The sequence below is a fragment of the Vitis riparia genome, chromosome 7, assembly GCF_004353265.1.
Source record: "Vitis riparia cultivar Riparia Gloire de Montpellier isolate 1030 chromosome 7, EGFV_Vit.rip_1.0, whole genome shotgun sequence".
In the NCBI taxonomy this organism is placed as follows: Eukaryota; Viridiplantae; Streptophyta; class Magnoliopsida; order Vitales; family Vitaceae; genus Vitis; species Vitis riparia.
Window position 1 is genome coordinate 3515340 of NC_048437.1, and position 68711 is coordinate 3584050.

The window sequence follows — 68711 nt, forward strand, 5'->3', positions numbered from 1 at the left end:
AATTCAACTTAATATATTCATTTATTATTACCAAATGATAAGTTATTTTATTAAAGAAATTCCAAATTTCCTAATAATAAATTTTTTTAAAATATTTACTTAAAATAAGTGTTAATACTTAATACTATATTTTTAATAATTTATTATATTTGTATAATGATTTATACAAAATAAATAAAAATAATTAAAATATATTCTTAATTGATCCTTAAATAAAAAGGGAAACATGTTTTCATATTTTCTTTTATTTTTAAAAATAAAAATTTATTTTTGAAAAATAATATTGTCTATTTAAATAAATAAATAAAATTTGATGATAATTTTAGAAAATATTTTTAATCTTTTTAACACTAAAAAATATTTTATATTTGAAATACTTTTATGATAAGCATTCCACGAAATTAAATAGGTAACAATAAATAATTTAAGTTAATATAATATAATAGCAAATAATATTTATTTTTAAAATTAAATTATTACTTTACCGGTTTGCCCTGAGTCAGATACCAATAAAAGCCAATAAGTAAACTATTTTATTCAAATTAATTATTTTTTTTTTAAATCTCTCGAATGGGAATCTTGATGTGGGGACGGTGCCAGCCTGCCAGGTGGGGCTAAGATTAAGAAAGTTAAAGAATGCCACGTCAACAGGCGGCAAACTCCACTATCAATTGAATCCCGAGGAAAAAGAACTGCACACTCTCTTCATGGCTTTTCGCAGAGCTCTCATCAGCACAGCCTTGAAAAGATCCAAATCGGATCTTCATCTTCGTCGTCGATGGCTCAGCGGCGGCGCCGTCAGCGCTCCCCCGGTGCTGCCAGCCTTCGATTACCAGCCGAAGCCTTACACTGGTCCATTGGCCGATGAAGTTCTTCAGAAGCGCAAGAAATTTCTTGGCTCCTCCCTCTTCTACTACTATCAGAAGCCTGTGAGTACTTTCCTTTTTAGATATCTGTGCTTTGATTTTCTGTTTGTATTTGGATTGTTAGGTTTATGGCTATATTCTATTTTGAAGGGATGATTTTTGGCCATAAAAGCGTTGATTTTTGGTGTTATAGTGATTTGGGATGTGAAGTTTTCATTTCTGATTTGTTGGTAAATGTGAGCGAGATATCAATTATCTGGTTGGAAAAAGCTTAGCTGTGAGTTGGATACATTGAACCGATTTTTCCCTTTCTTTGTTGTTGTTGTTTTGGTTTTTGTTTTTGTTTTTGTTTTTTTCTTTTGTTTTAATTTAAAAGCTAAGAAAAATGTAGAACCAGAAACTGTGAGCATGACCATTGCCTCTTCGAGAAAGTCCCGGAAGAATAAATTGGCTGCTTTATTTATGTCTTATACTAATTAATAAAATTTCAAGGAATCAAAATTATTAGCCAATTTTCTAGTTTTTGCCGCAAACTCCCTCATTTTCAATGGAGCATTATTAGGCAAACCGAGGAGATCTCTAGAATTGTCCATATCAGTAGCTATAATATTTTTCCTCAGATTTTCTCTAGCAATTTCTATCATAAACTAATATATGAACAGACTTGATGTACGCAGTACACCTAATAAATATCATCCCAACATTGCATACATGTTCTAACTTTTCATTATGTACACAGGTCAATGTTGTTGAAGGGAAGATGCAGTATTTGTTTGATGAGAATGGCAAGCGCTATCTTGACGCCTTTGCTGGAATAGTTACTGTGTCATGTGGGCATTGCCATCCCGAGATTTTGAATGCTATTATAGAGCAAAGTAAGCTACTCCAACATGCTACAACCATATACCTGCACCATGCAATAGCAGATTTTGCAGAGGCATTAGCATCAAAAATGCCTGGAAACCTAAAGGTCCATTCTCTAAATTCTTTTTTGATAGGAAAGAAAGGTCCATTCTCTGGATTCTAGTTCCTCATATAATAGGTGCTCCCAAGTTGTGATACTTATGGGAGGCAGTGTGCAAATAATTTGAGCCCTTAACTTTGAGATGTTGGAAAAGAGGTAGTGTGCAAATAATTTGAGCCCCTAACTTTGAGATGTTTGAAAGTGATGCTGATGATATAAAGCACTACTATAATTAGATTAGAAAATATGGTTGTGAAGTGAAGACACTCTTTCTTTACCACTAGCCCTTAGGTGAACCTTATTTTAGATTTATTATTCAAATTAATTACTCTCCAATGCTTTGCTGTTCTTGACTCATTTCTTGAATCTATCTGGAGACTACTGCATTATGGGATGACATCGAAAAATTCCTGGTTTGTTGAATATAAATCTCTGGCAAAACTTTCCATGAGGATATCTGGTGACTTTAACTCATTGTCAAAATGCAGGTTGTGTATTTTGTGAACTCTGGATCAGAAGCGAATGAATTAGCAATGCTGATGGCACGACTCTATAGTGGTAATCTTGGTATGATTTCCTTAAGAAATGCATATCATGGTGGAAGTTCTGGTACAATTGGACTCACTGCTCTGAACACGTGGAAGTACTCAATACCAGAGGTTTGTTTGACCACTAGTGGTGCAAATGATTCATGCTTGTTCACTTCTTTTGGCTGACATTTCCACTATATTATGTGTTTCAAGTAGACACAAAATTTGCTGCCAATTTAATTGTTGATGAAGAGGCACAACATTTACTCAAGGAATCTAAACTCTAGAAATGCAAAAAACAAGTGACAAAAATCTACTCAAAAAGTCAAGAAGAGGATTTCTTTACCACAGTTCTAAAATGAGAACATTGAGATACAAACAAACACAGTGACGGAGCCAAGAAATGAGTTGAGGGTTGGGGGGTGGTGCGCGCAAAAAAGAAGTTATTATATAGAAATGGTCATAAAGGAGCTCATATATAATCCATTTGAGAAAGGGTTCAAATCCCCTTGTGTGTGAGCCACCCACCCCACTGCACATAACCACCACTGAACAAACATGTTGCTGATTTTCATTCTGTACTATTTATATTATCATCATAAACTTCTCTTTTATTATACAAATAAAACATGTCAACCATGCTGACTTGTCTTCCCTATATTATAATGGAACTTTGCAGGGCGAAATTCATCATGTTGTTAATCCAGATCCATATCGTGGGATCTTTGGTTCTGATGCCAGTTCTTATGCCAGAGATCTAAAGGATCACATTGACTATGGTACCTCAGGAAAAGTTGCTGGTTTTATTTCTGAAACCATTCAGGTTCGTGTTAATTACTCTTTATTGAGGTGTAAATACATTGTTTCTTACTACATGATTGGAACATTATGGATTCCATTTCAAAATTCTCATTTTGGAAAACTTTAGGGAGTGGGAGGAGCAGTGGAATTAGCCCCTGGATACTTGAAACTGGTTTATGACATTGTCCGCAAGGCTGGGGGTGTTTGTATTGCTGACGAAGTGCAAACTGGCTTTGGTCGCACAGGAAGCCATTACTGGGGTTTTGAGACACAGGGCGTCATACCTGATATAGTTACTATGGCAAAGGTTTCTCTAGTCATCCTTATAGTCTTTTATGGTTTTTACCCATCCTGGGTGGCATTGATAGTAAAATTCTGTATTTGATTTCTTTCTTGGTAACTTGTTTTCTAGGTGCATTACAACTTTCATTTCAGTTTATTATTTCATGTCTTGTAAAATATTGCTCAACCATTCCACTGAATTTCAGAAATAACATTTATCAGGGCATTGGCAATGGTTTACCATTAGGAGCAGTGGTGACAACACCAGAAATAGCAGATGTAATGGCTCAGAAAATTCAATTTAACACTTTTGGTGGGAACCCTGTATGTTCTGCTGGTGGACTTGCAGTGCTCAGAGTTCTGGACAAGGAGAAGCGTCAAGAGCATTGTGCTGATGTTGGTTCGCACTTGATTGACCGTTTGAGAGCTCTTCAGCAGAAACATGACAGTAAGTTTTTCTTGAACTAGTGATCCCCGAAGAAATTTCCATTTTCCCTTTCTGGATTCTTGTCCATAGTTTTAAGTTTTAAGTATCGACTGGTTACAGGCAGACAGCACCTCACTGATTGAAAATCTCCTAGGACTAATGGATGCCAAATCTTACTGCTGATAATGGTTCATAAATTTTCTTAAACCACTAACTGATTAATCAGTGACCTTTCCCTACCAGAAAAAAAGGTTTAACTAAAATTCAGACTTTTAACTATGATTCTTCCTTCAAGTTCAAACCTTTGATTCTGCTTCTTCCTTTCTCTGAATTGAGCATTATGGCCAGTCATTTTCATGGTGTTCTTATATCTATTAAACCTTGTTTCTCAGTTATCGGAGACGTAAGAGGAAGGGGTCTAATGGTGGGGGTGGAACTTGTGACTGACAGAAAAGAGAAGACCCCTGCCAAAGCAGAAACTGCAGTTTTGTTTGAGAATCTTCGAGGTATGCAACTCCACCATGATTAAGAAAAAATTAATTGTAATTTACCAACACACTACTTATTTATTAATTTTTAACTGTAGAGATCGGTATTCTTATCGGAAAGGGAGGACTACATGGAAATGTCTTCAGAATAAAGCCACCTATGTGTTTCACCAAAGATGATGCTGGTACTCTTTTCATCTTTCACTGCATTTGAAGAATCAAATCAAACCCCTCTTGATTTCAATCAACAACCATAAAATAACTATGAAAGATTCCAAAATCAAAGAAAAAACCCTGTGTTTTTCCCTCTGTGGAATCTACAGTCATACCTTCATTTTCCATTACAAAAATTTACTAGTTTCTGTATGTGCAGATTTCCTTGTTGATGCTTTGGATTACAGCATATCAAAATTGTGAGGATCAAATCTTCCAAGAGCTGGAGGTGAAGTCTTCAAGCCCTTTGGCACCTAACCCTACCAAGTGTCAAATTTCAAGAACACCATGTATCCAGACCCTTAAGCACAATGCCAAATAGAAACGGTAGCTCCTTTTGTGTCCAATTTAGATGGATAGAAATAAGTTGAAGTTATGAATTCTGAATAAATTTATTGATCTCCTGGAGGTTTATATGTTATCTAGATCTGGCCCATTTTCATTTCGTCTAAATTTTTGTTGCTCACAAATATGGCCTATGGGGTGCCTACAATGATTACTAAGAGTGCATGGTTCAGTCCTTTCGGTTTTGCATATTTGTGATTGGTAACCTTCCAACCAATTTGATCTACGAGCATTCTGATTTACAATCAACCTGATTTACGAACACTCTTCTCATTCCAACCAACTTGATCGTAGACCACCCTCTACCTATCGATGTAGACCCTGCCTGAAAATATGCTTCAAACACCTCTTTGATGTTTCAAAAAGAAAGAAATAGTAATCTTATAGGGTCTCACTGTTCGGATAACTTTCCTTTGAATCCTACTGCATAGGCAAGATCTCATCCTTCGATGAATCTTGGGGCTCAGAAGAGTGCTCCCTATGACGGGAAATCAGGGAATTAATCCACAAGAAGAACCTTCTAACACTCTTTGCAATTGAAAATGTAGTTTCCTCCTTGTTCAATGTTGGTTTCTTTTACATGTGAAAAGGAGCTATTTATTTATTTTATTTTTTTGAACTTTTCCTCAAACTTCTCCGGTTCCTAACGTTTAGAACATATTACCATCGTTGGCCACGGCATCTCCGAAATTGTTGTTAAAAGTTGTTTTATTTTTATCTGTTTTCAAAAACATTACCAAACAAGCTCAAAGGAATTTTCCGAAGTTGCTTTAATGTTCACTTTAGAAGATTAGGGAAACCTGGCACCATAGCTTTACACTCTGAAGTATTAGAAAAACAGAGAGAAACCTGAACTTGGAAGAAGGAAAACACCCATGGACATCTCCATCCAACCATGATCCAATGAAGATTTTATTGGCACTGGGTTGTTCCCGTATAGATATCCCTTCATTTCCAAGGCATTTCATAGCAAAATACACAACCATCATACTATAAACACTGAAATACACAGAAACACCTGAAAGTTCATATGACAGGCTCCATCCATCCCCCCAAACATGAAGCCTATTCAACTAAATTACCTTGTGAAACAATACAATATACAAGCAGCCACCGAAAATTACTTATTGCCTCATGATAAAATGGCTGTTCATATTTACAAATTCTCAATTTTTGGGGGCTGCTTGAAAAATGTCAGCAGCTTGGATGATGTCTATATATATGCTTGTGACAAACATTAACCACAGGCAGCCTGCTGAATGACTTATGCTGATGACCAACTCATTGAGGTTTTGACTGTGTGGAAATTCCCACTAAAGACTAGGCAGGCTCACGAGGACGGGTAGCCCAGAGTGAACTCAAGGCTCGAAGACGCTGGAAGTACTCCCCCAGGGCAAGCAGGCCCCGAGCTGCTTGACGGATTGTTAGGATGCGTACCATCTGCTGCAGAGTTTCCTGACGAAGATGGTCCGCCTGTTCAGAGACAAAGCATGTATACTTAGAAACTCAAGGTATAACTTCCTACAATAATCTGAGTGCTGAAGGAACATATTTACAGAAACAGAAAGCAAAGAATCCACCTCTTGATAGCCTGAACTGCACCATGTTAAAATATTACTGGTGCGTACAGATGTTGAAGTGATTAGTTTGTGGAACACAGGAGTTCTCACTAATCGACACTAATACATTGGCAATTTACTACAGAACCTTCTTATTTGAAAAAGAGGTTTTAAACAGAGAAAAGTTTGCACCAACAGGTCTAGCATCTGAACTTGATTTTCCTAGATAGAAGTAAGTAATTTCGAATGATAATATATTTGTAATCCTCTAGGGTTTCATAGAGCTAATTCCAATTCTCTTTGGGCTACCAACTATCGTTGACCACAAAGACAGGGTTAATGAACCTAGCTTATGGATTAAGTTCTTATCCTGCACTTACAGACTTTTACCCTATTTTTTACTCCTCAATCCCCATCTTTTTAGGTGCATCTCAAGGAATCTAAGGTGCTCAATCTTTGAAAAGTTAACAAATGAATGATTCACCAGTTTAAACAGGGAGGAGAATCAGGGTGTGAAGGAAAAAGAGAAATTTGCTCCACTTGGTTCCTTGATGGAAACTTGTCATGAAAATTGGCTTTTCCATTCTTATGAGGATCTTAAGAAACGAGCTAAATATATGATCTTGCAACTATAGTGATCAACTCCACATAAATTCTATTACCTGATTCACGAAGCTCACCACAGCTTCCAATTTCTCCAGAGCAGTAGCCAGTTGGGGGATGTAGCTTCCTTCACCCAGTTGACCAGCTGCAACAGCCTCAGCCAGAATTTGTTGGAGTTTCTCCATTCCTTGTGTAAGAGCATCTTCGGCTTGTTGACAAGATTGTCGAAGGTTACAAACATCCAAAATTTGTTGGTCTGTTAACGGGTCCAGCTGTGGAACAAGAACCTGTAATCAACATAATTATGAAAATAGCATCATCTCATGATAGGTTTAAAGGAACTTAGACCAAAAATTCATTTGGAAATATGACCAAGAAAGTTATTTCAAATAAACCCAAACACAATTGGTATTCCCATTGTGTTTTTTTTTAAATAAAATGCTATTGAGGAAAAATTCTCAATGGTGTCAATACCAAGGGTGGTCATTAAGGAAAAAGATAATAATAGGATGCACCAAGTATTTAGTCCTTCAAGTCAAAAGATAGTTTTTTATTGCCCTCATGGTGCCAAAAAAAAAAAAACCATTTATTGACGCAAATGTCTAATCATGAGGCGTTCAATCATTCCAAACCATATTTCAAATGAAGAAGAAATAGTAACAATGCTATGTGTAGCAGTTAGTCGTCATCCTGGTTCCTGATCTTTTGAATCACAACTTACCACACCCAACCTCCCTTCACCCTCAGCCAAGAACACAAAATCTAGAAAAACCAGCTGTATCTAAGAAAAGTATTAAAGCACAAATATACAAACTTGCTTCTAGTTAACCCCCAAATGTAAGTTTAAACCAGCTTTATGGTTCTGATCTAATGCATACCGGAGGGGCAAAAATGCCCCAAAATTAGACTCTAAGAGACAAGTAATGCAGATGAGTTTATCAATATATATGCACTATATGTTCATGAAAGAATGATGGTGAATTATCTTTTAATAGGATAGAAAGAAATGATTTTACAGCAATTCCACTAGAAGCCTATTTTGCAGCATCACATAAGAAAATACAGTGGAGGTGTTTGTCAGTAATTAATTGATATTGGCACAGGCAATGGAGCAAGTAGGTAACATGTTGACATGTTCTGTATATCATAGACAATTAGTTGCTAGCTAGATTATGTTTATCATCAGGTATAAAGTGCTTGTAGAGAATACAGAAATTTATATAAGAACAAATGGAAATGAAGGGTAATGAATGAAAACAGCTTGGAATTTTTAAGTTGGTTCTGTATGTCAGGATAATTTTGTAATTCTATGTGTAGGAGAGACTCAGGTCAAATTGTTTAGGATCCTATCAGTGTTGGTAAGGACTGGGAGTCAAGGAATATGTAATTGAAATTAGACTTGGATCCAATTGAATCTTCACCAAGTTGAACTGTTGACAGCCTATGCACAAAAAACACACACACACAACTTTAAATTGTTTGAAATGAAGCATACAACACCTTTAGAAGCTCAGAAGGGCGAAACCCTCCAATCCATAAGAAAAATCGTTCAGCTGATGTTTTCCACATGCCAGACATCATGTAGAACACGTCAGCCTTTGCAGCAGTAGCTTTCATGCGGAAAAGATTGAAATAGTGGTTCATGGCAGTCTCCACCAGTATCCGGAGCTCTACATCACTTATATGAGCATGCAAAGCAGTTCTCAGCTCACAGATCTGACTACTTTGTTCTTCTACCCAATGACCATACTCCATCTCAAATGCAGCAATTCCTGCAGAATTCTTAGTGTGGGCTAATTGCAGGACACGAGAATGCAAAAGAATAAAGAATGGACAGAATACAAGAAGCAAAAAGGTAACACAAAAAATAAAAACACTAATATCATATTTTGCAGTTGCACATCTAAGAATTATACTGCAGAAACTCAAAATGAATTATATGATGCTTATCAAAGGAAAGCTTTCCGATTCTATAGTTAATATATGCACGATGACAAGCGTATTGGTAGGATAGGAAAGAAGTTCATGTATTGTTTCAAGAAATCAAACTTTGAACAGAAAATAGGAAGTGTATCCAATAAGTAATGATTGAGACTAGTAGGTTTAGCTTTAAGAATACTACTATTAGAATCTGCATATGTTTCTAAGACATCAACAGCAATATGCGATTTTTGTGCCACAGGATTAAAGTGCAGAATCAGCAACCATCACCTTGTGGATGTTGTATTTAGAAAAAAATTTCATGTTTGAGTGAGTTATAAGATGATACTCAGAGATTATTTATATTAGAAACTTAAGGAACTTATGAACAACCACTACCATGATTACAAACTTCTGACAACTACCACAATTGTTTTTGCCGTTTCCTGTTCTATTGTTCTCTAATAAGAATCAAAAAAGCCTACCAAATGGGAGAAAAGGTAAATCCTATTTTCAGAAACAAATTGTCAACAGATTGATGTTCAAGCATGTTCTTCAAGATGGTGCAAACTTTCCTTGTGTTTTTGGTTAGTTCTTTTACCCCTCTAGTTTTAAGAATTTGTCTTTGTACTAGCATTTATTTCTTTCTTAATAAAAATGACTTCTTAAAATAGAAATTGATATTAAACAAAAATCTCTAATTAACCTAATTATGGTTATGGGATTTAGTAAATATTTATCACTATAGGCTAGCAATGGAAAAATAGTCAGCTCAAATGAAACTCAAAACACTGAAATCAACTATGCTGTATTTATCTTATATCCTTAGGATAGAATAAGAAATTATCAAGTTAAAGTCCTCTTCTTGGACCCCATAGCATGCTTTCCCATATTTGTCAACTACCAAACCCACCAGTGTCACAGAAGCAATATTAACTAGTCTCAGCAACATCTGGGAGTACAGAGATCAAAATTAATGATGATGACTGCCAGAATATTAACTAACAAACCTGAGTTTACAGCTCCAGAGAACCCTAGATGACCAGCATCTAACCCAGCACCTAGATACAATCCCTGCAGTTTGCATTCATTGCTCGATTAGACTTTTTTGTCCTTTTTGGAAAAAGAAAATAGAAATATAAAACACTGGAAAACCCATAGTTCCCAGACCTGTTGTCTAGCACGCTCGAGTTCTTGCTCTAATTGCATCAGTTTCACCCTACTAGATTCTAACTCCTGAACATAGGCCTACAACACAAAACTCTAATCAGAGTTCCGTAATAATAACAAACTATGTTTCATGTCATCTGTTGCAATTTTTACTCCCCTACCTTTTTCCTCAGACGGCTTTTACGAGCAGCCTCACGGTTTTGTGCAAGACGTCTTTGTACCTGTAGATTAATATGTAAAGGAGTAAACCAAGGTCCTATACATTGACATTGAAGGAAACATCAAAAGTCGAAGAGAACTAGAAAGCATGGGGGGCATATTTTTGGTAAAAATACTCAAAATGGAAAAAGGAAGTGTGACAAACTTTTTGGTCAAACTTCTGAATTTTAAGCATCAGTGCATAACTTAAATTGACCTACAAATATAAAATTGTATGCTGTTTGTAAAGATTCAAGCGCAATACCACTAGCATAAACATTACCAATGTGAAGCTCTAATACAAACTTGTTCTCCCCCACACTTTTAAACAGCTAGAGTTTCTTTTCTATGCTAATCTTACTACAAGCGATGGCATTGTTACAGGCATGCTTAATGCATGCACTATCCCACAACATTTGTCCATGGGCATGACCAAATAATGAAATTAAGACCAGGTTTTTGATGGCTTGCAACTAACTTCTTTATATATATATATATATATATATATATATATGAAGATAATCATTTTGATAGGTGGAGTCAAACCTGGAATGTCCCCTATCCCCAAACCAAACCATGGCCACCTTAAGCAGGGCCTCAAGGACGGCTTGCTACTAACTTCACCTTATCTCTGAGAACATACTCTTTTTTCCAAATCCCAAATATGTGTAAGAATGTCTTGATCATTCTTATACATGCTAATAAAATACTATGCCTTCTTCAAATTTCAAGAAGAAATATTGGCTACCCAAATCTAAATAAAAGGATGACAGAACAAAAATTAGTATCATTTAAAGAGAAGAGAAATCAATACCCAGTGACCCAGTTTCTTTACCTTATCAACAGGCTTAGTAGCTTCTTGGTCATACTTTTCAGAAGGTCCAGGTGTTCCATGTGAAGTGTCCTCTGACTAAAAAATTTCATCATAAAGCTGAGTTTTGCATGGTAATTGGAAGAAAATGGAGTCAACTACAAGAAAAAAAGCAGACAAAACCTAAATAATTTTCACCTGATTGTCTAGTTTGGCTTCCAACTCTGCGATTGTGGATGCTGATGTATTTGGACAACCATTAGTTTTGAAGCTTTCTCCCCACGTGCTAATCTGGTGGAGTGGCTCGTATATGCCAATCCTTCTCGAGGTGACAAAGTGGGTGGATGAAGAGTTCATGCTCTCTGGACTCACAATGGAAGCAACTCAATGAGTAAGCAGCAAGATCACTTCATCATGGTTATCAAAAAATGAAGATGGGAAGCTGGAGTTAAATCAACATAAGAGGCACATCAGAACTTGCAGCACAGAGATGATCACCTAATAGTAAGAATGAAAACGAATCGAGACACATGGAATAAGAAGAAGAACAAGTAGTGAAATTTAAACTAATACAACTAAAGCACAACACCATGTCATTTCTTGAAATTTTGACATATCCAGTGAGGCCAACATTTTAAACCAATTAGAGAAGCAACTACTGACATGGTTTGATTCAGAACTTAGAATGACTTTAAATCAAAATTAAACAATAGAAAATTTCTATCAAGAATCAAATCACCATAAAGCAAATAGCTTTTATTGGGATGCAAAAGACCAAAAGTGAACCAAGGATGGAAATGGCCCAAGTAACAATCCAGTAACAAGGATTGTCGTTGCCCGGATTTGAAGGAATAAAAAACACACCTGGACCTGTGCCTTAATCAGATTCATAGTAATAAAAAGTAATTTTTAAACCCCGGGTTGGAATCCATATAGATTATACCCGGAAAAAAATAAGGAAGGAGATGGAGGAGCATATTGCTACTTTTTAGACTTTGATGCAAAATTATTTTATTCATCACATCCTTGTTTTGATGTTTATAGAAGAAACCATTTTCTCATTCTTTGATTGAAAGCTCGATCATACCTCAAACCTTATATTGCTGTCGAGTTATATGGAGTATTAGTAAGTACAACTTCCTCAAATACTTTAAAAAACTTTCGAAACTCCCGTAGCCCAAAAAAAAAAGAAAAAAAAAAAGCACCATTTCAGGATTGAGGAGAGTTCAATAAACAAGAAAACCTTCTTCAACCTAGACTACTATGCAAATTGAAGTCCCCGCTTGGCAACAAGATTCTTCCAAAGGCACCACCTTGAGAAGATCAAACAATACTTAAAAGAGCAAAATACCATCACCTCAAAGAAGAAGAAGTAGAAGAAGAAGGATCTATGAACCATATAGGATCCTTTCGAAATCATAGAATTCAACTACTTATAAGCTTTTCGGTTCACCCACGGCAAGCATCAACAGAACAATAAGCCTTAGCTCTGCGGCAGACCACAAATTCAAAATTTCGAAAAGCCAAGAAACAGAGGAAACAAACTCATTTCCCCTGAAGCAAAAGACTTTCGTGGAATGGCTTTCTCCATAAATCAAAGTAAGCGACTTTGAGGTTGGAAGAGAAAAACAATTCGCAAAATGAATAAAAAACAATCAAAAACCGAAGCTCATCACTGCCTAAGTTAACTTGCTCCAGTTACTCTCATCATCAAATCATTCTTCCAGATGCCGATAAACAAAACATAAATTCAATCACTTCCAAACAAGCAACAACCAGAAAAAGCCCGTTTGGCTGCCAAGAAACCAGAGGAAAATCAAAGAAAAACAAACACATAAATAAATAAATAAAAACTCTTAGTTTTCAATGTTAATCAGCTCAATTAAGCCTTACACCATTACGCTAAGTTAACCGACGTTTTTGTTTTGTAAGGAACTAAACAGTAGGGAGCAAAAATAAAAATAAAAAGAAGAAACAAAACCGTGAAACTTCGAAATCTATTCCTTTCCATCAGCCTTCTCGGCAATCAAACAGACCTCCAAGTCAAGAAAAACACTAAGAGAAAAAACAAATCGAACCTCCAAACTCAGTTGAAGAACTTTCCCGCGAAGTTTCCTGCAGTCCAAACACACCAAAACCTCAGGGAAACTCCTCGAGACAGTTCCGAAACCCTAAGAGCCATTCAAGAATCGAATGAGAGAAGACGACAGTTTAAAACAATCTCAAGTTTTTGTTGCGATTAATTAAAATATATTATTGCAATATTTTACTATTATTATTGTATTGTGTGTTATCGTTTGCTACAGTCAAGGATTATACGAGGGTCGTCGTCATGTTTCCACTACCGCTAATGTGCGCACCAGGTCATTTCTACAGTACGCCACCCATTCTCTTAACCTGCGCATCCTCTACTAGGATTTCGGCGCTTCAGCATGACGCCGACTAACGAAGGGGACTCTGGGCAGGAGAATTTGAGTTCTCTGGCGTCGGACGGCGGAGAGGGCTGAGAGGGGAGGTGAGGGGAGCGGCGGCGTCGGTCCTGGTAAGAATGTGATGCGAACGCGCGTGAGAAGAGCGTGAATCGTTTGGCACGTGGATACGGGGCTTTGAATTTTTGTTTGGTTCTGAGAGTGGCGGTTCATAATAACGGCTATTGGATTCAACTGGGAGCCATTTGGAATTTTGAGATTTTTAAGGGCATGATGGCAAATCATGTGCCCTAATTTTTCCTTCATTTGAATGATTACCCAATAAAATTGTGGTGAATTTTTAAATTTGCAACAAACTTTAAAAATATACGTAGAGGGAAAAAAAAAATATTAGGTATAAAATTATTCAAAAAAATCTACCATTTCTACAAAGAAAAGTGTTGGAGCAATTTAATTTTGTAGTATTTCCAAATAAATAATTTTTTATTTTAATAAATAAAAAAATTATTCTAGAATATATTACAAATGAAAAAATAATTATTGCTTATAAATTTTTTTACTATGGTAGTCAATTTTTTGTCATCAAATTAATAAATTGGCCTAATAATTTGGATAGAGATGATGTCACACTTGTATGTTAATTTTGTCATTAATTTTTCCAAATAATAAACAGCCTCCCTACACATTGGCCTTTCAAATCATAGAGACAAGAGTGACCCTATCCCGACCATTTTTTTCAATAATTATATCATAGCATACTTAGCTACCTAACCACCCCATCTTATATTATAATTTGAATAATTAATGTAAGTGTCGGTGTGTTTGCTACCAAATAACCCTAAATAAAAAAAATGTAAATATACGAATAAATATAAATAATATTACAATTATATACAAATTTAAACAATCTCGTAATACATTGATAAATAGAACAGAAAAATTTATCAATCACAAAAACATGTGATTAGTATAAAATAATAGAAATACGATCATGCGTAAAAAGAAAATGTATTTGAAGGTATTGGGAATTTAAATAGAGCATTAAATTTCAATAATGACTTAAATTATATATTAAAATTGAACGGTTGATATTAAGTGGGGTGACTTGGGATAAATATTAAGTTTTAGTCCTTTGTTTTAAATTGGTAAGTCAAAGGAGATGATACAACTTTTGATTTTTACAATAATAAGTTTATTGAATGATTCTCATTAGACAACATGCCCCAATCATTTTGATTTATGTGTGACATTGTAGGATGTGATAGGTGATCCAATGCTATGGAGTGGAAGGCACTGTAAAAGAGCTGTTCAAATTCTAACCGTAGTCTAACTTGTTTTTGCCAATATGCCTCATAATGAAATTGAAGAATTTAAAATTAAATTATATATTTTTTTTTATAGTGGCATAAATTGGGTTTTTGATTATTTTAATTTTATATTTGAAAAATTTCAATAAGATGTCATGATAACTTAAAATTGTATTCATTATCCACCCGTTTTAGATTTATGAGTTAATTTTATTCATTTTTTTGAGGTTTTTAATTTAAAATTTTAATAAATATTTTTATTATTCTAATAAGAAAATAGAAGCGATGGAAGAAATATTTGATGGAATTGAAAATTAATAGAGATTTAAGTGATATTTGTTTTTTAATTGAATAGAAAAAACCAAATATTTTGTTTTTTCTATTCAATTAAAAGTAACTTGTTTACACCATTCAATATGTTACTTCTAATTGATTAGAAAAAGTCAAATATTTTAATTTTTTATATTCAGTCAAAAAACAAACAACATCTTAATGTATTTAATTGAAAATTCAAGAAATACAAATGAAATTAACCATTGATTTAAAATAGTTTTTAAATAATAAATTTAAATTATGTATTGAAATCATTTTCTCAAAGTATTATTTTGTTGTATTGATGAGTGTATGTTTGAGAGTGATTTTATAAAAAGTGTTTATTTAAGAAGTGTTTTTAAGATAATTATTTATCAAGTGTTTCTCTTAAAAAAAACATTATAAATGATTTTTTAATATAAGTGATTTTTCAAGACTTTAAAATTTTTACCAAACACTTAATATTTTTTAAAAACACTATCAAACAAATTATTAGAATAATTTTAAAATTCTACCATCTATCCTATTTTTAAAAAACTACACGCTATTTAATAAAATCAAGATGATTCATATTTGATGCAAAAAAAATCTAGGATCGATGATATTTTGAGAATTGCTAATCAACTATTTATATGATTAGCAAATCCCATCACTAATTATCTACACCCTTCAAATGGGTCATTGCTAAAATGATTTAAAAAATGCAATTCAAAAGGGTCATTACTAAAATTGCCTAAAAATTTAATGAATATATAAAAAGAAAATAGTTGGGTAGAAGGTTAAAAAATGGCCACACACTTAGGTGGGGCCTATGATTTAATCTCAATTTGATAAGATGATAAAGACCATATAGAAAAACCTACCCTTGCTTTTGAGAGTTGGTTAGTGTGCATGGGTGTGATGTTGACGTGAGAATAAACTTATTACATGTTGGATTTTCTTATACAAAAATTAAATATTAAATATTGCAACTTGTCCTTTGTGTATGACTTTTAGGATAAACTCATCTCTCTCTCTCTCTCTCTCTCATCCATGGGCATGTTAGATACCAAAGAATCCCCTCTTCATCATCCATGGGCATGTTAGATACCAATGACTACTCTCTCTCTCTCTCTCTCTCTCTCCTCCTCATCATCCATGGGCATGATACCAAAGAATAGAAGCTTCACAACGGACACACTTTTGCCTTTACATCCATGTGGGTGGGCACTAGGGAGTAGGGACACCATTAAATACTCTAAATTCTTATATATATATATATATAATATTTATATTCATTATTATTTAAATAAATGAAAAATAGAAATAAAATCCAAATATGAAAATGTAAGTACAACATTAATAACATGACAAAGGATATGAAATTGAAATGAAATCCCATTTTTATCATCAAGAGTTGGGATTATATATTGTTATTAAATTTTGATTTTCAAGTTTGACCCCATATTTATTGCAAGGAGCATTAAAAGATTCCTAGCTTTAGTTAGAGTAGATATGGGGAGGTGTGGGGGAATATAGTTGAGAATATTTAGTGACATGACTTGGACTTAATGACTTGTTGTACCACTAATGATTTGTTGTATCTTCTTGTTCTTCATTGTGTGTCACAGCTGCCATTTGTTTTCTCCCCCTTTCGGGTGTTTGGAGGGCAGGACTTTACTACAAAATTATAAAGAGTTGTTTAACTCTCAATGAGGTCAAACCTTATGAATTATAGACTTAAATCCATTGTCAAATCCTATTTAGTGAAAAAAAAAAAATCAATTTGGTCTTTTGAAATAAAGTGATTATTTCCTCATTTTTTATTTTTTTTCACTATAATAATATAATAAATTAGAACTATGAAATGTAAATTATACTAATTTCATAAAATATATGATTGATTTAAAGTACATTTGTTTTTATTTTAAATGTTTTTTGTTAGAGTGTTTTCAGAAACATTTTTTAAGTTAAAATCACTTTCGAGAATTAATGTAAAAGGGACTCTTAATTAGATAAAAATTAAAAGATTGCATGGATCCGTTGAAGACGATTTCATAAGGAAAACTTTACAATCGTCCAAAAATTGAAGATCTTTTTGTACTTTTTTTTAATTAATTTATATTATAGAAGTATTGTTTATATAGCAGGACAAAAAATTAAAATAAAATAAAAAAGATGGGATAAGTTTAAAGAATTATTAAAATTAGGTCATGGTGTGAATGCTATGTGGAAAGTGGCAATGATTCAATGGGGAGTAGTGCCCAATGCCCATATAATATAATGGTTGGCCTATTTCCATAGTGTTTCTCCTTTTCATATTCCTTGTGTATCTCTTCCTTTCCTCTTTTCCTTATTTTCATATTCTCTGTGCATATGTTTGAATAAACAAAAGAAAACGTCACGCAAAAGACATATGCTTTTTCCTATTTGTGGTGTTATTCTCAAGTGCCCTCTAAAGTGGATTGCCACTAAGAATGGCTTGTGTTGGCGTCACAAATATAGTGAGTTTGATGAAAAATCATGAGATTTTAGATTCTTTTTCGATAAAAGTGTTTTCTAAAAAAAAAAAAATATATATATATATAATGAAAAATTCGGTGATACCAAAAAAGGTATCTCCCAAATTTAAGTTATTAAATAAAAATATAAACACTAAAATAAAAATACATAATAATAAAATCAAGACACAAGATCTAAATATATATATATATATATATATGATACAGGTAATATAATCAATTATCAATTATTATATTAATGATAATATTTTTTATATTTATAGTAATTAAAGTTTTATACGCTATCAATTTTATTAATTTTAAATATAAGATAGTACTCATTCAAGTCAATGATAAAATCGAGATATAACATTTGACTTAAAATATCTATAAAATCCTAGTCATTTTGACTTAATTGCAATGAATTTGAAATCTATATATTTGAATATTTTTTTTCCTCGTTTCTCTTCCAAAAGTGTATTGAGACACACTTTTCAATTTGCATTCCCTTGTGATGCGGGTATTTGATTGCTTGTTTGCTCAAAAAGTAAAAAAATATTTGATTTGGTAATCTTTTTTGGCACATTTTTTAATGCGTGATTTGGAATAAATTACTATTTAGTGCATGTTTGAGGTGTGTAAGATACGTCTTGTATTAATTTTTGTAAATAGATTGCTTTGTCCATTGATGAAACTTTAGAATGATTTTATGCCTTTTGACGAGATTTTACCTCACTTTAATCCAAATATGATGCCGCACATTTCCTTGAATTATTATTTTTTAAAATATTAAGATTAATTTTTGGTAAATACTAGAAAAGAGAGCACATCCCTTTGAAGGAAATAATATCAAATGGTGTTTTGATTGAATATATTGGATTAATCCTCCTAAACCTTATCTCTTCGTTCTTTTGTTTCTTTCAAAAGTATCAATCAAAGGTAAGACCGAAAGAGTATGTTTGACCGTGTTTTTAAAAAGCAATTTTAGTAGATTTTAAAAAAATCACGTGTTTTATAAAATTTAAAAGACATTTTCAAAAATTTGAAAAATCACTTATAATGTTTTATGAGAAAATACTTTATAATTGATTATTTTAAAAACATTTTTACTAAAAATATTACGAGTGACGCATTCTAAAAGTCCATTTAACAATAATTTTATGAAATGGTTTTAATTTCTATAATATTTAAAGATTTTTATCATTAAAATGTTAAAACGGTTAGAACTTAAAAACGTTTTTTAAAATCAATTTCAAGTGCACTGCAAATTTGTTTTAGCTTTATTTGGATTTGAAATTGTAATTAATACCATATTTTTTTAAACGATAATATTAATATTATAAAAAGTTCACTTTCAACTTCTTACAAATTTTCAATGACAATCAGTATTGATTATTTAATGGTTTAAAAAAAAATGAAATGTAATACTTAAAACAACAATTAATTAATAGGCTTTAAATCAATAAATATAATAAGATTTAAATTAAAATCATTTTAAATTTAACATTGTACCAAACAATCACATATCTACGAGTGTGATCCTGAGCCCGTGGTGGTAAATAACTGGGCCAGGCCTGGAAACCCAAGCCCAACCAGGAATTTTGGGCTACCAATAGCAGTTTCACACCTATCCTCATATAAACTGGGGCCCATGTATGACGTTTTTCCATGCCAATGGCCCAATACTACTAAAGGTATTATTATTTCAAAATAAGTGAACTAAGGTTAAATAATGCAACATCATTTTAAGATAATAAAATTGGATGGCACAATTCTTTGGAAATATAGAGCTATTCTTCCAAAGCATTGTCAATTGGGCCACGTGAGACCAGCCTCGGCCTGAAGATGGGCTACGGATTTTACTATAAACACCGTGGATTATTTTCTGGGCCAACTCTAAAAGCCCATCTTATTTTGCCAAATTTTACTATATTTGGTTCGAGAAAAATGTTTAGAAAAAAAAATATTATATTAAAAAAATGATTTTTATTATATTATAAAAAATTATTTTAAAATTTTCATCACTTATTATTTTATTTTATTTTTTATTTTCTTTATTTTAATTCCTTCCTATTTCCCCTCAAATCATCTGGAGCCAAACGGAGCTAAGTGATTGGTTGACTTAAATTTTAAAATTTTAAAATTGGAAGTTATATTTTCTACGCTCAAAGTGGCTGGGCCAAAGCCTTTACACTGCTTTAGCCCAGCCCAAATGCACGAACAGCATTTTAACAAGTGTAAAAAAATATAATTAATTATATGAAATATGAAGTATAAAAATATTATTGCTGTTAAATATGTATATTTATCTGTAATTAATCAGAAAAGGACACGTGGCACGCATCCAAAGTCTGAACCAAATAGAAAGAAATATTATTAGACTTGAGGTTGTTAACCCCACAACTCACTATGGTTAACTGCATTAATTAAAACATTAAAATAAAAAGTAGGATTAATTAAAAAAATAAGAATTAGTCTAGAAAGGTTAAGTAAACGCACTTGTCTACTCTATACTAATTCTACGGGCAGCTCAACCCTGGTTATTTTACACTGGGAGGACGCTGCCCAAACTGCCCGCTCCTTCCTGCAAAGCCTTCCTGGAAAATTTACGGGCAGTCTCTCAGAAATAGCCACTCTCTTTCTCACTCTCTCTCTTCCCTCTGATATTCTATATCTTAGTTTCTCTGTCTCTACGATCTTCATCGGACGGTCCAGAATGAGCGGAGCCTCTAACGCTGGTTTTCTAGGGTTTTAGAGCTTGGAGCCTTCAGATCTGCTCTCTCCGTGCTTAGATCTTGGTTTCTGGTATGATTTTGTGCTCTGATTCTTTATTTTTTATGTTGATTTCGTTGTTTTATTACTTCTCTGGGTGATTTTCAGCTTGAACACGACTATTTTCTTGTTGTTTACTTTGTATGGTGTAGTTTGTTGGATTTTAGGTGTGATTTGAGTGAATTTACGGGAGTTTTGTTTGAATTTTTTGAAGTCCGGAGAGATTTGTCACGTTTTGGTGACATTTTGTTGTTTTTGGCGATTTCCCGGCGAATTCACGGCTGAAACTGTAGCCGGCGCGTTTAGTGTTCACGAAAGGAGTCTCTTGTCTTCTACGCATGCATGCACACCTTTTTTCTCCCCTCGGATCCTTTTTTTTCTTCCTCCATATTTTGAAATCTTTCACTGTTCAACTTTTCACACAGGAGAAAAAAAAAATCTTTGTTGTTTTTGTCTCGTGTTTTGATCTGAGATCCAACGGCTGGGACAGTGGCAGACGGGATCTAACGGTCATCGCGTCATCTTCCTGTTTGCAGGTTAAATTTTGCCGTACCAATGGAGGTTAACCATGGTTCACCCCGATTAACAGTTAACCAGAGCACGCTAAAGTGCGCTGGTGAAGCTTTGGTCACGGTGTTGGTGTCAGCTCTGGTCAACAGCCAACTCTCAGGTTCAGCTCAAGTAAGTGACTTCCATTAATTAAATCTACGATATCATCTTAGCCTTTTTGCAATTGTGCGCTGTAAGCAATTTTTATGGTTGGGCTACCTTACATACGGTTATTGCTAACATGCGCCATGTAGCTCAGTTAATGTTCTACGATAATTCACACAAGTTTGGTAACACATTTATTCATTTGACAGTATTTTTCTGTAACACGGTTGTCTTGCTAGCGTGCGCAGTTTTCATTTCTGGGTGGGGTTGGTAGTTGTTAACGTGCGCACATGATAGCCTCTTAGCGTAACCATTCCGGAATTGGAAGAAGGATATTAAATTTGGTGTAGCGTCTACTTGAGTTCCGGTTGGTTGCATGTGGGGCCACTTACAATATAAAATCTCTTTGTCGTTTCTGATCAAGTCAAAAGACAAAAAAATATAGTAATTCTGGAGTATAATTTAATTATGAGCTCTGTTGGAATATTCCCTATTTGATGCCATCACAACCTTGATAAACGCGTGTCTTCCAGGGATTTCCTCGAAAGCAAATAATTTCCTTTTCCTCTGTCGTCTGATTTTATCAAGTCCGGGTTTAAACTTGGTCACAACTCAAAGTCAAGGTTAGAACATATCTTCAACAAAGTTGTAGTTTCCGTGGCTTTCTTTCGAGTCTGTGGAGTAAAATCACCAACTTCTCCTACAACCTTTTTTTTTCCCCTGAAAATTTGAGACAACTTTTTAATTTTGGAACAGGTGAATTTTTATTTTGAATTATTGATGCTATAGTGTCTAAAACTGGGTTGTTTATAAAAGTGTTTGGTTAGATCACTCAGTGGGCGTTCTAGTGTGTCCAGTGTTGAGGCCACCTCAGCTATGTACGGATTCTGACATGGGTGTTTACCAATGTCCAGTGCCATTTTCCATGTGGAAGTATGAGAAGGAAAGCAGATCAGTTGGACCCGCTTTTTCAGTGGGAGCTAGTTAGTTGTTAGGGATCTGAATTCCATTCCGGGGGATGATATGAAGTGAGCAAAGTACATAGTATACAACTGTGGGAGGATGTGATGATTATACGGTTTATATCTTGTTGCGATATTTTGGTTTCTTTAAAAAATGTTCAAAATGGCAGTTTGCTTTAGTATTTTGAAACAGACACTGACGTCGCTGTCCTGTAGCCTGGGAATATCATATCCCCCAATGTCAATTATGGTATATGCCAACAATAGTACTAGAACCACTAATGACTAACATTTGTTGATGGAGAAAAGATCTGCCACTGAGACGGGGGGTTAGAAGAATCTGATTCCTTCCCATGACAAGAGACTTGATCCCCAACCAGAATATGGTTCTCCCCACAAAAGGTTCATGGGCCATGTTGTCATAACGTAATGATAATATACCCGTGGAGGAACAATGTGTGGAGATCAATTATTTCCATCTGTCTTGGGCAGGGATGCATCCTTCTTCCTCCCTGTGTAGAAGCATTTGTTTTTTCACTTCACTATGGTGAGTGGCTCACTTCCAACACCGGGGTCATGTCATAATTGTCTTCTAGAGAGCGGAGTATTAAGAAACCAATATAATATTCAAACAAGTGGGTTGGACTGTAACTCTTTCACCTTATACAGGAGTTGATGGTCCTAATTCTAACTTACGCCTACTGAAAAAACTTGAGTTGTTATAGGTCACTGTTAAGTGTTTTAACATTTCAAAATTTGCATAGTTATCATCTTTTAAGCTTGTGCGAGTATTAAAGCTTTTGACTTCAGCTTGATGGATTTGCCCTCTGGGTTAGAAATGTGTTTTTGCACCTTATGCCCCCCCCTTTTTTTTTTGGGTGCCCATTTTGTAACTCCAATTCGCACTAATGAGATTCTCTTATTTATTTCATGCTCACTCTGCATGACCCATGTGATGCACCTTTACAAAATGGTTTCAGGATGCCTTTGGATCCAACAAACCTAGAATCAAGGGAGATCATCACGATCAAAGGGAATCCAAGCCATTTGATGCTGAGGGTGATGATGGTGATGATGATGATGATGGGGAGGAGGGGTTCGAAGGTGATGAAGAGGGTGAAGAAGAGTTGTCATCTGAAGATGGAGGTGATTATGCAAACAATTCCAACAATAAGAGTAACTCAAAGAAGGGTCCAGAGGGAGGTGCAGGCGGAGCTGAAGAGAATGGAGAAGAGGAAGAAGATGATGAGGAGGAAGATGGTGAAGATCAAGATGACGATGACGATGATGATGATGATGACGAGGATGGTGGTGAAGAGGATGAGGAAGAAGAGAATGAAGAAGAAGAGGAGGAAGACGAGGAAGACGAGGAAGAGGCTCTTCAACCTCCCAAAAAGAGGAAGAAGTAAATTGGGATTATAGCAAAGCAAGCCTCTTCAGAACCTGCGACAATGACTTGTTCCCTAACATTATGGTCTTAATTCTTATTCAGCCGGAGAAGGCCCTGTTAGCTTTGATGTTATCATATTTCCTTTGAATTGATTAGAGTACCAAACTTTGAAACTGCAAACTGCGGCAATGATGAGATTAAGAATCTGTTATTATGTTTTCGATTCACCTCCTTATAATCTTTAGCTTCCTATTTGAAAACCAAATTCAAGTGAGTCATGCCTGCTCTCATGTCAAAAAATGACAAATATGAAAGAAAAAAAAAAGGTCCAGGAAGTATAACCATGCATTTTAAGGAGGGATTTCATTAAAAAGGAAAATGCTTCATCCAAGAAAATCCCTAAAAAAATAGATGGAAAAAAATGACATGAAAAGGAGGAGAAACAAATTGTCTGAATATTCCCAAAAGCAGCATAAATAGGAAAAAGCAACTACACAAATATGTTCTTGGGAGAAAATGGAATGGAGAGATTCCAAAGCAAAAGCGACTTTCTACAAGAAATTCATTTTCCTACTTTTGGACCTTAGAAAAACCAAAATGAATACAATTTCTAATTTCAACATCTCATCACTTGCTACTGCAGCAGATATTCTTTATGGTTTTAGGTTCTTGAAGGCTAGTGGAGAAGCAACTAGCAACTGTCTAAACCTGGGTGGGCCAATGACGATGAGGTTGCAGCTTCAGAAGTGATGGGTGGGTTGCTTCACTCACAACCAAGTCCGCCAAACCCCCCACTAGGAGTGAAGGTAAATGTATACTTATGCACACTAGCAACTAGGCCAACATGCCAAGCAACTCCATCCAATTGAAGCGCTAAAATTTGAACCATCATCTCATTTCCAACAACTTCTCCCTTAAATCCCCATTTCTATCTTTATTTCTCAAGCTTGCTTTCAACTATACTAATCCTGATTAACCATTCAATATAAAATAATTCCCTTGAACTTATTCTGCCATATGTCATCTGGAAATTGACTTCTATCTTTTCTTCATCCTTTTTTTGCTTTATCCTTTAAGCACAAAAACCAGCCCTTGAGATGCTCTCCCAGTCAAATCATCTAGCCCCTAATAACCTGTTCTCTCCAAAATATGTCTCACCAATCTAACCCAGTTTCACCTTCCTTCCCAGCATATTCTTCTTTAAGAAGGTACCTCAACCTTGTAGTTCAATCGAGAAAAGGCAAAAAGTTTTGCCATATCATTCAGTTTCGGGCCTATGCCAACAGCCAATTCCTGTAGATGAAACCTACTCCAGGATCCCAAACTTACCAATAAAAGCTCATAGCTCAACTGAATGGTCGTACAAGGTCATCATGCTTCCATGATGCAGCCACAAGGAATTTTCACAATAAAACTGTAGTAAACCTCCTCTTTCCCCGAGAGCTAAGGCAGGTGTCACCATTCTCCAGAAATTCAATGATCCTTTTTTCTCTGCTCTCTCATTCCTTTAAGAGGTCTTCAAGTTCCGAAAGGGAAAAAACCCCTAGATAAATTTCTAAGCTATCTTGGAAATCAAGTACTCATCATCCAAAGTAACCAGCTTTTCCATATGGAATTGTGTAAGTCTCACTGCTATCTTAATGGTATTCAAATTAAAAGAAGAGAGAAACTGAAAAAGGAAACAAGAGAGGCAAGCAAAACTATCCAAAAATTAAAACCCTCCAAAGAAAAGACACTCGATTACTCTCTTCCTATGCTCCTTGCAATGATCATTATGATCATATAAACAAATAAACAAACAAAAGGTGCTAGGAAACAGAAACAAAATCACGTAAAAAGTAAAACAACTAAAGATCATCAGCAGAAAACAAGCAAGCGCAATGGTATCAACCATGGCTTATTAAAAGTTACATTTGCCAAAAGCAAATAACTTTTTCAAAATGAATAAAGCTATAAACTCTACATCATATCAATTGCATCACCAGCACATCAAAGTAACATATGATTTTGCCAACTGCTTGGGCAAAAACGTTAAAACAGTTTAAGATTCAGGAAAACTTTAAATACTTGCTGCTTGCATTCCCCCACCAAGAACTCTTGGAAATGTCTAGGAATCAACAAACCAAAAACCTAAAATTGTAAAGAGTAGCAACAAACCAAGTATTATAAATTTGAAGTATTTAAAAAAAAAAAAAAAGAAAAAAAGAAACTGAAAACGAAGAGATAAAAATAGGATGATGGAAGAGTAGATATTGCAAAGCAACCTTGCATTGGTGTATGTAACATAAAGTTTGAAGAAATGATAAACATAATCAAATTAATAACACTTGTATGTCCCACACACCTCAAAATTTAAAAATGAGAAACTGATTAAAACAAAACAAACTTCAATATAATATTTAATGCTAAGGTGGGAAAAGGAGGAATAAGGCACCTCAAAGACAGATCCTTACAAGTATAGCTTCACAAGTAGAGAAAGAGTCAACAAAACAGAAGGGCATAAAAGATTATAGTACTGGAGAACTAAGGAGAGGTGAGCCTTTTCTCTTTCTGATGATCGATCTTAACCAGTGAAACATAATAAATTTGAACAACTTTATTTATGTAAAAATACATATAAGCTAATATTCATAATGAAAATTCTTGAAAATATTCATAATTAGTAATATTAGGTAACATTGATTATAAGGGGCATAAAATCAGAGTGTTTCTTGGAAAACTTCATAGAAATTAGAGTTCTTATCAGTTTATAAAAATCTAATAGACATCACATATAGCACAGAAAATCAAATTTTGCAACTATAGGTTGTAAAAATCATGTTATGGAAGCAAAAAACCACTACATAAAACACAGAAATTTTCATTTATGTAATAATACATAGTCAAAGCTGATGATGAACATCCTAGGAATATTAATAATTTAGTCGTCATTTTAGATAATATCAATTTTAAAACATAGAAACAAAAAGTTCCTTCAATAATTCTAGAAAATTTAGTAGAAATCAATAATTGCATAAAACTCAATGCATATCTCAATCATAAGCTATCATTTATATAATCCAAATATACATAGGAAAATTGAAGCAAAAACCATAATACAAAAGACAGCAAATTTAGTTTTTCTAAAAATATATACTTTAAACCATAATAGATATAGAAGTTTTATCTGTTTCTGAAATTCTGATAGATGTCAAATATCATGTAGAAAATCAAAATCAAAATCTTCATCCATAAATCATAAACATCATTTTACATAATCTAGATAGATATATGTGGAAAATGGAAGCAATGAAAACAAAAACCATAACACAAGACAGAAAATTCCACAAAAGTTAGAGAAAATGAAAAATGTAGCAGAAAATATGGAGAAATCAAAATTACTTAAAAGAACAACAGTGTGTTGCCAAGTAAAAGAAGATAAGGAGGCTAAAGAAAGAAACATGGGAAGCAAAGAAAAAGAAGAGAAATGGTCTACCAAGTTCTAGTTGAGCTTGGCTGAACCATAAAAGGTATGGACCACAAGAAAATTAACCGAAGTTAAAAGTTTCTTCCTATAAGCAAAACTTCCACAACTGAGCAATTGATCCAGAAAAGGCTCTTAGATAAACATTCTCCAGGATCGCATGGACATCATTCCTCAAGCTCAGCTGCACTTCATCTGCAAATATGGAGCCCGAGTATGTCAAGGCAAACAAAACAATAGTACTGATAAATGACCTCTGCAATAAAATGTTTTTATTAAGATCTTGGGACAACAAGAGCTTAAAAACTGTGAAATCAGACATCAAAATACTAGAAACACGTGGAAAGTATTCTCTTCTGCTTGAAAGGCTGGAAATAAAAAATCTATGAAGTACTCTTCTGCCGCAGCTTTTGGGCAACATAAATATGTTATATCCATAGGGAACACTAATAGTAAAAAAATAACACTTTCAAGCAAAAATAACCCAGATTAGAGGATTTAGCATCCATATTTCCAAAGCTTATGGCAGCCAACTATGCAAGAATGTTGAAGTTGGATGGGTAATTGAAGTCATCCAACTGAGCTGATCTTGGAAAATATCATCCAAGGAGAACCACTTATATATGGAAGGGACCAGTATATAATAAAATCAATGAAGAGTAGGAGTCCAAAAAATAATTATCTTTTCTTTGAGAAAAGGAAGATACAATGTGAACTAGTACATGTAAAGTCCCCATAAACAGCCCTCCAATTAAGGCAGCAAATAGAATGCCTTTCAATATATGCCTACATGTAATATGGTGGTTTGATATTCAAATAATGATATATTTTTTGGCATAGATAACTATTTTCAAGGAACTTTGGTATATGTTATAGAGGCTTTCAATTGAAAGAAGTTTGCACAAATTTCCTAAGGTTCCAAAAACTATACAAGATAGAAAAAATGAAATGAAATCAAATGTGCAATAAAGTTAAAAATGTTTATGGATGATAACAAGATGACAAGGGGCAAGCATGGTCCATGCCTAAAAAGAAAACAGGTTGAAGACTTTTAAAAGAAAATTTATCAATTATCTAATTCTCAAAAACAGAGAAATAAAAAGAAAAAATAAATAAATCTTGAAAATAAGACATGAAAGATACCTTTCTATTATTAGATGTCTGAAATTCCAATATTGGTGGCATTGTCATACAAGATGATTCAAGCACACTAAATGCGTAGTGGAAGTGGAAGTGGAAGTTGTGGCAAATAGGCTTGAGAAGTTTATTGACAAGGTGGTTTTTTTATCACATAAAGCCTTTGCAAAATCAAGCAAATCTTGGATGTTCCCATTGCAAACAAGGCCATAGATTCTAGATCAAGAAGCTTGAGAGTTAGGGTAGCATGCAAGTTGCACATTAAGGTTGACAACCTTGTGAATTGTGATTTTTTGTTTTCAGCAATGCTTAGTATGGGCTTTGGGGGGAATGGTTTCACTTCATTAAATTTTGCATCTCAATTGTTCGATTTCCAATGTTATTTAAGGGGTCCCGACCAGTTTCTTCTAAAGCTTGAGAGGGCTGAGGCAGGGGGGCCTTCTCCCCCCTTACTTGTCCATTCTTGTAATGGAAGCCTAAAGTCACCCCATCAACTGAGTGTAGAAGGTGTCCTTTTCAGTGGCTTGACAATGTTTGGAAGAGGGGCCTGTTGATGTGGTAGAGAATTTCCATTTATATTTCTCAATATGGTTCTCCACTCTTTGATGTGTAAAGAGAGGTTATAATGTTCAAGATGGGTTTTCCTATGCTTTGAATGTGAAGTCGAGCTAACCTAACCTAGTTATATACACCCAAGGGAGAAGTAAATTGGGTGTTAGTCAATTTTTACACAATGATAAATTATATGACAAATTTAAAGCTCAATGGAAAAGCAATGTGACAAATTAAACAGCAAGTAAAGGAAAGAGAGAAAAGGTGCAACCACCAACATCTACTCCCTCTAACTTCTTCCCAAGCTTGGGGGTCTATTCACTACACCAAAAGCTTTCTCAACCAAAGCCCCTAAATGTTCTTATACACTTGGATTCTAAGGTTCCAATGAAACTTTACAGCTTATAAAGTACCTGGCCAAACACTTAGAAACACTCTCTCACAAAGATGTAACGGATAATATCCAGGAGTACAGGAGCCAGCTTGCAATGAAAAACAAAATAAATAAATAATTTGGGCTTAAAATGTGCAATTAAGAAGGATTAGCTAAATTTGAAATAAATGCACAAGAGTTGGAAGATTCATAAATGAAGATCCTGAGCTTCAAATATACGATTTTTGCACAAATTAGTTGCTAGAGACACATCTTCGCACTGCTAGTCGATTGAGCAGTCAACCAGATGACCCGTCATTAGGGTTACAGGTGACTGTTGAAGGACCAACTGGTCAACCAATTGAAGAACTGGCAGACACTGCCATCCATCCCAAATTCAGCTCTTCTCCCAACAAGGGGCTGGTCAAACCCACAAGCTAGAGAGCTAGAAAGTGCAAATCTTTCGCACTAAACGGCGTCATCCAAACTCTATCTGGCTAGTTGTATACTTTTCCTTTTAAGTTTGAAAACCTCAATGGCTTTGAGAAACACTCAGAAAAAATCGGTTTTCTTCAATTTAACTGATACAAAGAATTTCATATCTTGAATTCAACCCATGAAAAAGTTTCTTGGACAAAAATGTTTTGAAATGAAGCATAATTTTGATGGGTTAAGATTTTTAAAGATATGCATAACCTAGCTTAATTGCACCTTGACCAAGCATTGCATGAATCCCTATACAATATTGCTTGAGGCCTTTCTTAGTGACCAAAATGGTGTCATATCTTCATCGTTGAGCTTCCAAAATATTTGCATTTTATACCTTGCTCAATCATGCTTCAACAAGGAATTCAACAATTATTCTTTATTTTGTTATTGTCAAAATAAGTTTTTAGAAACCTTGGATTAACATTGAAGTTGTTCAAGATTGAAAGGTAATTTAAAGAAGAATGAGCTATTAAGCAACAAGCTATTAAGCATTTAACTTTTTGCCCTTAGGGGCCCCTTTCAAATGCACTTCAATTTGGATTTAGTTGAGGCGAGATTTAAGAAACGGACTGAAAGCTGAATTCTGGATTCCAGGATCTCACATATGACTCTACACAAGGGGTCAAAAGGTCAGCTGATTTTGCTAAATCTTTCCCAAAGTTGAATCTGGTCCAACCAGAATTTCTATAGAGAAGAAATCATATAGAAACTGCTAATATCTGGAGTATAAAAATCTGAAAAATCACAATAACAGCAACTCTCTAAGATACAAAAGGGAGTCAGGAGAGAAGCCAGTTTGACAGTGAAGAATGAAAACTCACAATCCCTAACCAATATTAGCAGTGCATGCTATTAATTGGTTATGAAAACAATTAAACCATATGACGCTGCTAAGGAGGAGCTTTCATGCGATGTTCTGTGGATGACAATGGAGTTATTTCCTAGAGATGCTTAAAGAATTGAACTCATAAATTGAACAAAGGCATTCCTAATGGTTTGGAGAAATTTATGGGCTTTGCCAAGTTTATATAGGATTCTCATGATGGATTTTGCAGAACCACATAGGAAGGATATGTCCTGCACTACTGCCGGCAAAAGGGATTGGATTTGATGTGGAATTCTAATTTTTCAGAATTTGAGGCCCTTGCATTTTTATTAGAATTTTTCATGATTTGAGGTCTATTACATTCAAATTCAATTACAAAATCCATCATCTTAGGGGTACAAAAATATCACTTACAAATCCTTTGACATAGAAAGCCATGTAGGATTGGAATTGAAATTCAAGTGTCCAATTCCATCACCAAATCCTGATCCATCCCCAAGACCCTACTACCATACCATTGGATTTGGGGTTTATGAAACAGCTCAACCTTGAAAAATTTATGACGTAACTTGATTCAGTTCAGAATAGTGTTTTTTGGAAGTTGCAACCACACGCAACCACCCATTTGAATTTGAATTCGAGCATGACGGAACAACTATTTTTTTAAATTGCTTTGAGTAAAAGAAATACGTTATGTGTATGAATAAACTATTCACATACTTTCTTTCCACCAATAATCCAACAAAAACAAAATCTTTGCACCATGGAGTTTAAATCTCATCCATCATTGTGTGACTTCCTCCACTAGGATTGCCAAATGATTGCCAAAGGATTGTATTGGCAATCCTATTGGATAATTCCAAATTTCAACAATAGAATTTTGCTCAGCACACACAGGTAAGCTGAAAAACTAGAGTTTATTTCCACATCATATTATGATGTGAATGATGTATATAGGACCATTCTATACAATCAAACAAAACAATAATTGCTGATCCTGATAGTTCAACAGACTATGACTGCAAACTTCTAAGAAAAGTGGATCAAGCAAATGGGAAGAGGTTAATTAAGATCTTGTTATCTTACTATATGCTAATCAGAGTCATAAGACTATAAACCGGAGGCAGAATATAATCTGTCTGAGATATTAAATCAGAAGTGCTATAAGGACTCAATAGCAACAATTCATTTGAACAACTATTCAGAATGAGTATTAAATATGCATAAAAACATAATTTCCTACAACCAAACACATAAATGTGCAGAGAATCCGTTTGAGAAAGGTCATACCACATATACGACGGGTAACCACCGAAAGTCCCAACACCAGTCCCTTGAACCCTACCCACCGAAGATTGCCCGAGCTGTGTACTCGGGTAGGCATGCTGCAGACCGAGACTTGGAGGGCCGAGCACTGAAGGAGTCCCCCCAAAACCAGCCACCCCATGCGTCCCATACCCTCCTAAACCTTCCACACTACCAATGACCGAACCAACTTGGCTCGACGAAATCACGCCCGGGTTCATAGCTCCTGCTACCGCCGGATTAACCGCCGCCGCCCCAATCATACTTGCATTCGGATGGGCGAGCAACCCACTGTAAAACGTATTGAGAGTTGGATGCTGGCTTAACATGAAATTCTGCGTCGCAGCAACCGCTGCCAGCTGTGGTTGCGGTTGTGCCGGGACCTTGTTCTTTCCCTCCGTTGCCTTCTGGCAATGCAATTGATGCCCCTCAAATATCCTGTACGGATCTTCTAGAGCCTTCCTTGCGCTTTCCTGATTCTTATACACAAAAAGCGCAAACCCCCTCGACTTCCCAGTCTGCGTGTCGAACCCGATTGGTCCGGTCTCGATCTCCCCGAACTTCGCAAAGAACGACTGCAATCTCTCAGGATCCACATCGGCCTGAACATTACTCACGTAGATCTTCCGGCCGACGGTGTCCTGGCTCTGCGGCGGAGGCGACGGACCCATCGACGCGAGCTGGCTCTGCGTCATACGGTTATTAATCTTCTTCCCCGGCTGCTTCAGCGCCTTGACAGCACCTTGGCGCGTCTTGAAGAGAACGAATCCATAGCCCTTGGCCTTTCCAGTATTCCGATCCGTGACGACATTGCAGTCCTCAATTTGGCCATAGGGTTCAAACGCCGCCAGCAAGGTTTCGCGAGTAGTGTCCCAACCGAGGCCGTGGACGAAGATTTTCCGGTGAGAGACGTCGCGATCGGCGGTTTCGCGGATGCGCTGGAAGAGAGAGGAATCGGAGGCGGCGGCATCGGAAATAAAGCCTATGAGTTGATCCTTAGAGTAAGGTTCGAGAAGTTTCTGGAGCTTGTCGAAGCCGGAGTCTGAATCGGAGTCGGAATCGGAAGGTTTGGTGGCTAGGGCTTTTTCCACCTTCTTGGATTTAAGCTTTTTCTCGATCTTCTTAGGAGTCTTTTTAGTGAGCTTTTGCTTCTTCGATTTCTTGGTCTTGGCCATTGCCAAATTCAAAAGAAATTTCTGGAAGAAGATTATAGAGTTTATATAAATAAGGGCGAAGCTTTATTCCATTAATCTCTTCTGCATTCATCGCTTTATTATTATTATTATTATTATTTTTTCTCTTTCACGATGTTCAACGCCCTTCTCATGAAACCATCACAAATCCGAGGATGACAGTCTTGAATTTCATTATTAGTTTCTTGAGCTCATTGAGAAGTGAGATCTCATTTATATTTTTAATGGTATAGTTTAAAATTTGAAACAAACAAACAAACAATATATATATATATATATATATATATATATATATATATAGCTTGTTTGGTAATTATTTTTGGGAATAGTTTCAAAACATAAAAAAAAATATATATGAAAATATATTTGCTAATTAAAAAATTAAAAATAATTTTATGTAAATAAAAATTGAAAATAATATGTCTTTAAGATAAAATTTTTGAATTATTTTTTCTAAATTGTTTTAAAAATTAATACATATATAAAAATAATAATCATTAAAAATAAAATATTATGCATAAAAATTATTTTTAAAATATAACATTAAGTTTAAAATATTTGGACTTTGATTTTATAAAATATTAAAATTTAATTTTAAAAAATAATTTTTTAAAATTAATTTTAAAAATATTTCTCAAACAAAACTTAGGCTTTCTACGTTGGTTTGTCTTCGGATAGGCAGTAACCTTCCAATCTTGTCTCCCTTGATCCATACCCCTCCAAATGTTTTTCCCCCTTTTTCTTTTTTTTGGCCCTAATATATTATATCATACTGTAAAATAAATAGAAAAATCAAATGTTAGTTTTCAATTTTTTATATTTATTTAAAACGAAAATTCTACAACATTTCAACTATTAAAAGATATAACATTTTTCTTAAGTTTAATGATATTTAAAAATTGATCGATAATTTAAAATTTAGTAAATTATTTATTTATTTATTTATAATATTTATTATTAAAATATTTAAATTTTATAAATAAAAAATATTATAGTAAGTTTCGGTTCTTTCAAAGTTTTTGTAATTTTTATATAATAAATGAAATTTTCAATTTCAAATTTAACCGTGCATTAGTTTTTACTATGCATCATATTCATCTTCTCTTTCATCTTCTATTTTTGAAGTTTGAGTACTTTATAGAAGATTTGACAAAGTTATCTGTGTTTTAAGCGAGACCATTGTGACTCCTCTAAATTTAACTAGGAGATTTCTTAAAAGTTCTTATTGATTTTCAGATTGAAGTGTTCTTTATTCTGTTCATCCTTAATCCTGCGTAGAATTGGTATCAGAGCCATTTACTAAGTTTATTTTCAAACTAAATTTGCCATTTCTTTTATGAATATTTGTTTAAATTGCAACCACTTAGCGTTGGTCAACCCTTGTATGCGTTGGTAAGCCGTTTTAGCCATGGTGGCGTTTAGGTGTTCCCGCTGGTGGTCCCACTAAGTTGCCAAAATTTAAACAAATAAAACATAATTCAAAATGTCAAATTTGTTTGGAAATCTTCGTAGAAGTAGGTCCAGTCGTAGTATAAACAGAATGGAAAATTAGCTCAAAATGTTAGAAGAAAATACTTCAAAACTTGAAAATCAATTGAATGTCTCAATTGATGTTCTTGAACAATACATCAAAAATTAGGAAATGCCCAGGCAAAATACCAAAGATATTTATCAAATAGAAACTTTTGAATTTATATCAACTTACAAAATCAAAGTATCTGAAAATACACATTCTATAAGATCAGAAACTGAAACTATAGAACTCCTGAATCCCATAGATATAGAGATTTTAAGAAAGTAAAAATTCAAAATCCTTCACATAGGAGCCATCCAGGTTGCAATCAAACCTTTAACCCGAATTGGGTTAAACAAACCAGTTTGTGCTTGTCTCCGAGATGCAAGACACAACAACTTTGATGATTCCTTGTTAGGAGTCATAGAACCAAACATGGCACATGGCCCTGTTTATTCAACTATTTTCCTAACCTAAAGTTAAGTTGTATAGATGATATGTCTATACACAAGGCTTTAACTCTTAATGTTCAAACCAAAGGTCATGACATGGATCCTAGAGCAAAAAGTATTCTTATAGTATATCGAATATACTACAAGGCAATGACCACATCAGTAAATGCAAAGTATTTGCTGAAACCCACAAAAGGGAAAACCCTTTTGTTCCAAGCTAATGAGGAACACTCCACAGTAATGACACCTGTAGAGATCCCTTGGGAATCTCTAACACATTCAAATACTTGGAACTTTACTCAACTAGCTCTTCTAAAGCCAATTCAAATTAGGAAGCCTCTCTTTATCACACAAAATGATAAAGGAAATGTTACCATCCAATTCCCTCCAAAGGAAATGGGACAGAACAGTAGAATCTTTGTTCAAGGAAGTAGAACTTCCTCCTCTTCTAGACAATCTTTCGAGGTAAATTCTCGAAGACCGTCTGTCAAACTAGATAATGTTGATTTCAGACCTAACATTCCTCATCCTAGGTATGTTATGCAAGAATCTTCTCCTCCAACCTCACCAACTCCCTCTCAAATGTTACCACCAGATGAACCTTATCAATTAATGGTTATTGATGAAGTCACTAAACCTTTTCAAATAAACAAGGAATACCTTAGTAAAAAGTTACATCTTCCAAAACATAAAACAAAAAGAGAATGGTTTTTCTCTACAAAACTCACTACTCAAACTAGACATAAGTTTAGAGATGAATGGTACAAGTGTATGGAACGAAATAGGATAAATATTCCTATGTTCGCCTACCTTGAGATGTATGCTTCAAATAATAACTTTGATTACCCTTTCTTAGAAATCAATACTCTTCAAAATGGACAAGTTTGGAAAACTGCGTCCAAAACTATTGTTTCAAATCACCCTCCTTTAGAAGAAGTAACCATAATTGCTCAAAATATAGAAGTAATAACTTCACCATTTAAGATTATAAATCCCAAGGATGATGAAAGAAGAACAGTAACCTTAAAAGACTGTAAAAACATTCAACAACAAAATAAATTCACCAATCAAATTCTAGGCACTATCTCCTCTTAGCTTGATAGGATGGAAGATAAACTAGAAGAACATCAAACCTCTCGTCAAATTATCACTCCACATTTTCTAGATATAATTCTAGATAAAAATTGTCCAATTTTTGAACTGGTGGAAGTAGGTAATCATAAGCTTAAGTTTTCAAATGATTCAAATGACTTAATGGAAGCTCTAACAAATAAAATTGCACAATTAGATATTTCAAATAAAGTGTCAACTTCAAATACAAAGTCTATCAATATGATAGAATAAATCAATCTTGAAAATGTAGAACAAATTCAGGCTTTATTTGAGAAAAAATATCCTCAAATAAATAGGATTGTGCATAAGTTCAAACAACAAACTAGGACTAGAAATTATTATCCTAGACCAACACCTCCTGATCTTCAATATGAAGAAAGAAGTCAAACAGTGCAATCAAAGTATGATGGAGATGACATCTATGAATGGAACATAGATGACGTTAGTGATCATCAAGTCTTGAATATTCTTCAAGAAATATCATGGCCTCCACAGCCTACAAATCCAGAGGATCTGTACACACCTCATTGCAGGGTTTATATGCTAACTCAAAGGATAGTGGGATAATGCTTTCATCGAATAAGAAAAAAGATTCATTCAAAATAGCCTAGATGAATTAGGAAACCAGAATTCGGTTCATACTTTAATTTATACTATAACCAAACACTTCCTTGGAGACCTAGTCTCTTTCTAATCCTGAAGTTTAGAGATTCTTCAAAATCTTCATTGTGAGAAATTGAGTGATTATCGGTGGTATAAGGAAGTATACTTTGCCAAAGTACATTCAAGAACAAATTGTAACCAACCCTGTTGGAAATAACGTTTTCTAAATGGGTTACCAAAAGTTTTTAGTCAAATAGTTCAAGTAAGAATCAAAGAGATGTGCAATGGTATTATCCCTTATGATTCTTTAACATATGGACAACTAGCAAACTTTGTTAGCCAAGAAGCATTAAACTTTTGTTCATTGATCAAGGTAAATGCTACCGTAAAAAAGGACTTTAAATCTGCTAAGAAAGAGTTAGGATTGTTTTGTGTCTAGTATGGGTATGACATTCCTCTTCCTCCCTCAGTTAGACAAGAAAAGTTAAGAACAAATAAGAAATATTCAAAATTCAAAGAAGAACCATTTTATAGAAAACCCAAACATAAGAAACATAAAAAATATCAAAACTTTCCCACTAAAAAAAATGATGAAAAATATATTAAATGTATCAAATGTGGCAAAAAAGGGCATATAGCTCCCAATTGCAAAATCAAAGAAATTATTGTTGATCTAGACATAGGAAAACATCTCAAAAGACAAATGATAAACCTTATCAAAACTGAGTCTAATTTGTATAGTTATTCTCCAATGGAAACATCTAGTGGCAGTTAGTTTCTTATGATTGAAGAAATTTCTTCAAATAAGTCAACCAGTTTTTCTTCCTAGCCATCTTGTGACTGTGTAGAAAATTGTCTTTATCAAATCAAACAGGTTAATATGATATCTAGTGAGTCAAACTTTCTCATAGAAATCATAGAAAACGTTCCTGATAAAGAACTTCAAAGGGAATACTTTAAAAAATATTTTCTTCAAAATAATTTAGATAAAACTCGTAGATTCTATGAGTTTATTCTGGTTGATTTTGAGTATGTAGAAATTTCTCACATTCAAAATGAAACTTCTACATAAATTTGTTATTCAAAATGCAAAATTTTCAAAGTGCTTACTCACAAATTGTGGGGTCAGTCTTCTGATACTCACAAATCATTTTCAGAAAATTTTAGGCCAAAGTCTTATGATTATCATGATCATATAGATGCTTGGTTCTATACATTTTTCTATCGCCCTTTTGATCATTCATGGTTTTTTCATTGGGGTGATGAAATCAAAAATCAAAATGATTTTTCAAATTGGTTTTAGGAATGGTGGTTATTTTTTGGCATCGTTCAGGACATCCTTTGTCCTCAAATTCAGGAAGGATATTCTTATTTTGTTGAACATGGTAGTCATCTGGTTTCGACTTCTTGTTCAAGAATTTTATTATTCCTTTCAAGATTTCAAATTCCTTTGATCTTTTGTTGGGATTTTGTTCTCATGATTCCTTTTTCTTTTCTTACGCATTTGGCCAGGCAATTCAAAGTCAAATGGTGGTCAAACTTTTCTCCTTCAAATGCTCAGCAGCTTCCTACTATTCGCCATTGGATATCAGGAAAAACCTCTTCTTCAAATCTTTCTCCTTCAAAGGATCCATCTCCAATCATTGTTGATGCTCTTCTTTTGTCCTGGACTGTTTTTCCTTCTGATAAGGAATTCATCAAACATCTCAAACTTTTAAAGAAAAAAGCCTCAGAAACTTTATCTCAGTTTTCTGGATTTAGTTCTGATGATGATGATACTGCATCCTCTACTTTCTTAAGGGATGTCAATGAAGACATGTGTCGTGGCCTGCCATACACACCCTTGGGTTGACGCATCCAAGACTTTTTCAAATTCCATTTTCAAATCTCTTCAAAAGTGCCAGATTGGGCTACCTGTCAAATGTCCTCTACGAGACTCCACTCATGACAAATGTGCAAGAGATTTTTGGGGATATTCTCGTCCCAGCTTTTCAAAAGACCGTTGCCTGCTTAACCATCTCAAAACCCGGGGAATGGGCAACCTCACATTTCAAATTGATGACAATAATGACAATAGCATGACAGAAGTTCATTACAATGACATGTTGTTGAAAAGTTCAAATTCACAGTTTAAACCGCTTTTCAAAACTATGGATCATTTCGGTGGGTTGAAAAACCGCCTTTCAAAAGCAAAGACAACTGCACAAAAGGACAAGCATCTTTCGGTCGATTAGAAAAGATTTCGAATCCGCGGACTTCAAAGGTCTTCAATTATGCTTCAAAGGGTTTATAAAAGGATTCCATTTCTCTTTGTAAGACATCACAGATTTTTAGAAAGAATTCTAGTGAGAGAAAACAAGTGAGAATTCCCTCTGAAAGCCTTGTATTGAGAAAACTCAAAGCTCTCAAAGTTTTTTAAGCTTGCTTCAAATATTGCAAGTTTCAGTTTTTGCAAAGTTTTTGTAATTTTCACTTAGTGAATGAAATTTTCAATTTCAAATTTAACTATGCATTAGTTTTTACTGTGCATCATATTCATCTTCTTTTTCATCTTCTATTTTTGAAGTCTGAGTACTTTATAGAAGTTCTGACAAAGTTATCTGGGTTTTAAGCGAGACCATTGTGACTCCTCTGGATTTAACTAGGAGATTTATTCAAAGTTCTTATTGATTTTCAAATTGAAATGTTCTTTATTATGTTCATTTTCTGTTCAAAAATTATATATTTTATGGTATATGTCATAACTTTTTTTTTTTTTTTTTAACTATGAAATTAATATTTTGATAAAAAAGAATTATTTTTCAAAATAAGTAATATGAAAAAAAAAATGTAAAAAATAATCTAAGATATACATATATTATACCTTAACTTAACATTAATATAACCCAACTAGAAGTGACATAAAAAAAAAATGATAGATAACATGTTTAATCACTTATTATTTTATCTTATCTTAATTAATTGTCAATGAAACATACGTTAAAATATATCATCATTTCTTATTATTTTATCGTATATTATATCCGATCAACTAACATGACCTTAGCATTAGAGATTATAAAATAAAAAGAAAACACCTATGTGATAGAGTAAAGAGGCAGACTTGGGTTTAAATATTTTGGGATTCTTAGGCTATGTTTGGTTCCCGGAAAATTTGAGGGAAAATGCAAGGGAAAGAAAATACGAAGGAAAAGTAGAAGGAAAGAAAAAGTGAAGGAAAATAAAAAAATAGATTAAAAGTTGATAAATTATTTTTTTTGTTACTTCAAACTCATTTTATTTATTTTAACTCATCAATATAAAGATTAAATAATTTAAAAATACATAAGTTTTTAATTAGTTTTAATTATATTTGATTTTCTTTGATATTTTTTATAGGACAACCAAACATGATAAAATCATTTTCCTTAACATTTTTTTTCTTTCCTTTGTACTTTCCGGGAACCAAACATAGTAAAAAAAAAAAAAATGATTAAAAGTAATGTTATCTTGCCTACCATTTTTATGGAATTTCTTATTACATCTTTATAATCTAATTGTTAATTAGACATGTTAAAGACGTAGTTGATTAGTAATTAGACGTGTTAAATATGCAGTTAATATATGAACTTGTACATATCATAATCAAAAGTCATAACTCGTATATCAAAATGGATGGACTAAGGGGTTTACAATCAAACCATTACTACTAGCTTAATGTTCAAAAAAGATCATTGGTAGTTTCAATAATTTAAAAAAATGTTTAAAGAATTAAAAAAATGGTTATTAAATAAATATTAAAAAAATCTAATAGCATATTGTCTGGGTGGTGTAGTTGGTTATCACGCTAGTCTCACACACTAGAGGTCCCCGGTTCGAACCCGGGCTCAGACATAACAAATATTTTTCTTTTTTACCAATTTTTTTTCAAAAATGTCTTATTCATTTGAAAGATGAACCATTCATAGAGGCTGTATCTTCATTTTTATATTTTCTCTTTTCTATTTTCCAAGGTGGTAACAGTCCAAAGGACTTGTTGGGAATATCGGAAGAAGTCGAGATCAACCCAGTACAGAGACTTTTGTTTCTTGCTCGTGTGTCACCAGAAACCTCACAGACGTCGAAAAATCCTGTCTCAGGCCAAAACCAACAGAGAGTAGAAAGAGAATTGGGAATTAGGGGTTTTTTTTTAATTGTTTCTGTTCATGAACTTCTCTCCCTAAAATTGCCTCTGCAATTTCTTCATCTCTCTCAAATCCATGTCGGATCATGAGGATGTTTCTCCTCTCATCGCTCCTTCTCCGATGGCCGAACCCTCCGAGATCGACCTCGAAGCCGGTCAGGGAGAGCAAATCCAGTGCAGAATTTGCCTCGAAACCGATGGTGATTTTTCTCATTTTGTCTCGCTTGGTATTTCGTAATTCACATTTGTGTCGTTGAAATTTGTTGTAATTGCATTGGTTTATCTTCGAATTCGACATTTATCCTCTGTTCGGGTGCCAAGAAGGTGAGGAAGAAAAGAGAAAAAGTAATTCTCCATATGTTTCCATTTTTAAATGTTGAAATTGTGAATTAAGCTAATTCGTTGCATTAGGTTAAGTTGAATGGATGATTCGTTTATTCACTTCTATTGATTGAATTTCCACGTTTTCCTGTTAACCAGTGCGTTTTGGTTTTCTACATTTTATCTTTGCAACAAGTTGGAGCATTAACAAAAATTGAAAAGAAAATATATTACTTTGGTGTGGGTCTTCCCTGTTGGGAGGTATTGTTTTCTTGCCAAGAGCCATGGAAAAGACAGTGAAGTGAAAAATTTTGAATTATATATTTCTGTTAAAATCAATTATACAAGACTAGGAAGTAGTGTTACCAGGCTAGGTTGAGTGGAGTTATAGTTCAAATGTTCAATTTCACTTCTTTTTCCTGCCTCTCATACACAGCCAAATGAAGCATCAACAAAATGAAGAAGAACCAGATCACTTGTGGTGATCTACCTCTTTTTTTTATAGGACTTGTGGTGATCTACTTCAACCCTATATTTTTCTATATCCACTCTATTCTTTGTGTTTGTCTTGGTCCCACAATGTGGAGTGAATTGGAAGAAAATGAAGCAGAAATAGTACCATTCAAACACTCAAGTGTGGACCTTTTTTTTTTCTTTCTCATTTTCTTTTTTTCAGTAATAATGCAGGACATGGGTAGTCAATGTTATCATGTACAATATTAATATCACAGACTGACTGTTCTCCTGTGGAGTAATGGGGCTATGTTAATGCTTGATTATTATGATTCACCAATTTGTAAAATTGAGGTGGGTCAGCATTGCTCTCACCTTTTGTTATTGTTTTACCTCAGGTAGGGATTTTATTGCTCCTTGCAAGTGTAAAGGGACATCCAAGTACGTTCACCGGGAATGTTTGGATCATTGGCGATCTGTGAGGGTATAAGTGCCATCTTTGTGATGCAGTGATTTTAGCATAGATATAACACTATACTTGTAATGTCTCCTTAGTGAACTCATAAACTTCAGCTACATGGGAAATGGGCCTAATTGTTTCTGATGAACCAAAGATGGTCATTTTATTTCCTTGGTTCTTTGATATTTTGATCCTGCAGTGTTTTATTTCATTTTATTTGTTCATGTGCTCTTTTAATTTTAAGTGATATACTGTTTTTTCCTTGTGCATCAACTTCTGTACCCTGCAATATCATTTTTGATACTTCTTGCCCTATATTGCACTTCATATTTTCAGGTTTCTTCAGATTTCACCTTCTGATTGAATTTTTTTGGCAGATTTTTATGGTGTCTCTTTTACTTTTATTTTCTTGTAGCTGAGACTTAAGAGTTTGCAATTGAGAACTTCTTGCATTGAGTTGAGATGAGTTTTTTATACTTATGGATCAAACCATAGTTGTGGAGAAGTAGAATATAACATTTTCTTGAAGTTACTGTTGTTTGAAGTCTTGCATTTGTCATTCTTATTGAACATATGTCGTTGGGTTTCGAGGCAACAAGTTGGAACCTCCAGGCATGAATCAATTGTTAACATTCAGAATAGCTGTGTAATTTTCGAGGTTCTATTGAAGGTTGTTATGCTGGCTTGAATTTAGTATTTGCCTGAGTTTGAATACCATCTTCTCTCACCTGCCTATAAATTGACCACTTGCTTGCTTGTGTGTGTGCATGTTGACATGTTCATGTGTGGAAGTATAAGAGTGATATTCATTTAATTTCTGAATGTGAGGGTGGTTCTCACAAAAATGATTATTCTCAGGAGTCAGGATTTGAGGTTTGATCCTATTTCACCATTGCATATAAGTTTTAAACCTGCTTGGACTTGAGTCTTCAGGATGTACTCTTGTGGGCATTGCTTTCACCATAGAAAAGTTTTTAAATGAGGACTCTTTTGATATATATGACTTTTTTATTTATTTATATTTGTATTTATTTTTATCTTGTGTTTTTAATGTTAAATATAAGTTGCTTTTTTAATTGATAGTTAACTCATGAATCTATTGCTGTGGATTCTTTTGATACTACTGGATCATGCATAAATAATTTGCATGTCAGATGGAAGTCATAACTAGCTATATCAGAACTTTATTTTTATGTCATGCAGTTACAGGTCGCCTTGTAAACTATGCATATCTAGATTGCAATTAACTGTGTGCCACTTTTAATGATGCTTCCCATGCTGTATTCTAAGTTTTCATAAACAGTGTTGCATGGATGGAAATAACAAACAAAAATGAATATACGCAAAAGCTAAGTATAACCATTGGGGTTACGAGGATGAATCACATTAAATTGTTGTTGGGTTAAATGGAAATAACTTATTGATTTATTGTCCTAAATGTGATGATATGGTATTTTGGAAGATTCTATGGTCTGGTATTCTGTATTCATGTTGGTCATCCTTGTTACATGGCTAGATCATAATTTCCCAAGGATTTAATAAGTTATCGATTTGTTGTTATAAACACAATGATATGGTATTTTGGAAGGTTATATCGTTTGGTATTCCATATTCATGTTGGTCATCATTGTTACATGGCTGGATCACAATTTCCCCTGCAGATTTAATTTGTATTAATAAAATATTCTCTAATGAATTTAGAGATCTGTTTTTTTTTTGTCAGTTCCTTATGTTTTATTTTTGATGAAGATATCACATTGCTTGTTCATTTATATATTTATTTCCTACTATTTCTGTCTGTTATCTGTGTGGGCAATGAATTGTTCTGTACTTTTCATTCATGCTTACGTAGAAGGAAGAACACTTGTATGTTGTTAGAAATTAGTTTAACAGACATATTCATGTTCCTTAGATGTTATTTAGTTGTACACTCATTTCACCTGATTGTGTTACTTTGATTTCTGCAGGAAGGGTTTGCATTTGCTCATTGCACAACCTGCAAGGCCCCTTATCATTTGAGAGTTCATGTTGTTGCTGATAGGAAATGGCGAACGTTGAAATTTCGGTTCTTTGTGACTAGAGACATTATATTTATATTTCTGGCAGTTCAGCTTGTAGGTCGTTGGTCTTTTATGTTTATTTGTTTTGTATTTAGCTTTCTTGAAAGATTAGAAAGGTTCTGTTTTTTCAGTGTTTTTTCAATTCCTAGGTTTTTTTCCGTGTGTGCAGGTAATTGCTTCATTTGCATATTTGGTGTACTTAATAGATGGTTTCCAGCAGTTCTGGCTTCGACTAGCATGGGGTTTTGACAGTGAAATTAGTTTCTACTACATATGTGGTAAAAACTCAGGAATCTGATATGTCATAGTCATCAGATTGATATATTTATATGTTTCTTGATAAACTGAGGAATTCATGTGAGCTTGTTCAGAAATTTCTATATATGGTTATTTTTATATTTTATTTTTGTTGACAGTGGAGCACATGGACTCTGAAATTTTATGGGGTTTTAGGATGGATTTTTATGTAAAAAATTACATAGGCCTCCTTAAAATTTGGGATGGTAGTTCCAAAGCAGAAGGCTTTCTAAATACATTTTTTAGGTGTCAAGTTTCATGGAGTGTTGCAGCCCAAAAAATTAAGATTGAATGCTTTGTTGTGTCTGGCTTTAGATAAAGAATCACCTAGTACAAGAATTAACATCTGTTGTATGGTAATATTTTGCGCCTAAACTGACATGGTTGATCTTTGGTTCGACTTAATGTTGGCTGACCACATGTTTTCTGTAAGGCATTGCCTCTGCTCCCTAATTTGTTATTTGTTTGATGATTTTCTAGTATCTTATTCACTGCCCATTTGTTCTAATTATGTCTTTTCTGGAACTTTAGGGTCAGTTTTTTGGGTAAAACATTTGTTATAAATTAATTTTGAGCAATGTGGAGTGTTCATTTTTGTCATAGGATGGATATAGGGAGAGCTCTAAATACCTAGGTGACAGAGACCTGTTTGTGCCCTACCATTGGGACAAACACATGAGCAGGTTTTTCTTCCTTTGAATGTTTAAATAAAGATGGAAATGGAATTGCAATTGGCACTTCTCTGACTGCAGTCTTGTAGAATGAAATTTAGAATTTTTGTTTCCTTATTGTTTGGGTCTGAGATCTCAGTATATGAAATGTCAGACCTATACTGGCCCGTGATGCTCATAATCTAGAGATGTTCATTTAATATATTCTGCTTGACCTATTTTATTCTTCTTTCCCTGCTTCGTTTAACAAGCTCTGTTTCCTACTGAAGCTTCATGTTTCAATTGCTACATTGTTATCCATGCTAAAGCTTGAGTTGTACCTGGCTGATTTGACTTTTCTATTTTTCAAAATCGGCTATGTTATCCATTATTTTTTTATATCTACTTGTTTGTTGGAACTTTTATGAGATTAAAATTTTAAAAGATGTTTAAATTGCTCTTCTCCACTGTGAAGAGCAAGAACGCGTATCACTTGAAGCCGTTGCTATTTTTTGGTAAATCTTCCATAAAAGTCTTATGCCTTAGGATTAATTACTATTTGTTTAGTTACTAAAACATAAATGGCTGGAAGCATGTGCTTGCAGCTATAAAACTATTGTCTAGAGGACATTTGATGTTTTGTGATGGTGATACACATATTGCTATTTTTGGCAACTACAGGAGCACTGTTGTTTTTTGCTTTGCTGGGATTATCTGGGTGCTTCATAACTTGCTACGATCGAAGGGTGCGAAATGATCTGGCTCAGCCTTGTCGAGAGTTATGTCTTTGTTGCTGTCAGCCCGGGTATAACTCTACTGTTTGGATTTATTTCTTACTGACAATTCACCATTTGTTGTTTTTGTTCAGAGGATATATTATGTTTATAATTGTTGGCTGTTTTGCAAGATGGCTAATGCTAAATTTGTTTCTCACTTTTTATTTTAGTTTTGAGGCTTGGGTGATTTATAAAATTTGAGTTAGAACTTGACCTAAATTTCAGACCTCTCCCAGGAACACAATATATATATATATATATATATATATAGAGAGAGAGAGAGAGAGAGAGAGAGAGAGAGAGGTGGGGGGGAGGGAGGACTACTGTACATGTGACAGTTATGAAGTACATTTCCTTGTGCAGAAAATGCCAGATCAGGTACATATTCCTGTGCAAAAAATCCTAGGTCAAGTACCTATTCCTGTGCAAAAAAACACCAGGTCAAAAGCAAGGACATATGGGAATTACATGGTTTCTCCAATTCCCTCTATATAATGAACACTACTTTGCATTTGCCTCTCTTCTAGTGCACATTGTAATTATGCATCCTTATTGATTCTTCACTGGTTGAAGAAAGTAATTTTTATGCTTTGTATTTTTTACATAATTTGCTACTCATTTCATCTAGTTGTCTTTTGGCACCTCTTTTTAATAGATCTCTTCTTACCTATCAAAAAAAAAAAATATTATCTAGTTGTCTAATTTAACATAAGAGAGCAAGGAATTACAAAAGTCTTCTTAATGTGGCAAGATGGTTGTCATCTTATTGATTCTTACATGCACCTACCTTGGATAAAGGGAACACCGCTTTGACTATTGCACCACTCTGTTGATTAAAATGGTTCAAGATCTTGTGCTGCTTCTGACTTGGTTCTCGTTGCACAAAAAAGGGAGCTTATCGCAGACTTTCTTTTTGATCCTTTTTTATGCATTTCTAATAATGTTTTTTTATTTGCACTTTGTTTCTCTGTAAAAAGAGACATCACCAACATGGAAAGGTAAAAAAGGGCAGAAAAGTCACAGACCCTGAACATTATGATTTCTAAATCTTAACCTAAACAGGAATGTTAGGATTCCAATTCCTATTGTTATCCCAAGCAGTTAGTCTATACTCCTGTTGGCTTTTCTGAATATGTAAAAGTAGATCTAGAATATTGTATGCATCAACAAGTCATCTTGATGCATTCCCAACTATGGCATTAGACACTCCACATGAATCTTTTCTTTTCTTTTTTGATAGGTAAATTTTTGTCCCCATTGGGGCTTGAACTTGAAACCTCCTACAAATCCTCCCCAACCCTTTAGTACTTGAGTCAGGCCTCAAAGGCTACACCCTTCATGAATCCTTTTCTGCCATTCAGCTCTATCTAGGGATATCCTCTATGGATGTATCCCACATCTCTTACATGAGACCCAAACCTCGCAAGGTGGATTAACACCATTATTAATCATATCCATGACAAGCTTGGAGTTCCTTTCACCACAAGCTCTTGGGCACTGTGGCTCCCTGCCACCTTAAAACCTTCTCTAAGAGCTCTACTTGCTGTTATAGATATGGATGTGGAGTTCTGCATTGTTCCTGTGCACACATGTCCTTTGAGGGTTTTGGCTGATGTATAGTCTGAAGGTTAGGTGATATTTGCCACCTGCGGGTTTGAGTTTTGATGCACCACCGTTTAAATAACCCCCACCCTAGAAAGAGGCCCTTCTGAATGTTTGGAAAGCACTGTATGAAGTGATTTCTTTTAAGTAGCCTATGTGTTGTGGTACACTGAATTATCAGATGGAATATTATTAGATGTCCAGAAAAAGTTTTGAAATTTTTTATAATTACCGTAATTGTGTTGCTTATCGGAAAGAACAAAAAAGGTGACTGCTGTGTTCATGTCAGTTCAACTTTTTAGCAGAAGTGTTCTTCTAGGGTGAGCTAATGAAGTATGATTTCCAAGCTTTTTGCATCTTGATGCTTCTCTCTTTCTTGTCTTTTCTTTTTCTTTAAATAATTTGGAAGTACATGAACTACATAGATAGTGCTTATTGTTAGAATTTTTCTCCTTGTCCACAAGTTATGTGACTATTGGGAGTGTATGAATCCAGAATATATTTTTATTGATTTGATTCGATTTTCCTTTCATCATTGCAGAATGTGTGCAGACTGCCATTTACCAGGCACTCTTTGTATGTGGACTGACTGCACAACATGCTTTGAAAGTTGTGCAAGCACAGCAGGTGAATGCGGCTGCTTAGGAGGTGCTGGCGAGGCAGGCTTGCCATTGTTATTTATTATGGCTTTGATTGTACTAGGACTGTTTACTGTGATTGGCATATTCTACAGCGTATTGGTGGCTACAATGGTTGGACAACGCATTTGGCAGAGGCATTATCACATACTTGCAAAGAGGATGCTGACAAAAGTGAGTTGGGTTTACTTTTTCACTTTTTTCTCTGCACTGCAATGCTTTAAAATGCCATATTGTGGGGAAATAAGCTAACCAAATGAAAATAACAAAGGTGGCATTTGGGTAGACTTCTTTAAAAAAAAAAGAAAGGTAGGCACTGATCTTATGTTATTAAAAATTGCTATTAAAATTTTAAAATTTTAGTAAAACCAGAGAATAGGAAATGTATCCAAATAACACCTAAGCTCATGGCTTAAAAAACAAGTTGTTACCCAGTTAACCAGGTCTGTGGTTATGATATTTCAACTGAAAAAACAAGTAATTTATTGGTCTTGTAAAATAATCAATCCCGCTATTGACACTAATTAAATGAGTTGGGACAGAATTCAGATGAGTGGCAGAGAGCTCATGTTAACATATCACCTGTTCAAGTGACATATCAATTTCTTTGGAAGCTCACTTTCATACACCATTTTATTTTTTTCATTTGTAGATTGCTTTTCTGATATTAACTTGCAGGGATTCCGGATACATCTTCCTGCTGATAAAATAATGTCATATCTAAATGATTTATGATTTTAGGAGCTAAGTTTCTCCACTCAGCCTTTTGCTAATGGTCTTACACTTGGTGCCACTGTCTCTAACTTTCTAACGAGTTGTTTGGCTGTGAGAATAGCTGAATTACATGTACTTTCCTGGACATGTGACCTCTGTTAAATATTCCCGTATTCATCAATCATCATTGTTGAAGTACTTTTATATGCTCTGTCCAGGAGTACGTTGTTGAGGATGTTGACGGTGAGATGACAGGATCTGAGTGGTCACCCCCGCCTCTACCATCTGAGCATGTTCAGCAGCTGAAAGCACTTGGCCTCCTATGAATCCAAAGAAGTCATTTCATTGTTCAGTGGGAAGAAATGATGTAGAGATAAGACTGGCTCTCTACTTTGGCAGGTCAGTCTCTTAGCATGGGCTCTGGATCTTATGCAGCTTAGCACAACAAACATGTAGGCAGCTACTGAGCAAGCAAATCTCAACTGTTTTTGAATTTGTCGGATCATATCTACAATTCTCCAAAGCATACTTCATAAAAGAATACACGGGAATCATTACCCTACTACTTTCCCTTTTATTGCCTTGAGACTTGACATCTTAAGTAAACTGACAAGAGGGACCTAATGATATTTCCCATGTCATTGGTTTCCTTCGTGGAATGTCTTCTGGGATTTCTTTAGATTGCATATATGTTTCATTATAGGAAGAGTGCTTCCTTCCCCTATTTGCTTTTTTGGTCTCCTTTCCAGATATATTGCACATTACAATATAGAATGTAATTTTGTACAAAACCCGGAAAATCTGTGTTATATGACCATTCTGATAAGCAAACTAGTGAAGCTGTTATGATGAATGAAAGAGGCCTCTTCTTGTAGAAAATAAAAGCTTGTAAGACTGAAATTTAAGTGATTTTAATTTCAGTTAGGTGTGAAAATTTGACAAAATCTGTCTATTTTATTCACAAATAGGTAGCAAGGTTTGAATTAGTGGTAGTCTCAGACTATGGGTCTCTTACATATCTCTGAGCTTGTGCTGCATCTCATGCGGGTTGAGTAGTTTGGTAGTGAATTTGAGTCAGATTTGATCTCTTAATTCGAAATCTAACTCAAGATAATTATTTTTGGATGAACTGTAATAACATTATTAATGTTTTTTGGGCTTGTATGTCCAATTTTAGGAAATTTGTGTTAATACATGTTATTATATTGGATCGTATAACTTGTAAATATTTCGGGTTATCCAATGGAAAACTTAATTCAAGTCCAACCAATTGTTTAATCCTGTCCAAAACAGGCTACCACAACCCGAGCCGAAGTTGCACGCCTAGTTTAAGTTTGAAGGACTTATCCTAGGGGATTTCGCAGGCTACCATGGACCATACTCAAGCTTAAAAGATCAGTCCAAGCCCAGACTCAAAGGGGTTGGGCCGCCTCGTCTAGGGCTTAGATGCAGTTGATCTGGGCTTCGGCTTGAAATTTTTGGACTGGCCCAAACCTGCTTTTGGCTAAACGGGTCAAATTTATACCTGACCCTACATATGACGGCAGGTTGGTCTTGGTCCCATGAATAACTGGCCCACCACGTGGTAACCATGTGGCATGTGCAGCTCTGGTGTAAAGTACTAAAATGTTCGTGCAAATGTGAAAAGCATCCAGGAATTTTTATTTTTAAGAAAAAAAAATAATTTCCAGATTGCTAAGAAATTGACTGGATGCCTACTCATGCATATGTGTGAAAGGTGTGTGAAAGGGATGTAGGATTTTTTTGAAGAAAAAAAATTTTTTGTGCGTTGATTAGTGATTATGACGAAGCCCGTCACCGACAAATTTGGATTGGGTACAGAGGAATGTATCTGATTGCGTAAAGGTTTGGAGCCGATGAAAATGCTTTAATAGCCTTTTTGACCTTAAGGTTAGGTAATTGTTGCCAATGAAAGCTTAGAAGATTATTTTGGCTACAAAAAAATAATTGATTTTGACAATAATTTTATATATATTTTTTTTCAAACAAAATATTAGGTATTTAATAGATTTTTTAATTTATTTTTTTTATATTTGAAGAATCACACCAAGTGGTTCAGGATAAATATACAGAACCTATTTAAGAGTGATTTTAGAAAATATTTTTAATATTTAAATGATAAAAAAAATATTAAAAATGTTTCATACAATTAATTTTATATAATTATTAATAAGGAAAGCTATTAGGCACAAAATAATTTGATAACATAAAAAAAATGATTTTAGAGCACATTTGGGAGTCATTTTGAAAGAGATTAAAAACGTTTCCTAATGTTTGAAACAGATTTTTTTGAAACAAAATATTAACCAAAACACTTCCGATAAAAACTCTTTAATTATAATTATTTTTCTTATAGAGATGCCATTAATATCATCTTTACCAAGTAGAACACAAATGAATTTTAGACTTTTATTCTTATTCTTAAAAAAAAACCTAAATACTTTAAAAAATAAAATTAATTTTTCATTCTCGTTTATTGTTGTGAAATTTAAATCTTGAGTTTACTTTCTAATAGTTTATAAAATAAAATTGATAAAAAAAATTAAATAATTAGAATTTTATTTTCTAATTAATATCCACCCTTCCAAATAGTAGAAAAAAAAAAATAAAAGAATTGGTCCTAACCTTTTTCCTTTCCCCTTTAAATCTCCTAAAATAAACAGGTAAATTAGAAAAATGTCATTTTTCTCATATAAATCTTTAAGTCTTGTTTGGTAATCATTTTTTAAAATAGTTTTTGAAATTTGTTTTATGATATTTTGTAAAACATAAGTTTGTTTGAAAACTAAAATATTTTTAACCTATTTTTAATATTTTTCAATATACTTTTAAAATAATTTTTATATATAAAAATTTATTTTTAATCATTATACATGTGTATATAATTATTTAAAAAAAAAACTCTAAAAAATTGATAAAAACAATTAAAAGATGTTATATAAAAACATCATATTTTCTATCTAAGAACATAAAATAGAAAACAATTTATTAGTTGTCAAATGTATTTTCTAATATTTTTATTATAAAAAACACAAAATTGTTTTTAAAATAGTTATCAAACAATTAATTGTTGTTTCCCCACTACCCCTACCTATTTCATGTTAGCTCTTTCCTATCTTCCTTTTAAAACTTTATAGTAAAATAAATAAATAAATAATAAAATTAGTATTAAGATTGGATTTAGTAGATGATGAGGGCATTTTTGTAATTTAATATTATATTTATTTAGAAATATAACTTATGGATATATCTTCTTAAAAAGGTGGGGTGGTTTCTTTAATGGTTTTGAAAACTCAACGTTACAAAACTGTCTTTTCCTTTCTGAATTATACCATTGGCACTCCTGTTTTCATTCTCTGGTTTTAACCACAGATACTGAAAAACCACCCACACAAAACTATTGCCATGTGGCTCTGACTAAACTACCCCTGCTCTTAATTTTCAATTATTAAATTAATTAATGAAAAATAAATAAATTGGAGGGATTTTGGAAAGCTCATATTTATTTGGGTTGCTTGACCATAGATTTATTAATAACAAAAATTGCAAGCAACAAATATAATTCTAACTTTTTTTTTCTTTTATCATGTATAAAAAGATTAACACCAAGTTAGATAATTTTTTTTTTCAAATAATTTTGAAAATTATGTTTGATTCACAAAATTTCCAAAAGAAATTTAAAATTCATGTCCGAGTTTTAAATTCTTTTATATTAAAAGAAGGGTGGAAGAAAATAATTTTATTTTTATTATATATTTTTCAAAATAAAAAATGAAATTATGTAACCATCAAACATATTTACCCTTCACTCCATGACGAAACAAAGAACCTCATGGGTAGGCGGTGGGTGTGACATTTACCGTGTATAAAAGTCCTAAAACAATTTAAAAAAATATATATTCTCTAATCTTTAAAAACATTAAAACTAAAAACACATCCAAAACCCACCAAAATCAGACAAGAGGGGGAGGGGGGAGGAGAGAAAGCATCTTGTTAAGATACATGTGTATACTTATCTATCTTAAATAAACAATTAGTTCCTTAATTAAAAAAAGGGGCTAGAAGGAAGGTTTGAAAGCTTCCAAGTTCAATGGGCAGGTGAGGTGACAATTTCCACAAGCTACGAGAATTTTGTGCACATTTCCAAAGCCCATAGAAATGGGGAACCACCACAACATGACCAAAACCACCTTATCACCACCACCACCCACCATACCACTTAAAATATAACTCCTAGTACAAGACCCACCTGTCAGCCTTATCCATATATTCTTCCTCATTTCCCACTCCCCCTTTTTTATAGTCTATACTCATTTCTCTCTCTTCTCCTATATAAATATCCCAAACTTGTCAGTGGTGTCCACCAGAAGTCAAAAACTACCCATCATTCAATCAAGAGATCGAGAGAGAGAGAGAGAGAGATGTCAGATATTGCTATGCTAGTTGCAGAGGAGTATGAGAGGAGGGTCAAGAACTCAAAAAAAAGTGGTGGTGGTGGTTGTGGAGGAGGAGGAGCAGCAGCAGAGGAGATTGGCTTTGTTTCTAGTGTGTCAGCCATTGCTATGAGGCTGGAGGGGTCCTCCTGGGTGAAGAAATTGGTGGGTGAAGAGAACACGGAGATTGTGAAGTGGGTTTTGGAGCCCAAGAGCCAGATTGGTCTTGCTGCCATTAATGGCTTCTTCTCTGCTTGAATTTTCTTTTCCTCCCCCTTTTTTTTTTCATGATATTATGAATCTTCTCTCTATATGAGCTGTAGATGACTCCCATTTTCTTTCCTCTTTTCTATCTTCCTCTTCTTTTTTTCCTTTCTTCAGGAGTTGTACATACTTTTTTTCATATATCAAGAACCAGTTATATATCCAATGACATGATTCTACAATTTGATTTTCTTTTCTTATCAATGGAAATGGAATTTGGAAATTCTTAACCTCTAAGCATAGACCCAATTTTCAAATTTCAATCGGGAAAGGTACTTTTGGGTCTGCTCGGAAGGAGGTGGGATCTAGAAGTGAGGTTTTCAGATCGTGGGCTGCCCTCAAGACCTTATCCACCAATAATTTTGAATTATTCTTATTAATAGGTCCCACTAAATGAGTACTGAAAAATAATTGCGAATCATTCATAAGTACCCATCTCATTACTTGGTATCTAAGTTTGATTTTGTTGGATTGTTTAGGGGGGCAATGGGCATAGCCATCATCTAGATTCGTCTGGTTACAGCCTGATAGCGCAAGGCTGGGTAGTCTAGTCCGTTTGGTCCAGGCCACTATTTCTAAATAGATGTATTTTTACTTTTAAGTCTTCCATCTTTGACTTAAGTTTTGGAGGAGCGTGTCTGGATAACCCATTCGAATATTTTTTTGTGCAAGTCGAACTCTCGTCTACACCTCGAAGACTAGTTGGACGCTACAATTGTTGGTCATGCATCAACACATTGTATCTTGGTATCACTATCTTTATTTTATTCTTTTGTACCATATCATACTTATTAGTACCCATGATTCAAATTTGATGGAAAAAATAGGTTTTGTTGGCATTACTTTTTGAGATATCCAAAAATTTCGATTAGATGTTTTAATTCTCGTTTTTATGGAAAAAGAAAAATAAATCAAGAGAGGATTTTTTTCCATTACGAAAAATAATTTTCTTTATAATTTTTGGAGAGAGAAATGAGTGCTCATATAGTTGAGAGAAAAAAATTTATTTTAATAATGTTAATTGTTGCCCCATTTCTCAAATATTGGGTTTGGTTGGGTCAACCTATTTGGACACTCAAACTCGATTGGAACAAGGTTAAAATAGATATTGTTTGGATACTAGATTATTATTATTATTTTTACCTAATTTATTGGTCTATTTTAATTATTTAATTATTAAATTGTTAAATTTTATTGAAGGGGCAACAAGTTCTAACTAATGTTTGAAGTAGAAAATATTACATAGGGATATGCAAAATATTATAAGTAAAATGAAAAAAAGGAAAAAGAAAGAGATGAAGAAGAGTGAGAAGAAGCCTTGAACCGGGCTCATGGTAACATAGAGGATCCAGCTCGAATTGATTGGGCCACCATGGGCCTAGCCTACGGGCTCGACCTCGAGGTCGTGGTCAAGGCCCAGTGGCCCACATGAACTAAGAAACAACGGAATGGTCTAAACCTAAATTATTAAATAATGAGTTATTAATATATTTCTAGCGAGTTCAAGGCCAACCCTCTTAAAAAGACAAAATTAACCCTCCTTAGGCTTAAATTGATTTTTATTAAATAATTAATATTATATTTCATGACATAATCAAAATTTTTTTACTCCCGAGGAATGGTGGAGATAAAATCAATGTTCCAAATTTGAGGGATTCAAACAAAAAAAAAAAAAAATCTAAATATCCCAAACCCCTAAAATGGATCATTTATTTATTTATTTATTAATTTAACATAAATAGTTATTCATAAACTAAAACTTCAAATATTAAAAGTACTCTAGTAATTTAAAAAACGATAAATTCATAAAATAATTAAAATTTTATGTACTTATAAATCAAAGATGGTATAAATTCAAGCAAAAAATAGTATCTATATATCATTAGAAAGTAATACCCGAGAATTACCTTTAATTTAAAAATGCATAAATTAAGAAATTTTTTTGAATCATATGATATGAATTGAAATATGAAAAAAGTAGTTTTTATTTTATATATATCCCAACTCATGAATATAATATAACTAAAAACTAAGAATAGTCATAATATTTTTACTTTTTTAATAAAACAATATATAATATAAACATGACCTGCATCGATCTATGTCAACCCTAATATTTTAGATTTATTATTTTCCTAACCAAAGTCCTACACTTATTGGGTTGGGCATGGGTAATACAAGTTGCAGCCCTAAGCCCATTAAATATGTATGTAAACACTTGTATATTAGCCAAATTTTAAAGACAAAATAAAATAAAAGAAAAAAAGAAAAAGGAGAAAAGAAGACAAGACACACATTTGATGTTGTTATGACATTAAAGGCTTGAGCTCTAAGTTGCTTTCAAAATTTATTTTCAACAAATTTTGTTGGATGTTAAATTTTTTTATATGTATATAGAGAATACATTTGAAAATGATTTTAAGAATGTTGAAAATGTTTTTAGGAATATTATAAATATTATAAATATTTTCTAAAATAATTGTCAAATAGACACGCATTTGTTGAGTGGATCTTACCTCAAGCCAAGGTTCGAGAATATTTGATGTTGTCATGACATTAAAGACTTGAGCTCTAAGTCGCTTTCAAAATTCATTTTCAACAAATTTTGTTGGATGTTAAATTTTTTAGACTTATATAGAGAATACGTTTGACACTGATTTTAAGAATGTTGAAAATGTTTTTAGGATATTTAAAATATTAGAAATACTTTATAAAATAATTGTAAAATATACTTTAGGTCTTTTAAAAAAACTAATCGATAAGTAACGTGAGAGGGTGATGATATTTAAGAAGAAGTATACTTAAAAGAGTCTTATTCCTGTAATAGTAAACTTGAAACCTAGCCCTTTTTATACAATTATTGAGGAATTGTTCTTTAATGACTTGTGTGTAGTCATACCATATATATATTTTTGTCTATTTTGAATCACGATAAACCCAAATTGGAAGCTCAAATTTCCCTTTTATGATGGTTGCAAAAAGAGTAAAATTTTAAGGTTATCGTTGGCTTAGGTTGAATCATTTATAAAAACTATTTTTTGTGCAAGTGTTTTTTTAAAAAACTATTTTTAGGAGAATCATTTATAAAATGTTTTTTTTTTTCCAGAAAACATTGTAAGTAATTTTTGAAATTGATAAGTGATTTTTTAAATGTTTAAAAATATTTTTTAAATATTATCGAACACCTTATTTTTCTATAATTGAGTTAAAAGTGTTTTACAAAAATGCTGCCAAACAAACTCTTAGGTGATTTATCATATTTTTTTATATGTATACAAAAAGTATGTTTGATAATAATTTTAAAAATATTGTTAATGTTGTAAAATTATAAAGTGAAAGGAGAAGAAAATAAGAAAGAGAAATTAGAATGTAGGAAGAGAATAGAATGCATGAGAAAACTCTATTTGAATTCATTAGGGGTCTCTCTCTTTTATAGGGAGTTACACAAAATATTTATGGATGATCATCCACAAGTTACCATAGTAGTACAGAATCTCATATTTTATAACACTCCACTTTGGATGATCATAAGAATATGCCTCATTAAAACCTTACTAGGAAAAACCCTAGTGAAAGAAAAAGAGTACAATGTTCTTTTGGATTACTATAATTGCCTCGTTAAAAACCTTGCCAGTAAAATCCAATGGGACAAAACTTGGACGAAGGAAAAAAAAGTGCAGTATATATCCATATTATCAATCTCCCCCTCATGTAAACATGATTATGATTTCTTCAACATTTCAAATGGTAGATCTCTCAATCTTCGCATTCCAAAGTCATACCTTAACTTTTTCAATGCTGTCGAAGGTAAAGCCTTTGTGAATAGATATGCTAGATTATTGCATGACCGAATCTGTTGAACATCGGTCTTACCTTTCTTTTGGAACTCATGAGTATAGAAGAATTTATGGGAAATATGCTTAGTTTTGTCACCTTTTATGAATCCTCCTTTAATTTGTGCAATACAAGCAGCATTATCTTTATGTAACTTGGTTACATTGCCTCTGATGGAAGGTAGTCCACATGTTTCTTGAATATGTTGGATCATTGACCTTAACCATACACATTCACGACTTGCTTCAGGAATTGCAAGAATTTCTGAATGATTTGATGATGTGACCACCATTGTTTGTTTGATAGATCTCCATGAGATAGCAATACCATTGTAATTAAACACATATCATGTTTGTGACTTACCTTTATATGGATTTGAAAGATATTCTGCATCTGCATATCTAAGCAATTGTCGCTTTGATTCCCTTGAGTAAAATAGACCCATACTAGTAATTCCGTAAAGATAACGCAATATATGTTTGATACCATTCCAATGTCTTCGAGTTGGAGTGGAACTATATATTGCTAATAAATTGACAGAAAAAACAATGTTTGGATGTATACAATTGGCAAGATATATAAGTTCACCAATAACACTAAGATATGGTACTTCAGGACCAAGTAATTCTTCATCCTTTTTCGTAAGGACAAAATGAGTTCTTTTTCATATCAAGTGATCGGACAACTATTGGAGAACTTAAAGGATGCACTTTATCCATATAAAAACACTTCAAAACTTTCTTAATGTATGTTGATTGATGTACTAAAACTCCATTTGGAAAATGCTTGATCTGCAAACCAAGACAAAATTTTGTTTTTCCAAAATCTTTCATCTCAAATTCATTTTTCAAGTAATTTGTTGTTGTTGTGAGCTCTTTGGGAGTTCCAACAAGATTTAAGTCATCAACATACACTGCAATAATTGCAAATTCGGTTTCTGATTTCTTAATGAAGATGCATGGGAATATAACCATTCACATACACTTCTTTTAGCAAGTATTTGCTAAGACGATTATACCATATGTGTCCAGATTGCTTTAATCCATACAAGGATCGTTGTAACTTGATTGAGTACATGTTACGAGGCTTTGTACAATTTGCTTCAGGCTGTTTAAATCCTTCAGGGATTTCATGTATATATCATTATCCATGGATCCATATAAATATGTTGTAATAACATTCATGAGACGCATATCTAGTCATTTTGGGACTGCCAAATTAAATTAAGAAACGAAATGTGATTGCGTCCATGACGGGAGAGAACATTTCCTCATAGCCAATACCAGGTTTCTATGAGAAACTTTATGCTACTAACCACACTTTATATCTTATGATTTCATTATTCTCATTGCGTTTTCGTACAAATACCCATTTGTACCCAACAGGCTTTACATCTTCAGGTGATTGGACTACAGGTCCAAAAACTTATCATTTTGTTGATAAGTTTAACTTTGCTTGTATAGCTTCTTTCCATTTTGGCCAATCATTTCTATGTCGGCATTCTTCCACATTTTGTGGTTCAAGATCTTCATCATTTCTTATGGAGGCCACTTGGAAAGTGAAAATGATATTATTTTGATCCCATTTTTCTCTCGTGTATACATAACTTATTGAGACCTCACAATTTTCAGGTACCTATGCCTCTTTAGGGGCTTTTTGTTTAATATGTGCCTTTTCAGGGGCTTCTTGTTCAATATGTGCCCTCTTCAGGGGCTTTTGCATTATTTGTGCCTCTTCTGAGGCTATAGATTTATTAATTTTAAACTGATCAATTATTTTTTTATGGTCTCTTTTAGAGTGCCAAGTTTTTCTTGGGTACTCTTCTTCCGGAGAGTTACATCATTTGAGCCGACAGGTCTACCACGCTCCAGGCGTATCTTATATTAATTTGTTAACTGTCCTATAGGGACATCAATCCGTGTTGGAGTATTTGTAGCCGGGATATATGACTTTGTCACTTTCTTTGTATCAATGAATGCATTTTGTAATTGAGTTGAAAGATTTTGCAAATGAGTGATCCTTTGAACTTCTAGTTCACATTAATTTGTATGGGGATCAAGATGAGTCAAAGTCAATGCATTCCAAATAATTTCACGCCGTTATTATGAAACTGGCTCTTCTCCCCTTAATGGCGAGATAATTGTCTCGTTAAAATGATAATTTGCACAACAAGTCATTCTACCTTTTAAGTGTATAGGTAGACTAGTTACTAAATAAAAACTTTTGGTTTTATAATGTACATCCATATGATCTTTTACCCCGGGGGACCAAGTTGGTCTTATAAGATTCTTTTGGATTTATCATCGTATAAAGTGTCATTTACATGGAATCAAATACTACTAGTGACATAGTATAAACTCTCATAGAGCCTTTAATTAGGTTTCTATCACCTTATATAGTATTAACATTGTTTGTCATCAATGTTGTGCAATTAATGAGACAAGATTTTCATCAAAGTAACAAGTTATAAGACATTGTCATAAAGACTTCATCTTTATAGAGTTGAATAGATATTATCATAGAGAAAAAGTTAAAATCAATGGAAAAATATTAGTTATCGATGATAACTTAACTTAATAAGTTGTGTAAAAGCAATGAGAGCATATATAATACAATAAAACAAATATGAAAAGATAATTTAAAGTTATATATTTCGTAAGTATCTCACATATTTGATTTTGTAAGTGTGGAGCAATTTATACATGAACAAACTAGGACGTATTTCAATAATCGGACTAATTGTAGTGATGGATTAAGGTATGAGAGAAATCCATGTATCTTCAAGTATAAATAAAGAAAAGAATTTAAATGATAAATAATAAAATGTGAAATAAACTATAAAAGATGAACAATAAACAATGTGTTCAAATATGATAACAAAATAAACCTATTTGCAAAGAATTAAATAAAAACATAACGTTTAATCATAACAAACATTTCCATCACCAATTAAATGGTCAATTTTCCCATTAGGATTCTCAAAGACATCCGAAACATCTAAATGGGTTAGATCCACTTGGCCATCACTATCAATGAAGTTCATTTCAACTTCCTTTCATTTTATTGATGCTTGGTAAAGGTCGACCAAATGTTTGGGCGTATGATAGGTACGCAACCAATGTCCCTTCATACCACATTTATAACACTTATTCTCATGGTTCTTAGGAGGTTTATTTTGTGAACACTTCCCATTTTCTTATTTTACCTCAGTATTATTTCACTTTTGGTGGTGCAATGTGACTTTCATTTTCTGAGAATTTGGTGAATTATTAATATAAGAACTATGGTATCGAGGATTTCTTCCACGACCACGTCTTTGTCACCGTCCACTAGTTTGGGACAATATTGCATTCACTTCAGGGAATGATTCAAATCTAGTTGGACGAGACTGGTGATTACTCATTAAAAACTCATTTTTGTTAAACCTTCATGGAGATGATGACAAAGGAAAATTAGTGTTTTTGCACGATCCTGTAGGGATGTTTGATTTCCTTATTTGATCATAGCTCCAAGATTTATTGACAATTTTGTTTTGAATAACTTCTGGTTATACAAGAGAATTAGAAATTATATGCATAACTTCTGGCTATGAAACAATTGTTAATAAAAATTGTTTTCCCTAATTCTTGTTGTGAAAAATAAATGAGTGCGAAACAAAAATTAAATCCAATATTTTTCATAACTTTGAGTTATGATTATTTTTTCAAAACAAGAAAATATTCAAATTTGTACATAGCTTTAGACTATAAACTATTTATGTATAACTTCTAGTTACACAATATAATTAAAATAATTAAAGAAATTAAAAGTTAATATCTTTCATAGCTTCAGGTCATGATTATTTTGTTAGAACAAGAAAATATTTAAATTTGTACATAATTTCAGGCTATGAAATGTTTTTTATATAAACTTTGTATATACCTTTAGACTATGAACTATTCGTTGGGTAGATTTGTGCATAGCTTCGGTCTATGAACTTTCATTATGTAGATTTGTACATAACTTCAAATTATGAACATTTATTTATTTATTTTATAACTTCTAGCTATAATATTGTTTGGTATAACTTCTAGTTATACCGTATAATTAAAAATAAATAATTAAGGATCATATACATGACTTCTGGTCATGTATTTGTCATTTTATTTCCATATAACTTTTGGTTATAGGGATTACACATATGTTTCATAACTTCTGGTTATGAATTTACCCTATAATTTATAATTTATGATTATAGGGATTGTACATATTTTTCATAACTTCTGGTTATGAATTTACTCTATAATTTATAATTTATGATTATAGAGATTGTACATATTTTTCATAACTTCTGGTTATGAATGTACCCTATAATTTATAATTTACCCCATAACTTCTGGTTATAGGGATTATACTTATTTATGTATTCAAATAAAATATATGAAAATAGAGATCAAAATGTAATAAAATATAAAATCATGATATAAGTTTATCATATACCTTTTTGTGAGAAAGAAGAGAGAAAGTCTTTCTATTTCTCTGAAGGGAAAAACATCTTTCTATTTCTCTAAAAATAATAACGTCTTTCTTATTTTTTTTTGTAGAGACTATTCATGTTGATAACATGTTGTAAAATTATAAAGTGAATGGAGAAGAAAATAAGAAAGAGAATTTAGAATGTAGGAAGATAATAGAATGCACGAGAAAACTCTATTAAAATTCATTAGGGGTCTCTCCCTTCTATAGGGAGTTACACAAGATATTTATGGATGATTATCCACAAGTTACTATAGTGGTACAAAATCTCATATTTTATAACAGTAAATGTTATTAAAAATGTTGAAAAATATTATGAACACTTTCAAAAATTAATGTAAAACATACTTGGTCTTTACAAAAAAAAAAAAAAAAACAATAAGTGTTGTGAGAGGTCAATGATATTTAAGGAGAAATACACTCAGAGGAGTCTTATTCCTCTAATAATAACTTGAAACCAACCCTTTTTTTATAATGCTAATTGTTCTTTAATGACTTTTGTGTAGTCATACCATGATTTTTTTCTATTTTGAATCATGATAAGCCCAAATTGGAAGCTCAAAGTGTCTTTTGTGTAAGTGTATTTTTTATTTTTATTTTTTTACATTATTTTCAAGAGAATCATTTCTAAAATATTTTTCTAGAAAACATTGCAAGTAATTTTTCAAATTTATAAGTGATTTTTCAAATGTTTTAAAATATTTTTAAAATTTTATAAAACACTTTATTTTTCTCTAATTAGGTTAAAAACACTTTACAAAAATACTGTCAAACAGACTCTTAGGTGATTTATCATAATAGAAGATCGTTTTGTGGATAATTTTAATTTGTAATGTTTTTATTAATATAATCTTTTTTTTTAAATAACTTTAAAAAGAATATTAGATTATGTTTGGTTCTCAAGAAAATTGAAAGATTATGTGAGGGTAAGAATATGAAAAGGAAAAAATAAAAATAAAAACTTATATGTTCACTCTTGTATATAAAATTTAAATAATTTAAAAATAAATAAATTTCTAATTCATTTTAAAAAATTAAAGAATAAGCTATCAACTAGTTCTCTAAAAGGCATTTCAAGTCACTTTCAATCATTTGTAAACACTTTTAACCATTTTGAAAACACTTTTTGAGTGTTTTCAAAATTATTTAAAAACAAAGTCAAAATATGTCTAGTTAAGTAATCATGATACATTTGTTTTAATTCCTTCTATTATTTTCAAACTTCAACTTCATCCTCGGATGAAATGGATGTTTTGACACAACAATCACAATCGTAATCATAAATTTAACATGATGTGAAATGAGATTTTGCCCACTAAACATATCGTGGAACTCAATTTATAAGTAAATCTACAATTTTAAATAAAGAAAATTTTGAGAAATAAAGACTCCTACAACAATTTTGTGTTTTTTTATTAGAATCTAAATAATTTTCTAATTTACAAACTTTTAACTAAAACCATTTTTTTTTTAGAAATTGTTTTGAAATATAAATAGTTTTCGAGAATAAATTTTAGATGTTGTCACTGTTTTTTTTAATAATATTTTAAATAATAAATAAAAATATGAGAAATCATTTAAAGTTATGTTTGTTATTAAAAAAATATTAAAAAAAAGAAAAATAATAAAAAATTTATTTTCTCATTTTTGGTTTCACCATAGAAAATATGAAAAAAAATAAAATATAATTATAGTTATTTAGAAATTCATATATTTTAAAATTATTTAACCTATAAAAATAATTATTGACTTTGAATTTATTTTTTATTTTTATTTTGCTTTTCTTTTTTTAAAAAAAAAAAAAATTTCAAGAACCAAATATTGGCTAAAAGTTTTTATATTATACACATAAGTGTGTAATACTTTTACAAAGAATAAATCATTAAACTGTTTTCATATTTAAAATTTTAAATAAAATTTTATTTATGAAAACATTACCAAATGTTTTTAATAACTATTTCACTTCCAAACAAAACCTATAAATATCTAATTCCTATACCACTAAATCTAGTGGTTTTGGACTCTTCTCCCCCGAAATAGATATGGCATAGGATGTGGACCAGCCACCCTATTGATGGGTACCATCACATTCAAATTGGTAACTACACATCTCTTTCAACTTTATGTGCTTTCAGCATCATTTGTGAGCTCATTTTTTAGAACAAATTTGACAAATTTCACATTTTGAAAATATATTTTATATCCAATTACAAAATTACCAAAATTAGATGGAGATCGTGTTTATTTATTTATTTTGCTTATTTTTAAATAAAATTTAAAACTAAACCGTGCTTAATAATGTTACTTATTATATTGCTTGTTTTTGTAATATTTTATTTTTATTAAGTATTAATTTTTTTTTAAAAAATAAACATATTACTTTTTCTAAGAAAAGGTTAAATAATTTATTTTTTTCTATTCAATGAAAATTTATAATAAATTATGAAAAGGTGAAAAAATAAATAATTTAAAGTTTGAAAATAAATTACTTTAAAAAAAAAAGTTAAAAAAGCAAACACTCTAATAGATTATTTGAGAATTTATAGGTTTCCAAATATTATATTTTTTTTATTTGAAAAAATTTCATGTCACTAAAAGTATGTTTGATTCATCCATATTTAAAGTTAGAATGAAAACTATAGATTCATTTGGAAAAAAAAAATTTGATTTTTTAAATAATTAAGATCACGTTTAATAGCATTTTTATTTAAAGTATTTTTATTAAAAATATTTTATCTAAAAGGGTTTTTAAGGTTTTTTCATAAATATCATAAGTGATTTTTTATTATTTTTAAAAGTGTTTCATAAAACTTATTAAATATCTAATTTTTTACAGAAAGACTTTTTTAACTGAAAATGCTTTTTAAAATCATTGGTAAATGTATTGTAATGAATCTTTTTTAAGGAATTATTTTCCAAAACATTTTCTCATCAATATATGATGGTGGGGTCTTCAATTTCGCATCCAGTTGTTTTATTTTAAGGTGGGATTTGAAAAAACAAAAAACAAAAAATTAATAAAATAAAAATAAAAATAAAGGAAAGCCAAAAGATATGTATATAATTGAAGGGATGGATAATTGGGTTGAAATTCAAAGTTTGAAATTAATTTAGCCTAGTCATCCACCTACCTTTTTTCACAAAATAAAAATTGCATTTACTCACCCCAAGTGGGAACCAAATTCTATACATTTACTCACTCCAAAACCAGAAACAACCCAAATTCAGGCCATAAAATCCCTGATCCTCCAAATAATACCATATCAGATTGGTTGTAGAAAATTATGGCCCCCACATCACTTCAATACATTCTTTTATTTCAGACTCTCCTCAATACCGTCAATCATTTTTTTAATGTTAATTGATTGATTGATTGATTCATTAATTAACCTTTTTTAAGAGATGACTCCGATGGGATCATGGGAGTTCCAACTAATATTCTCTGTCTGTTCATGAAGAGTACATGAATCTTGATAACTAGGAGGCCAAATTATTACCAATGAAGTCAGGGTTTAATTAAAAGCCTGTCTTTATGTCTCTAGACTGTTTTTGAAAATTACTTCTTGAATCCAACTATTTTTGGAAATAAATTTAGATTTTTTCATTTATTTTTATAATTTTTTTTGAGCAATAATTGAAAAAAAAAATTGATTTTCATCTTTGAGTTTGTAAATGGAAAAAAAAAATTATGATAAAAAGCCAAAAGGGGGCATACCTAATCAAACCTTTCACCTAAAATCTTATTAGGCTGGATTAATAATAAGCCAAATTGATTTGACGTACGTTGTCGTTAACCTAGATTAGAAGTCACTCAATCTTTAAAAAAATTAAGAGAAAAAAAAAGGGAAAACAGTTTTGGAATCCGATGGAATTCTGTGGCTTGTTTGGCTGCTGAGAATCCATGAAAAAAAGAGGAGATTAGTGTAGAAAGTTGGAAACTAATTTTCAGTCGCACCAAACAGCCGACTGCAGATTTTCTTTGGCACTCTGGCAAATTATATAAAAAGCTGATAAAATCCCCCAACCTCTCCACCCACCAATCCTAGAGTCATAATTGAAGATCGGTTAAGTGTAGCTAATCTGGTAGGTCATCATAACCATAAGCACATCTTTGAAGAAAAAGAAAAAAAGAAACAATTTCCGTTTCTTTTCATCATCACAACTATCTCAATCTGGAACTTCTGGGTTTCCCAAACTCCACCCATTTCAATCGCTGTTTGCCATAAAATTTAACTATCTTGATGGGTTTGGGTTCTGAATTCCCAGACCCCAAATCCTCTGTTTGGGAGAAAGGAAAATCTGCAAACTGGGTCTCAACCCACCAAATCTGGGGACCCAAAAATCTCAAAAAAAAGAAAAAGAAAAAAAAGAACCGAAAAATCAAGAACAACACCGGGAATTTGATCTCAAAATCCCCAAAATCACCCATATGCTTTTATCCATTTCACTGAAATGACATGTACATACACTAGACGGAGACTAAATATATATATATATATATATAGATATTATATATTGATATATTGTCCCTATGTACAAGACCAAGGCACATTTTCCATAGAAACAAACAGAAAAAAAAAAAAAAAAAACCCTACATGAATCTGTATAAATTGTTACCATGTAATGCAGATAACAAGAAGATAAGCTCCTCATCACTCCCATCATACTCTACCTGGTTTTGTAGATGATACTTGGTAACAATCTCCTCAGGCAAAACCCGTCTTCTGCACAATGGGCATGTCGGGCAGTCTTGCTGCAACCACATATCCAAACACCCCTTATGAAATATATGCTTGCATTGAAGCTTCCTAATCTCCTCTCCATCTTCAAACTTCGATAAACACACTGCGCATTCCAGCATCTCCTGCATTATTGCGCTCCTGTACCGAATCGTTGGGCTCTTTTCTTCGATTAAATCCAGGTACTGGCTCCGCGTTATCAGCCGTTTGTCGGGGTTGCAGGCGATTCCGGTCACCGACCGGACGAGGATTACTATTTCGAGTAGGAGCAGAGTGAAAAAGACTATCGTCATGGTGTAGAGGTGGGAGAAGAATTGGGAGAGAGCAGCCATGGCTGTTATTGCTGCAGACAGGAATAGAAGTAGAAATGAAGGAAGGGTACAGCCTAGAATATAAATTACCATTATTATCATTATTATTATTATTATTATTATTATTTAATTACTTAATTACTTAATTACTTAATTAATTAATTAATAATTATTCCTATTTTTAGATTGGCTTCAAGGATTTTGATGCATTGACTTTCGAATCATGTAATTTTGGTACGACCACTCAACCACCACTATTTTTTTTTCCTTAAACCCATAATTGTCATTTAAATCAAATTAATGACTTGATGTTATTGTAATTAAAATAATTTACAATAAATTAAATTAAATAATTTTCTCATTGAAGCTCTAAAGTATATTCATTATCAGAAAATACAAAATAAAAATAATTATTTATTCAAAAAGTAATTAAATAATTAAATAATTACATAAATATCAATAATAATTAAAAATAAAATATTCTACATAAAAATTACATTTAAAGTGTCTCTAAAAAAATATAGAAATTACGTTAATAATATTTAATTTCCATGCAAGAGTAAGGATTTACCTTGGTTTTGTTAGGTGTCCGTACAGATGGCCGAATTTGAAAAGAGGTTACATGGACATCCACAGAATCGGCTGTCGGAGGGCATCAGGAAGGATGTTTTCACGCGCGTTTGTAGAGTGTGGCAGACAACGTCCAGTTTAAAAGGGACGAGTAGGAGAAATCATCAGGAGGGGCAGAGGGTCGCGTGGGTTTAGAGGAGGAGGAGCAGTATTATGAGTTCTGAACAATTTAATAATATGGTGTGTCATGTGATAGACATACGTTAATGCGGTGGGGCCGCTAAGACTGACTACTTTGGGTTTCTGACACCAGAGAATTTCTACATGCTACGCCGCATCATCATCAACCTCGATGTGTATCAAATTATCACATAAAAGATTTTACAAAAATGAAATAAAAAAAATATATTGAAAAAAAAGAAAAAAAAAATTATATAAGATGGTAATAATAATATACATATTTTGAAAATAAATTTTATAATTTTAATAATAAAATTAAAAATAAAATAATTAAAATTATTTTAAATATAAATTTTTATTTTTAATATTTCATGCGTGGAGATATAAAGGCAACACTATTCTGATGATAAGGGAGGCATTATCCAGTGACAGTGACCCTGAAATCTCGGCGACTTTGGCGAAAACTTTCTTCTTGGCTTGGCTTACATCTCCACACCAACTAAACTTATCATTAAATAAAAATAAATATTGTCCACTAATATTTAAAATGTGCGGTATTTTCGGTGTAATAATAAAATAGTTTTAAATTTAATGGAAAATACACGTAACCTTGTCCATGGGATTAAGGTGGGGAATCCTACATGTGATGATCATCATTCAAAGAGGTTTGATCATGAGGGTGTAGGAGAGCTAAGGTGGGGCTCAGGCTATGAAAACATTTCCCCCCCGCGGAGGACATATTTGTAAATTTGGAAATTTGCTTTTATGCAGGGGCAGCAGGAGGATAAGTTCATCGAACTTGCAATGATGAAGGTAGGAGCCTAGGACTTAGCCCTTATCTCCATTTTTGGCCAAAAATTTATAGGTCAGCCTATCAAAATTCCCCTAGCCCCCTAGAGAAATAGCTTTTCGGTGCTATAAATCTATTTCTCAATAAATAAAAAATTATGTGTATATATTTATTTATTTAATAATTGATTTTTTTTTAGGACTTTTATTCTTTAATTTTGCTGGGTCAACATGAAAAAAAAAAATTGTTTATGGGTCTATCAAGGCTTTAATGATTTCGGCGTTGAGACGTTGAATCGATCCAAGACAGACAATTTTTATTGGATTTTGAAGAGGCAATTTATTAATTTTTGTATAAAATATGCATATATTTTACTCATAAGGGACTAATAAATGAAAATTAGGATAATCTGACAAATG

The 68711-nt window shown here is 32.9% G+C and overlaps 6 protein-coding genes and 1 non-coding gene across 8 annotated transcripts; 4 read left to right on the forward strand and 3 right to left on the reverse strand.

The window, feature by feature from the left end:
* Nucleotides 1-684: 684 nt before the first annotated feature.
* On the forward strand, nucleotides 685-5024 carry LOC117919030 (alanine--glyoxylate aminotransferase 2 homolog 1, mitochondrial). The gene is made up of 9 exons (XM_034836054.1): nucleotides 685-929; nucleotides 1606-1836; nucleotides 2319-2489; nucleotides 3040-3183; nucleotides 3289-3468; nucleotides 3666-3891; nucleotides 4263-4376; nucleotides 4457-4543; nucleotides 4732-5024. The coding sequence occupies exons 1-9, from the start codon at nucleotides 708-710 to the stop codon at nucleotides 4773-4775; spliced, it is 1419 nt and encodes a 472-aa protein (XP_034691945.1). The 5' UTR covers nucleotides 685-707; the 3' UTR covers nucleotides 4776-5024.
* A 732-nt stretch (nucleotides 5025-5756) lies between these two features.
* On the reverse strand, nucleotides 5757-13372 carry LOC117918913 (transcription factor TGA1-like). Its single transcript, XM_034835886.1, has 9 exons — nucleotides 13256-13372; nucleotides 11376-11539; nucleotides 11202-11276; nucleotides 10330-10389; nucleotides 10169-10246; nucleotides 10009-10072; nucleotides 8579-8850; nucleotides 7138-7365; nucleotides 5757-6389 (listed from the first exon to the last, which is right to left on the reverse strand). The coding sequence occupies exons 2-9, from the start codon at nucleotides 11532-11534 to the stop codon at nucleotides 6237-6239; spliced, it is 1089 nt and encodes a 362-aa protein (XP_034691777.1). The 5' UTR covers nucleotides 11535-11539; nucleotides 13256-13372; the 3' UTR covers nucleotides 5757-6236.
* Nucleotides 13373-20283: 6911 nt separating this feature from the next.
* On the forward strand, nucleotides 20284-23710 carry LOC117918543 (retrotransposon-like protein 1). The gene is made up of 3 exons (XM_034835271.1): nucleotides 20284-20510; nucleotides 21014-21158; nucleotides 23074-23710. Exons 2-3 carry the CDS (start codon nucleotides 21033-21035, stop codon nucleotides 23500-23502), a joined length of 555 nt encoding a protein of 184 aa, XP_034691162.1. The 5' UTR covers nucleotides 20284-20510; nucleotides 21014-21032; the 3' UTR covers nucleotides 23503-23710.
* A 3122-nt stretch (nucleotides 23711-26832) lies between these two features.
* LOC117918893 (UBP1-associated protein 2B-like) lies at nucleotides 26833-32934 on the reverse strand. The gene is made up of 2 exons (XM_034835863.1): nucleotides 31614-32934; nucleotides 26833-27141 (listed from the first exon to the last, which is right to left on the reverse strand). Coding segments are annotated over exons 1-2 (1191 nt in total). The 5' UTR covers nucleotides 32804-32934; the 3' UTR covers nucleotides 26833-27140.
* A 7367-nt stretch (nucleotides 32935-40301) lies between these two features.
* On the forward strand, nucleotides 40302-40375 carry TRNAV-CAC. The gene has a single exon. It is a non-coding gene; the product is annotated as a tRNA-Val (tRNA).
* Nucleotides 40376-40481: 106 nt separating this feature from the next.
* Nucleotides 40482-49485, forward strand: LOC117918564. Of its 2 annotated transcripts, XM_034835310.1 has the most exons (7): nucleotides 40484-40864; nucleotides 41837-41922; nucleotides 43866-44012; nucleotides 44128-44236; nucleotides 45587-45710; nucleotides 47825-48095; nucleotides 48854-49485. In XM_034835310.1, exons 1-7 carry the CDS (start codon nucleotides 40741-40743, stop codon nucleotides 48959-48961), a joined length of 969 nt encoding a protein of 322 aa, XP_034691201.1. In that variant the 5' UTR covers nucleotides 40484-40740; the 3' UTR covers nucleotides 48962-49485. The 2 variants fall into 2 exon arrangements, with proteins under 2 accessions (XP_034691202.1, XP_034691201.1); XM_034835311.1 differs by lacking the exon at nucleotides 41837-41922 and having other exon boundaries at nucleotides 40482-40864.
* Nucleotides 49486-66293: 16808 nt separating this feature from the next.
* On the reverse strand, nucleotides 66294-66773 carry LOC117919402 (probable E3 ubiquitin-protein ligase XERICO). Its single transcript, XM_034836592.1, has one exon. It carries the CDS (start codon nucleotides 66771-66773, stop codon nucleotides 66294-66296), a length of 480 nt encoding a protein of 159 aa, XP_034692483.1.
* Between the last annotated feature and the right edge of the window lie 1938 nt (nucleotides 66774-68711).

What these genes read in the sequence shown, in the direction of transcription:
- LOC117918564 (XM_034835310.1), top strand. Translation starts at nt 40,741, where the DNA reads ATGTCGGATCATGAGGATGTTTCTCCTCTCATCGCTCCTTCTCCGATG. An exon ending in ATCATTGGCGATCTGTGAGG is followed by an intron (nt 41,923 to 43,865) that starts GTATAAGTGCCA and finishes TGATTTCTGCAG; the next exon opens with GAAGGGTTTGCATTTGCTCA. An exon ending in TAGTTTCTACTACATATGTG is followed by an intron (nt 44,237 to 45,586) that starts GTAAAAACTCAG and finishes TGGCAACTACAG; the next exon opens with GAGCACTGTTGTTTTTTGCT.
- LOC117918913 (XM_034835886.1), bottom strand. Translation starts at nt 11,534, where the DNA reads ATGAACTCTTCATCCACCCACTTTGTCACCTCGAGAAGGATTGGCATA. An exon ending in CTACTAAGCCTGTTGATAAG is followed by an intron (nt 10,390 to 11,201) that starts GTAAAGAAACTG and finishes ATTAATCTACAG; the next exon opens with GTACAAAGACGTCTTGCACA. An exon ending in TGGTGAGCTTCGTGAATCAG is followed by an intron (nt 6,390 to 7,137) that starts GTAATAGAATTT and finishes GTCTCTGAACAG; the next exon opens with GCGGACCATCTTCGTCAGGA.
- LOC117918543 (XM_034835271.1), top strand. Translation starts at nt 21,033, where the DNA reads ATGGAGGTTAACCATGGTTCACCCCGATTAACAGTTAACCAGAGCACG. An exon ending in AACTCTCAGGTTCAGCTCAA is followed by an intron (nt 21,159 to 23,073) that starts GTAAGTGACTTC and finishes AAATGGTTTCAG; the next exon opens with GATGCCTTTGGATCCAACAA.
- LOC117919030 (XM_034836054.1), top strand. Translation starts at nt 708, where the DNA reads ATGGCTTTTCGCAGAGCTCTCATCAGCACAGCCTTGAAAAGATCCAAA. An exon ending in AAATGCCTGGAAACCTAAAG is followed by an intron (nt 1,837 to 2,318) that starts GTCCATTCTCTA and finishes GTCAAAATGCAG; the next exon opens with GTTGTGTATTTTGTGAACTC. An exon ending in GGAAGTACTCAATACCAGAG is followed by an intron (nt 2,490 to 3,039) that starts GTTTGTTTGACC and finishes GGAACTTTGCAG; the next exon opens with GGCGAAATTCATCATGTTGT.
- LOC117919402 (XM_034836592.1), bottom strand. Translation starts at nt 66,773, where the DNA reads ATGGCTGCTCTCTCCCAATTCTTCTCCCACCTCTACACCATGACGATA.
- LOC117918893 (XM_034835863.1), bottom strand. Translation starts at nt 32,803, where the DNA reads ATGGCCAAGACCAAGAAATCGAAGAAGCAAAAGCTCACTAAAAAGACT.